General features: G+C 36.2%; 1 protein-coding gene across 1 annotated transcript; it reads left to right on the top strand.

Annotated features, from left to right (window-relative positions):
- Positions 1-35,834: 35,834 nt before the first annotated feature.
- Positions 35,835-42,430, top strand: DSEL (dermatan sulfate epimerase like). Its single transcript, XM_066184197.1, has 2 exons — positions 35,835-36,105; positions 36,704-42,430. The coding sequence occupies exon 2, from the start codon at positions 37,658-37,660 to the stop codon at positions 41,306-41,308; it is 3,651 nt and encodes a 1,216-aa protein (XP_066040294.1). The 5' UTR covers positions 35,835-36,105; positions 36,704-37,657; the 3' UTR covers positions 41,309-42,430.
- Positions 42,431-72,089: the final 29,659 nt, after the last annotated feature.

Genomic DNA, 72,089 nt, shown 5'->3' with positions numbered 1-72,089 from the left:
TAAAAGCAAAATATATTTCCATAAGAGGTTATCCTTGAACTGAAAGAAACATCCTCCAAACCTATAACCATTGAATGAGCTCTAGGAAATCTCAAAGAATAAAGGAAACACAAAGCCCACTGATCTCTTTCAAAGCTTTATATGGTTCAGTTGAGGGGAAGAATTGCAGCACAAAATCTGCCATGAGTACCTTAAATGATCTGAGTGTGCCTAACTCCTAAGCAATTGCCTATGCCTCTCTTGTAACTCCCATTTAAGTTTTTTGGTTTGTTTGTGGTTTTTTTTGGTTTTTTTTTTTTTTTCGATAATAAGAAACCGGAGCAATAATATGGAAATGGGAAAGAGAGTCGTGGGAGATGTTCCTCAGTGGCTGCAGATAAAAACTTGTCTAGCAGGAGAAACAAAGATCATTATGGAAATTACAAGGTAAATCATCTATCCTTGCTAAGTTGAAGCAGTGTTAACCTATAGATCTGAAACCTTAAATTTAACCTTAGAACATGACATTTGGAAACACTTATTAAAATATTAACTGTTCTTTTCATATATACCTTGTTGCTATGTGTTGAGACTAATCTGAGATGCAATACTAGCAATCTACACACTACACTTGAACTTTTCACTAAATATAACACTTTTTCAAAAATTATTTATATGCATAAATTCTGATATTGTATGATCTAAATCTGTGTTAACTCTTCTAGAAATCCATTACTGATGTTTCCAAGCAAGCATACAGAATCTAGAAACAAAGATGAAAAGAAGATCAAATCTCTTTCTTCACATGTGCTTCTATATACTTAGATATCTGACTCTGCACAGGCTTTCAGTGTATTATTCAAATCCATGCACTTTACATACTTGCATAAATATCAATTGCAACAGTGTGAATTCAGGTGGAAGCTCAGGAAATTATTGGCTATTTCTGAAGTAAAGAGGCCTGTACTAAGAAAAGAATTATCCTCTGTGTTCTCTGTTTATATTGCTATTTTTCTAAGCATTTTCCTCTACCGCCTGCTGTTGGAGACACTGAAGTGGGATGGATGGGGCTCTGTCTGGCCCCTCTGCTGAGTACCACAGTCCATACAAAGCTGTTGTTCTGTTTTGAATACTCCACTTAACAGCATGCCACCTTTCTGAGGATGACAACTTACCTTTGTGTCCTAAGAGGGTAAAAAAACCCAAAACACACAAGATAATATAGAATAAAACTCTCAAAAGATATCTAATGAACTCACAGTCCTTGCAAAAAAGTACTGTATGTTATATAATATTCCTGATACTTTATGCTTCCCAAGGGAAGAAAACAGAATTGGTCTAGGTAAAGACAGTACTAATTAAATAAAAATCATTAAGACCAGCAAATAGCTATAGGTATTATATGACTGATTAAATTACAGAGAGGAATAAAATAGCATTAAGGAATTTGTAGTGATATATATATTCTTTATGATGTTATTTGTTGAGTATATGCATGAACATATGAAGACCCAATTTCTCTCTCAGAAACTTTTCAGAATAACACACTTTCAAGGGAAAAGATAAAACAAACATAACACCAAACAAACAAACAAACAAGAAGGAGCTTTCTTCCAGTCCTCTGCTTAGAGCAGTTCCATTATGTGAAGCTCGCTAAAACTGGTGTAGAATGGTTTGCTCTGAGAAAACAGATATCCAAAATGTGAAGTGGCTACAGGGAAAGGTTAGTATAGAGGTCAGTCTTCCACTCCTTAAAAACTTCCTCCAAACACTAAGGGAAAAGAATAAATTGCTGTTGAAAAGAAAAATGAGAATTGGTAAAGAAATATATAACTTTCTAGGGTGGTCTTGGCCTTATTGTGGAGGGGGGGGGGGGAAAAAGCTAAAAAAAATTTTAAAACTCAAAGCAAAACAGTTTTTGACTTAAACTGATTTTATAAATTTCAACTGTTTCAAAAGTTCAAATTCAAGGATATAGGTATAAAATCACTCTATTAGTTAGCCTTAACAGCAACCTTGTATTATCTCTATTATCCAGTATGTTTTTTTATGTTTCCAAAATGTTGTTTTCCTTTCAGTATTATTCAGATGTCTTGAAAGGTTTAAATACCTGCAGTAATCCCCTTCTTATTGTAAATGTAGAGAAGACTTACACCACCTTGAAACAAACTTGACAGTTCCTCCAGGAAGAGCTCTCTGTTGGTAGCTACAGGATCTCCCTAGAGGCATCAGTCCTATGTGTCACCTTTGTTGTGCAAAATTTGAGAGTAAGTCTGTTCAGAAACACTAAAAGGTCTTTTTTGGGTTAGGATTACTGTAGTAATTATGTTTATGTTTCCAAACTCATAGGCAGCAAAACTAGGTTCCTAGGCATCCTAGCTGGAGATGCAGCTTGCACTGGCGAGGTGTGGAAGCTCCACATATAGGCAGTGATGATAGTCAGGTTTTGCTTTATTATATCCTTTCTTACATGTGAAAAATGCTTTTGTGAATAAGTTCTTAAACGGCTCTGAATTTTTATGTGTCTGTGAAATCTGATGACAATCGTATCTCTATTTTAAGTATACATAGGGAGACGGACACAAACCTTTATGTATTTAATAGCTACAAATATATAGGTCTTCCATATGTGTGTTTTATTTATGGAATGTTTTATTAAATATGTTATGTTTATAAAATATTTTAGATTTTAATTTGACATGAAATGGATGTTCTGGGTGATTGGTCTAAGGATTACATATTTTATCTATTTAATAAATTGTTTTCATAAGAATACTTCAACTGCATTAATTAATTGTCCAGGTCATGCCTCTTCCTGACTGCACAAATTATTTAGTCAATTTTACTTCACTATTTTAGAAACATACTATTAATGCTATATATTATTACATTGTAATTATATATTTATTTATTGAGCTAAAATAAATCCATAAAATAGCATAGATATTCCAAGTTTGGAACAATCACTTTTTTTTTTTCCTTTTGAATAAAAAATTGCTTGATGCAATCATTTTAGGTAGCAAGGCAGCTGTTACATATTTTAGGCTCTGTCATTATTTCCACAATTTATTTGCTTATGTCAAATTAAATTCCATACACAAATTTCTCTGCTTCTGTTCATGAAAAAAAAAAAGAAACGTTTGAATGATATCAACAGTGGCTTTCTAAAATACAGGAAAACTGGCAACAACATTGAAGAAAATTAATTGGTTTGAGTAGGAGCCCCGTTAAGCCTGAAATCTTACCTCAAAGGCAGCTGCATGGATGTTCTGTCTCAACACTGGAAGCCCTGGTAGCTATGGAATGAAGCTGAAATCTTTTTATTGCTGAAAGCAGTGATCTTACACTAGCGTTTCCAAACAGTGTGAGATTTTGGGTTTATGAAAAAAAAAAAATTAAAAAAAAAAAACCAACACCAAAAAAACCCCAAATCAAAACAAAACAAAACCACCAAAAAAACCCCCCAAAAACCACCAACACCTGGTTATAGTTTTTTGTTTTGCTTTGGAGTAATTTCCTACTTAAGATCCACATACAAAGCTTCTAAAGTAACTGAACAAGAACTAGTTTTACAGTCATATGTTATTGTTGCTTAACATTCTCTTACAATCACAGAATGGAAATTCAGTTCCCAGATGACTCTGTAACTTCGGAATCAGAAAACAGCAATTTGAGATCTAATGTTCTTTAGCCACAAGAATAATTTTCCTCTCGAGAATAATTTCCTGTTAAGTATAAATTTTACCCATTTTTCTGGCTTGAGTAAATATTTGTGTTCATATTTTTACCCTGAAATGAGAATTTCCACAAATAATTTGTGAATCATAGCTTCATTACAGTGTCTGTGACCTTTACTAGTCATCATATCCTTAAACTGTTACGCAAATGTAGTTGGAAAGTAAACTTAATTAATTTTTTTCAACATATTCTTCCACTACCATATTTAATGTGTCTTATTATAGTATCTTACTGTCTGTGCCTTACGGCTATGTGGCTACTCTTAATCAGTTTTTTAAATGAAACTATTATGAAAAACATGATTATTATATTTCATTTTTATTTTGACTTTTCAAATATACGTATGACTTTTCAAATATATGTGCAAATATATAGTAACATGCACCACTAGTACTGTAGTAGTGTATTTATTTTCATTTCAAGTGCAAACACACAACACTTAGTAACATACTTTCTGCACACATTTTTCTTGTAATTTCTTGGCTCTGACACTGTTCAGATTTCATTGAATTGTACTCAGTCACTGAACTGGACTCATTTTTTTTAATTGTAGAGCTGGAGAACGAAGTATTTTGAAGAAGTCTGGTTATGAAAGATACTCTTTGTTTCCAAAAGGAGAGTCATTCAATATTTCTTGAAATAGACTGAATATATATGTATAACTCACAGTTAATTTTCAAGGAATTTAGGCCAGCAGTAACAGATAACTTTTAATCTAATTTTTGTACCTTTCCACTATTCAAAGAAGAAAATAGTTTTTTGCAAATTATAATTTTCAGAGGAATTTGATTCACACTTGTTCCTAGGAAAGAAACTACTACTGCCACTTATTTCAGTATTTTAAAATGGCCATCACTTTTAATAATACATATGACAGGTCAGACATCAAGTATTGCATTATATAAAATTACTCATATTCTAATTAACTAGTATTATGAATTTTTTTAGTGAAATAGGACTCAGGACTTTCAGAATGAGCTTTTGGTTGTAGTCAGGATTTCCAGGAAAAGACTGGCTGTGTTGGCCATTACAGTGCTTTAGCTGTTCATTTAAAAAATCCATTATTGCCTATTTCTGCTCAGGGTGAAAACTGCTTTTTCAGATGTTAGAGAACTTTTTTTTTTAATATACCCATCTTTGTTCAAACACATAAAAGGAATTCCTTTTCTTGATTAATTTTTAAAATGCTATTATACTAATTTTCTAAAGCCAAAATCTGTTTTTCTCTGTATGTAGCTTTGATTTTTCTGAAGCACTTCTTGTTTTTATTTACAAGCATTGATTTCATCCAACCTTTCTTGATAGTATTATTTTATAAGAAATGTAAGCAATAATATATGTTTGGAGTGACTTTCCAGGGCAAATGGTCTGGGATGCTTCTGGGGGAAGGTCCAGACTTCTGTCATAAGCTGGGGACAGAACACATGTCACATCTTGCATGCCAGTTGCCCCCAGAAAAGGTACCTGGCTTTTAAATCCTTTACCCTTTGGTGGTGCTATTACAAGTGCTGTTATTTGCTTCTGCTAGTAACCCTAGGCACACCTAGCTTGCTTTGTGTTCTACCAAAACCCTGACATGGAGAATCCAAAACCTATGCAAGTATAAATATACCCTATACACCTATCTGTGTGAGTATATATGGAAGTATCTAAAGGAGGGGTCACCAAGAGGAAGGATCCAGGCTCTTCTTGGTGGTGCCACCCAATAGGGCAAGAGGAAACAGAAAGAAACAGATACACAGGAAGTTCCAGAAAATTCCACCTGAACACAAGGAAGAACTTCTTTACTGTGTGATAAAGAAGTGTGCCCAACAGGTTGTCCAGAGAGGGTGTGGAGTCTGGAGATATTCAAGGACCATTTGGATGCAATTTTGCACCATATGCTCTAGGAAGACCCTGCTTGAGGAGGTAGGTTGGACCAGATGACTCACAGACATGAATTCAAGAGGACAGATCTCTGAGCATAACACTAGTTTTAATAGAAATAGGGAAGAACTATCTGCATTTTTCTCTCCTACATATTTCTGCCCCTTTCTATTGTAGTTTTGAATCAGAAGCCACATCCTCCATCAGTTTTCCAGTGCTGGTGCATAATCCTTTCTTTGTATCAGAACCCAGGGATCACAACTGGGACAACCAAGATTTCATGGTTTAAGAATCCAAAGGATTGAAACTTTCCGGTCACATGGAAATTTATTTTGAAGAGTGATGTTTTCTTCAAGCTGTGAAAACGTATTGCTTCCTAAGTTGTGTGTGTGTGTGTGTATGTGCATGCATATATCCTAAACTGATATATAAGCAGAACATGCTTGACTAAAGTGTGATTTTTTGCTTCTGGAAATGATGAATGTAATAGCCAGTATTGGATCATTGTCCTAGGTCGTATTATCAGAAAAAGATGCTCTGGGAATTACAAAAATTATGGCAATGTCTGTTCTGGGGACGTCACTGTGAGCAAGAGCTGCCTGTTAGGCCTGGGGTGTATTTCTCCCTGACGTACCTTGCTTATGACTCATTACAAAAAGGGGACAATTAGCATTTTGCTTATTAGCCTCAAACTGGGTACTATTTTTTAAAAAAAATATGTACTCCCTTCTAACCATAGTTAATTCACTTAAAAACACATCATGGCATGGAAACAAATAGCTATTAAATACAAAAATTAAATCAATAACAAATTTTCTATTACATCCACTAAACTATAATAATCATTAGTTGAAGGAGAATATTTCTAAATAACTTCATCATTAGAACATGCATAAATGCATGGGGATGAGGAGAAATATGAAAAAATAGGAAAGAGAACAAATTCTTTTTCCATTTTAATTAAAGTTTGACATAGTAAAGCCAAAGCGGGTCCAGAGTTCAAAATTCTCATGGTAATCTAAACATTTTACAGAAAAAGATTTGTAGTCTCAGGCTAAATGAATGGTATAATTAGCCACAAGACAATATACTATGAAATGACACTGCAGAAAAAAAGAGTTCTTTCACGATTCTGAGGGCGAAGTATTTTTGAAACAGTACATTAATATTTATTTCTTTTCCTCAAATCTTCTTTTGTTGATGCTGTTGTTTTGTCACTTGCTGTTCCAAAAATGTGGATTTAACATGGTAGAAGTACTGCCCCTTTTTGTGGATTTCTTATCTAAGAAAAAGCTCATTTTCTACTAGAACTTAATTGGACCTAAGTGGTGATTCCTCTCTGTAGTTTTGTACAGTTCTTCCAGAAAGTGGGATGATCTACTCCATAAAAAGGTGCAAGACAATTATATATGGTTTTACATTAGTTACAAAATAACTTTTCCTTACAGTTTACACTTGCAGAATGAAGGGAAATGCCAACTAGATAAAATATTTTTTACTAAAAAAATTGAGTGAACATTTCTGATTCAATTGGAAGGAAACACTGACCTTTCACTACTGGGCACACCACAGAAGAGAGTTTTGAACCCTTTTTCTGAGTATGAGAAAAATACAATATTATTATGTATTTTCCAGATCTGCTGGAGCACCTTCTTGTATTTTCTTAGATAATTTTCCACTTGTATTTCTACTTGCATTTCAACACAAAATACTTTGGCTTATGTTTTTTCCTGAACTAATGAAAGGCAGTGTAAAGTCAAACTCTTCCTACTTTGAGAATATTTTGTCTGAGAACAATACATATGTTGATCATGTTACTTATTTTTCATTCTCTTAAATTTATATCATTAAAGGTGTGTTATTACCACATTGCACATTAATTCCTTCTGAGAGGAAAATAAAATTTATATATAAGCTTATGTTTCTTAACATAAATTACTGTCTTTTGCAGAGCAATTTGAGACTTTTCCTACACTGAATAAGGACGTTCTAGGGGTGTATTTTCTGGAACACGAAGTTTTATCCTATAGGTTCTTTGAAAACTACCTCCTAGTCAACTGGATCTGGGAACAGGAAGAAGAAGAAAAGAAGAAGAAAAAAACATAAGAAATTGTGCTAACTCATTTTTAGACTCATATTCAGGTGTGAGTAATGGATGGTATATATCACTATAGATTTATTATTATGATGAAATTCAGACTGTTTAACACCAAAAAGACATTCTTAATCCTGGGTTTTTTCTTTTACCTAGCTTTCCTACTCTTTATTAATATTTTCTTTTCAGTATATTTTGCCAAAGTACTCTCAAGGTTTTGTTACAGATTGATTTTTCCAACTCTTAAAAATATTTGCATTCTCATCTGCTGGAGTCCAATAATAGTAAGAAAAAAATACTCAGTTTTAAACTCTGCTACAAATGTACCTGCATGTATGAAACCATAATTTAGCATCTTTACTCCTTTTTTCAATGACTAACATATAAATTATGAGGTTGATCTTGAACTAAAGTATTAAAATATTGTCTTTCCTTTAAACTCACATACACACACCCACACACTCCCCCCGCCCCCCAATTTAAAAAATCTCCAACAATGAAATTCCCATCAGCAGAATAGTAGTTTATAAGAAAAATCCCAAATTCTCTTGACTCTGTCTTAGATTGTGATTGTGATATTAATACTGAAACCTCCTTTCTCATTTGGTGGGTGTTTTTTTTGTGCTTTTTTTTGTGCTTTTTAAGGATCTTTCATTTTTAGCCTTCAGTATAACTTGTGTTATGAGATTTACTACATATATATGTAGTAAATATTTATGATATATCCTGCAGATTACAGAAATTAATTTAGAGTGTGTTGGACTATTTAGTGCATAAGAGGTGCTAACCCTATATTGCCAGATCTTTGGGCCTGCTTAGTCTGTACCAATATCCACTGAATTTTCTCAGATTACCCTTCAAAATACACCTCAGTTCCTCACTATAAAGCTACACTTTAAGAGAATCTATACAAACCCACACAGCCTCTGAAGTCCTATCCTGGATTTGTAAAAAGAACAGATTTTCTCTTCTCCCCTCATTTCTCTTTACTCTTTGCTCTGTTCAACCTTGGCCAGAACACCATGATGAAGCTGGCTCTGATTTTCAGTACTTCTGTTTCTTTCTATTCATGCTTACAAGCTGTAAGGAGAAAAAGATCCAAAGAATGCAAAGCCTATGAATATTCCACAGTTAAAAGGTTCCCAAGAAATATTAGATCAGTGCTGACATATGGTGATTTTCTGTTTTACTGATCTATTTTAACTTCCAAAAATATGCTTAATTCTTTATGACTCTTTACCAATTGTTCTTTTTACTTCATCTGGATTTTGTTTCCACTTTCTAGTCACAGTGACTTTCTGGCAGACACAAATAATTAAATAAACTTTAAATAGAATGCTCCAGGTAGAAATGGTTCTTTTTTGATGGCTCATGAACAGTGCCTTTAATACTACAAAGCACCATTAAAGGTTTGATGAAGGTTTTGTGAGTTTGGGGGAAGAAGGAGGGGGGGGAAAGGGTGAATATCATACATATTTTTTGTATTTTTAAAATATATCTATTAAACATGAATATTCTTAAAATACTGAAAATATGTTTTCACTCCACCTTGCAATTCTGTCTCATGAAGCAGCTTTCAAACTTATTTTGGGTGCAGCTTACACTCAGAGAGAATGAGAAGCAGAAACAAGCAAAAATGTTTATTGCTGTTACTAGGTTCCTCAGAGAACCCCATCTGACAATTGAAATGTAGCTGGTTCGACTCATCTGGCAGATGGAAGGATCAGCTGGTTCTTTTGAACAGTGCTCAATATGCTAGTAGGAATATTGGTTTTTTAAGTTTTCTGTATTCTATTCCTTTTTTTTTCCCCCTTCACAATCTTGTGTATTCTTTCTTTTTAATTTTAATCTTTGTTTTAATCTTTAATGTCACCACATCCAAGTGAAATGTTCTTTATTATTAGCCTTTGTCCAGGAAGAATCAAAACCCCAAACATCAACAAAAAAAAAAAAATTTTTTGATGTATTATTTATATTTCATTCAAAATTGTGAGGCTCAGATACACTACTTACTGAATGGTACTAATTTGTGACAGACTGTCCTCCTCAATAACACTCAAGCAACTAGTTAAAAATAAAAGATGGTGCACAAAGAGCAGTGCAGGGTTTTACTCTCCTAGTCTCCCATGTAAATGTCAATAGACATAATTAACATGCTCTGAAAAAATGCCAGTTGGCTGAATTTTGCAAGCAGGTTTTATAATACTAAAAGTATAAAGCCTAAGGCATCAGCACATCTTTAAAGAATCGGATTTTGAATAAGTTCTTTTTTTTTTTAGTAGGTTATTTTGAGCATATATGTAGTATTTTAAGTAAAGAACATATTTTCCTAATGAATAGATTGACTTAGTATTTTTTACCCCCTTAAAATTTTAAGACTTCATTTCAGAAGTAAATGTCAATGAATCATCTCTTGAGAACTATAGTTCTTCCATGTGGCCCAGAGTATTTCTGCCTGGTTTTATTTTATCTTTTTTTGTATGATTTAGATTTTACTTTTTTAGTTGCTTACCTCAGTTTGGGTGAGTGGAAAAAGTAAATGCACTAATGCCCAGAAGAAAACTATCCATTAAATAAGAAAGGGGTGCATGTGACTTCCTTGAAAAAAGATTAAACATACTTGAAAAGAATTTTCAGAACTTTCTATGAAAGAGATTCCTCAGGTTGCAGGAAGAACAGAAAAAAAAAGGTACTGTAGTGCTGGAAAATAGGAGCATTTGCATATCATATTGAGAATTTTGCCTTAAACCCAATAGCAGAATAGAGATAACACAAAAGAATAGATGGGAAAAAAAGTTTTTACTTGCCTTATTTTTAGTCACAAAGTACATGAGCTTTATTCTCCAAGAGGGAAGACAGAATACATATGCAAGAAAACCAGCAAAAAGAAAACAAAATTAGATGTGATGATTTTCCACATTTATTTTTTTCTCCTTTGGATTTTAATACACAGTTCAAGTTTAGGAAGATACAATAGAAAAGAAGACTGAAACTGCAAAATGGGAAATTACAGCTGATTTCTTGGAGAAACATTGATAATACAGCAAATACATTACAGCCATATATATACATTTGCTGACAGATAAAACTGTTGAGTGCCCTAGCAAGCAAGCAGAAAACACCACAGGAAGTGATCCATACACTGAATGAGTATTCTCCTTTTCCTAAAAAAAAAAAGAGGAAAACTGAATGATGAGAATAACTGAAATTGACTTCTGAGACTAAAGGGAATAAAAATTAGAAAAAAAAAATTGTAAGAGCCTTTTGAGAATAAATTTGGATGAAAATTTCAATTTCATTGAAAAAATGACTTTTTCTAATAAAGTCCTGGGAAGGGTCTCAAGGGGAAAAAATGATGAAATGTAGTATTAGGAAAGCTAATTTACAGGAAGCTGAGCTATGTTCTTCAAAGTTCTCAATTTTAGTGTATTAATAAGAAGGTTTGTATTTTTATATTTTTTTGCTTCTGCAGTTTGTATGGGTAAATAAAGGTGTGTACGTCAGAAGACAGTATTTTCAAACATTTTTAAGGTAAGACACACAAGGTGACCTTAAAAGCAAATATTTCCTGATCATATGTAGTAACTCATAAGATTTTCTTCTTTCCATATGCAATCCAGCATGGATATGACATGTTTTGCTTTATTCTTAATATGCCATTTCTACTGCCCTTCAGGTAAGGCAAAATTGCTCCCAATAACATGAAACCACAATGTTGAAGAAGTAGAATGAAACTTGACTGAAATACATACTTTTATTACCTCATAATTTATTTCCATCTGAATCCTCATCCTTCACATCTAAAAATCAAAACAAACAACGAAAAAGTGGCCAACATGTCTTTTTTGCTATTATCTAGTTTAATTAAAATAATTAGAGAAAATAATTTTGTAGGATATGATCCCACAAAAGAATCAACACAATTCTGCTAGGAATTGGAACATGCCTAGGAATAGCAAGCTATGTTAGTACTGCTAGACTATCAGCCCAGAGGGAGATTCCTGGTCTTCAATACCCAGTGGTACACAGCAATTCTTGTTCTCATGTCCAGCCCACATCTCTATCTGCCTGGGTGACACAACTATGACCGTATTGCAGAGCTTGTGGTCTGGACTTGCATACGGTGCACTTACTTAATTAAGAGATTTTTTAGTTTTGGTTTAGGTTTTGCTGTCCAGTTCACAACATCTGAAGTAGTGCGTGGGCCTATCAAGGGTAATGTTTTAAACCCTTAAAGCTTAGGAGCTGTACATATCTTCCCTGACATAAGGCATGAAGGTGCATGGAATGAAAAGCACAACATATGCTAAAATTCTGAAGGATGGATGACTTCATATGTAGGCTGCCATACATTGTGGGATCATGTTTGAAGTATCTGTTTGGAGTTCTCCAGAAACAGAACTCTTCCCAGAACTATTCCTACAAGAACTGGAACTCCAAAAAACAAAGTCTATGCACAAAATCAGCCACCTGAGGTATAAATGGCCTGGGAACCTGGAAATGAAATTGGAAACTAATTTATTTTTTAATTTCGGAAGTACACATGGACAAGTAGCTCAGCTACTACAGCCTTGTAAGAGTAAATATGATTCTAGTAACCAGCAGTTCTTCAAGGTCTAGCAGCTGCTGAAACTATTCTGAAACTGATAAAGAGTTTCTCTAGAGTTTCCAACTGCTAATCTATCTTACTAAAAACTGAGATGACTAAAATAAAGCACATTGAATCAATGTGTATTTCCTACACAGATACTACAGAGAAAGATTTAAATGGAAAGATAAAAACATGGAACTAGTCAATTATTTTTTCACTTCTAATGACTGTGATCATTATTCTGTACTGGCTAGGAGAAGAAAAACTTTAAATGAAATTTCTACAGATAGATAAGAAAATGTAATGGAAATTAGACTAAAATATTAACACCTTCTAAAGTTGAAAATAAATTTAGGCATTGCTCTGTTTGAAGATAAAAGAACTCAGGCCTCAAAGAACATAAGCTAGGATTGAAGGTCCCATTTTCCTTTATTCCAGATTTTCATTATTTTAATTCTTGTTCAACACTTTCCTAACCCTGACTCCTTTGGAAAATAGAGTTTATATTTTTGCATGAAGATTTCTTAATTAACAAGAATCCTGAATATGTAGAATTGTCTCATTTTTAAATGTGGTGAGTACCTCAATATCTAATCCCATACCCGAGGGCTTCCATGATCTACACATTTTGCCTTATATATTGCATGTTCTCCTATATGCACACAGAGGACTGAGGAGACAATATGTTTTCACAATTTAACACATTTGGTATTTTAAGGGACTTTGAGAAATTTGCAGATGTCTGGAAAATGTCAAGCATTTAGACTTCTAAAAAACGAAATCAGCATTGTCTCAGTAACAGTCAGTGTGTCCAGACACTGGAAATTAATGTGCACTAGCACTGGAGAACCAGTGGAGAAAGTGACTTCTAATTCCAAACTACAGAACTATGGTACAAAACCCAGAAACCAAACCAAACCAAGCCAAACAAACAAACAAAAAAAACACCAAAAACCCCAAACAAAAACCCAAACAAACAAACAAAAATCAAAACAAAAACCAAAACAAACAAACAAAAGTAGTTGAGGGAAAGAAGGAAAAATTGCACAGATGTTTGGAGTCTCTTTTTATACAAGCTGCATGATCACTTTCCATAGGGCACCACAGCAAGATTGTGATAATGGCATCTGGGTTGCTGCTGTTGAGCCTTTTTTATGAGTATTTATCAACTTGCAGTCGATAGATTGATAGATTGATTGATTGAATGATGATTGATGATTGAAGTCACTTTCTGTAACCACTCTGCAGGGATTTGGGAAAGATATCCTGGCTTGAATGGGGATAGCCACTCTCTTGGGCTTGATACGGGACCTTTAAAGTAAGAGTTTTTCTGATGTAGCATTCTCATGTTTCAGGATAAGAAAGTGTTTCCTTGGCCAGATGTCAAATTAGACTCTCAGCAAGTAAAAGTTCAGTGCTCAGCTTTTTTTCTAGATACAGATGATATGCTCTTACCTTCCAGTAACTAGAATAGGATGAAGCCATGACCTAATTTGCTGTTAAGGAAGAAACAGCCTTGTAATGCGCATTTCCCTCCAATGCGCAAATTATGTATTCATTGTGCGTGTATTCCTGTAAGAGGTCCTGAAACCCTCAGTAGTCAGTTTCTGCTTCTCCATTGCCTATCACAAAATGCCTAGAAGTCTTCAATCATCTTGAGGCCAGGAGCATAGGTATGGATGGTGAGTTGGAATTGAACAGTAAAGAAGGAATTTTAATTAATTGCACTAGTACTGGGCTTTGGAAAGAGACTGAAAATCAAGATCAGCTGGTGCAAGATTCTGGTTTCTATCTACAAAAAAGCATGAAATATTTGTACCTGAGAATCCTCTCTGTTGACAGTCATCAATGTAGGAAGAAAAAGAGGTTTCTTAATTCAAGTGTAAATTTCTCAAGTATTAAGTTAGGCATTCTTTTACCTTCTTTCTTAAAATAGCCCCATGAACCTTGAAAAAACATGGCTTGAGAGCCCCATTCTTTATGGCCCCATTTTATTCCTAGATGCTCTCCCTAGAGGGCACAACTACAGATCCATATCTGTTTAGACAAAGGGAACAATTACAGTTAGTGTTTACAACATTCTGAATGAGTGCTTTTATCCTCTAAAGAGATCTCTCACCATGATATTTTGAAAGAAAGCTGGACTTTCTATCTATTGCTAAAGAAAGTCAAGATTCCAGAATCCAAATGAGGTTTTTAAGTCCTCAGTGACATACCACATCCTCAAACACATCACAAAGTGAGGCACTTCTATCATCAAGAAAAGAAAGAATTCATTTAAGCCAAATCCTTCCCCACAGAGGTTGTGCACAGCAGCCTATGTGCTGTGATGTATTTTAATATCTGTAGTTGTTTCTAAGGCAGGTACAGCTATCACGGGTCGTAATGGGAATATTAAAAAATAATTACAAACAAGCAAGCAAACAGAAGCAAACCTGCAAAAACGAAAATAAAACTCTTTGACAGAGATTGCAGAGGAGAAAATCATATTAATATTAGCTAATCTAGGGAGTCAGGTGTTTGCTTTGGGAATATGGATTTCATAACTGAAGTTGGTTAGAATTGTCAGTATTTTTGTTTGTAAAGGTGAATTAAACCTACTTTATACATTAAACCATAAGTTCCACATAGATCTTGCTTCTGTGTACTTAATGAGTTTTGAGTGACATAGACCTTACTATATGTTGGTAAGTTCTTTCAGAAACTTTGAATCCTAGTTTCTAGAAAGCCTTTGAAAACCTTCAGTAAATGGAATAAATAAAGGAAGTCAGGAGGCTTTAATATGTACCTAAAATTAAGATTCTAAATCTGTACTATGCTGCCCTGTACTAGGGCAGTTAAACAGCTTGATTCTTAAAGTCCTGCAACCTCAGAATTCTTTTGGATAACAACAGAATGATCGCACGCTTTCTTCTGGGCAAAAGTAAAGTTCTGCAAATAACTGCACCATGTTTTTGCTGTAAACAGTACTATACTGCCTGTTGAGAAGCATATGTTCAACACAGTGCAGAGTTCTATTAATGCAGAACTAATGTCAAAGATTTGGCTGCTTCCCAGAATTAGCTGACAGCATTGTCTGGGCTCTGTGCATTTCACAGTGTCTCCCCACACTCAAAGGAATTTGTGAGTTGAAGTGATCTGAGAGAATGAGCTACTGCAAATCTCAATATCCATCTTCCAAACAATAAGGCAAAAAAAAAAGTGATTGCACACATCTGGTAAAATACTTTTTTGTTTTTTTCTTTGTAATGAAGTGGCACAGAAAGATATGAAATGTTGACATCTAAGTTAGCTTGCAAGCTGAGAATGTTTGGCATCAGCCACTGTCAGCTGAAACGATTTCTACTGCTGTAGCTGTCTGCAGCTAGGTATCTCTTTCCATTTTGCAGGTATCATCTTTCCTATTTATTTTGTTTAATTGTATCTTGCTGGACATGGCAGTCACAGTTTTTCCTACTGTAAATATTTTTTGGAAAATGTATTAGCATTAGATAAACACATAGAAGGCAGATTTTGCTTTTATGGATGTTTTTCACATTTTTTTTTTTCACTTTATACACTACAGTTTCAGAATCCAAGCTCTTCTTTCCCAGATCACCAGCTGATGTCTTTCACAAAGGAAAACTACATGTCTTCAGCTCTCTAATGAAGGAGTTTGGCTTGTATCACAGTTTAGAAATATTCACTGATAGTAAACTGCAGGCTAAAGGATAGTGTAAACTATTTGCATTCCCTTGCTGTTGATCATTTGGAACTGTTATATTGTAAGACTTTGAACCTTACTTTTTTATTTACCCTGATGTATTAAAAAAAAAAAAAACCTAGCATAAATGGGATCTAAAGGCATTTCTTATGCCAGCTTTTCTATAAGGAAACAAATAATTCTTCATTGCTATCTCTAAAATAATGACCTAGTGACAACCTTTGTCTAGGCAGTTCTTTGAGGGCAAACAAGATATTCTGTTGTGATAGTGCTTAGATCTTAATTGAAGCTAGAGACAACTCTTTTGGTTAGGAAGAAACCCTTTTGGTCATAAAAATACTATTTAAAGACTTCTTGTGAGAAATTCAGTTTATCTATTCAATTTGATACAATAAAGAGTTTCCCTGTATCATGGTTTAAGTCCAACTAGCAATTAAGGACCATACAGACATACACTCATTCATGGGGAATGGTGGAATGGGGAGCATAATCTGAGACAGGTAAAATCCAGGGCTTTAGATAAGAATATTTTAATAATTGAAATGAAGAACTACTTCTATCCTGCTACTAAAAATAGTTGTAATTAAAATTGATATAACAAAAAGAGGGAGATAAATAAAACTCAAAAACCAAACCAAACCAACAAACAAACAAAAAAAAACAACAAAAGAAATCCCCCAAAACAACAAAGAAAACCCCAACCAAAACCAAGTGATGCACAATACTGTTGCTTGTCAACCACTGACTGATGCCCAGCCTGTCCCTGAGCAGCAATCAGCAGCTCTTGGTCATCTGCCCCATTTTACACACTGAGCATGACATTTGGCCAATTTGTATCAGCTGTCCTGGCCATGCTCAATCTCAGCTTCTTGTGCACTTCTTCACTGACAGCATGTGGCACTGAAAAACCCTTGATTTACTGTGAGCATTACTTAGTAACAACCATAACATCAGTGTGTTACCAGCATTACTGAATATATACTGAATCCAAAACGAAGCACCAGTTACTAAGAAGAAAATTAACTCTATTTTAGCCAGAACCAAATGAGATTTTTTTCAACTAGAGATGTTCTGCTTAGCATTTTTCTGCAATATGAATGGTTGAAATGTGTTATACTTTCTCTAACCTGCACTTATTCCAAACATTCTGGCTGGTATGAAAATATTAAAGAAGGATACTCACTTTAGACAGGACTATCTTGCCAACCAATATAGCTACAGCACTGTCATCCTGGGAAGAGCCATGAGGTATGCAACAATATTGTGAAAAAATCAGCTCAATGCCTGTGGCTTAAGCAGAATCTTTTCCTCTTGTGGAGGTACCTGGATGTCAACCAGTGTAGTCAGTCATGTATCTTATATGAAAAAAGCCTGTGCTATAAGCCTAAGGTGTTATCCTTATAGGATAAGATGAGATTTTTCTGATCAAATTTTTCTTTCTTAAGAACTAATAAGTTGAACTATATTTATACCAGAGGACATTATTTACATCAGAGCTGGTTCCCAGTTTCAGGAACAGCCAGGTGTTTTGTAAGTGCCACAACTCCCTTAGGTTCTACCTTCCAGGAGGCAGAAGCAGCAGTGGGCTGCTCTGAGTGACTCAGAGAGATTTTGTTGGGGCAGACATTCCTTCACCGCTCCTCCCAGTGTGATAGAAGCCCTCTCTCTGGGGAGGCTTATTAGCAGATGTAGAACAGACCATTTGACTCTCTGCACAGTACTTCTTCCTTAACAGAGATTTTCCCTTCTGTGGGGAAAAGACAGATGGGGAATATTCCTATGGGTTTATGTCAGCTCACAATGCAACACTTGGATCACTCCAACTCAGACTGCAAGAGAAGCACTCAAAATTTAGAAATGCTGGATGCTATATTTTTTACACTGGCTGAATGAGCCTCTTTGGGTGCAAGCACAGTTTGAACTTTTCATTGACATCATTCTGTAGGATTTTTTTTATTGGAACATTTCAATTATTATAGCATCCAAGAGGGGATGCAAATATAGACTGAATGGAGACTGCAGAAGCAAACGTCAAATTGCATTTCCTGTCTCTGTGTTTAACTACAAATTTAAAGTTATGGTTTTTTAACCAGCTTTTCATGAGTTTTTCTTTTTCTTTTCTTTTTTTTTTTTTTCTTTTTAATCTAATGTAGATGTATATTTAAAAATAGCAAGCACCTAAGAGACAAGGCAGTGAAATGAAAAATCAGATTTCCATTGTTTTGATTTCCAAAATTTATTTTACCATAAAAAAGTTACCAGTGCTGACTGTTGTTTCTGTTAATTTTAATTTTAAAATAAGCTTTAGGGAAAAAATTAAAATATAGTGGGACCTGTTAAGTAACAAAGATATATTGAACTATAAGTGTACATTAAAATTTCATAAGACCCTAAAAATAACTCCTTGTAAAATCTGGACTCAGCATACAACTGGACATCTATAGAAGGAAATGTCTTCAGCCCAGAAACTAATCATAGTTGAATATACAACTTCTAAAAATGTACTCTAAAAACTTGGGCAAGTCTGAGAAAATTAAAACAGTAATACTTTACATTTAGAAAACTCATCATCAGGCCCAACATGTAAAATATTCTAACAACTGCAATTTTATGATAGAAACAGAAAATAGATACTTCGTTCTCACTTATTATTGGAAAAGGAAATAAAAACCCCACAAAAAACCCCAAAACAACAAAACAACAAACAAACAAACAAACAAAAAACCACAGAGAAAACTAGATGAGATTCTGCTTGTTTAGTTCCACTAGCATATGTACCAACCACTGACAAAGGGCAGCAAGGAAATGATAATGATATGTTTGTACTGAAGGCTTCCTCCTCTGTTTGGATCTGGATGGCATCAAAGTAAAATATTTGACAGCTTCCCTTGGCTTGTCAGACCATAATAGCAGCTTACAGAAACAAAGCCTTGCTTGCAAAGAGACTTGGAATCACAGCAGAAAAAGCTGCTGTGTAAAACAGAGATGAGGAAAACCTAGCAAAGGTGGGAGGCTCCACAATATTTTAATGCAGTGTTTGAATTTCAAGCTTCATTACTAGTATCTCTGAAGTCAAAAGAGTTCAGCCTCTGAGGAGATTTGAGCTCAGTCAACTCATTTTTAAAAACGTTTTCTGATTGATGTGAAGGCAGCTTATTTCATATTTATGGAAAGCCTTTTAAGAAACACAAAAGAAAACAAATAAAGAGAATAAGCACACATTCAAGCACTGTCATAGGCCCTAACACTGACTACAGTCAAGGGACATTGCCCACTTTCCGCTCTTGTTCACATATTCTTTTTGCTCAGATCATCTCCACAGATCAATTATTAAAACACCAGTTAATTATTAAACAATAGTTAGTCAAATATTAATTATCTGGACATTTTTGAGCCCATTGTTATCAGCTGAATTTACATACAAATCTAAACATCATGGTATCTTCTTACCTAATAGGAATAGCTACTGCCAAGTCTGCAGTAGGGAACAGTTCCTGGTGGCAGAGATTCCTAAATCATGACAACCACAGGGTCCGTGAAGACAGTCAGGGCTGTGCAAACAAGGCTTTTTGAACTTTCACAACTGAGCTATGCTGAACCAAATAAATGCTTCCTTATAAATCTCATCATCCTGCTTTCACTTTTGCAGCTACCACAGAAAAGCTCAGAAATCCCTCCTGCCATGATGCAGACATAACCTCAAAAACATGGCAGGAGGGGGAAAGACAGGTCCTGAGCCACATATAACTACAGAGGAAATCAAGTGCACAGATTTACCTCCAGAAATGAATGGGAAATTAATATAGTGTATGGAAAGTGAGAATGCAAAGCTCAATGCAATAATTAAGAATTATGCAAGATTAAAATTAAATTTAAAGAAAAGCATCAAAGCATTACGAAATGGTGTTCCTAAGATGCAACGTTATATTGAGTTTTATATCTGCAAATAAATGTAGTTTTTCTTACTACCAGCATGATAAAAATCCACAAAATATACAGTTGTTTTCATTTATCAAGGAAACATCAAGTCTCCTGATGCTACCTACTATGACATAGGAATCAAGACCTAAATAATTTCAACAAAATTTTGTGATGACTGTAAGACTAAATTTTGGAAAAATAATCATATTAGCTTTTTATGTAAGAAAGCTAAAATAACAAATTTACAAGATCACTGATGTGTGGAGTAGTGTCTCTGACAAATATTTATTAGATTGGTAATTTTGTGACAAGGAATGCTGCTTTGCCTTCCTTTCCATTTGATATAACTTCCTGATAGTGGACTTTGTGACTCCAGAGCTCTCAGTAAAGGCTGTAGCTTGATATTCATGCTTTCAATTAAGAAAACTATAATTGATTTTCATATTACAGGATGTGTTTGCAAGATAGACAACAGGGAAAAAAAGTAATTTGGAGAGATATGTTGATGGATTTTTGCTTGCTTTCACAGGTGACTTAATTTTGTTAATGAGTTTATGAATTTTAGCCTATTGAATTAATTCTATATACATATAAGGACAAGACGGTTAACTGAAAAAAATTTGAGAGTAGACTTTAACTTTTTTTCCCACTTTTTGTCAGAGTGAGCAGGAAGAAAAAACTTTTACAGTCTTCTATATGTGACAACAAAAATGAGTTTCAAAATTTATCTATGTAATTGCTTTCCTACCATTTTAAATATTTGCTGTCAGAAGAAGTAGAATTGAGAAAGAGACAGTATATATTTTGCTTTGGATAAACATTCCATAATAAAAGCATAACAAGGTGGGGGGGTTGTTATTACAATTCATTTTTGTACAAGCGACCTATCACTAACGACCTTGACTCTGGATCATTTATTACAAAATAAACAAATAGATGGAATAAATGACTTGTGGAAAAGACTTGGGCTATGAACTCTCCCAGATGGTCATTAATCCCCCAGAAATGCTACAGACCCTGATCGTTAAGACATAATTAATGTATTAATATAGTGTCTAAATGCTGAACTGCATTTTATTCTTGTTTAATTAAACTTTTGGAAATATTTTACTAATGAAGAAGGGCAATATCTGTTTCCCATGGAGATGCCACATTATTTGTTTTATTCACAGCAAACACAAATAAATTATGGCAAGCTCTTCATGTGTTTGTACACCTCACACTTCACACTTCTGAGAGCTGTTGACTATTGGAAATGAAGGGCAAGGGCATGATTAGAAAGGCTCATTATGCACTGGTTCAATACTTTGGTGCTATTCTTCATGAATGTGCTTAGCACTCAGAGCAGACTATGAATTCTCAGCAGGGCAGGCAAAATTGAATTTTGCTGTTCTACCACAGAGAAGCTAAAGGGCAGAGGAAAAGGGCAAAGCTAAGATGATTGATCTGGGAAAAGATCCTTGGAGACCCAGGCTTCTTTTTGCTGTAGCTACTTGGGAATGCATTTCTAGGGAAGCTGTCATGGACATTGCCAGTGATTGTCGTACGCATATGAGTGGGGAATACTCCTACTGGTTTGGCTGCCTGACTACACACAGTGCATGCTCCTGAAATGCCAGGACATTTGATTCCTCAATGGCAGCACCAGGAGAAAGGCTGGTTTTCCAGAGTTCTTAAGAAAACTAAGGTATACAGTCAACAAGAACTGTCATAAACATTAATTTTCTATCAACATTGCCAATATGATGTAATGCTTGTCATTTGGAGCATAAACCTGATCTTGCAATTTCTAAAGCTGATTAAGGGTTGTAGACATTCATCTTCAGTTAAGGAGTTCCTGATTCTCCCTAATAGCAAGATTTTGAAAATTCAAGATTTATATCTGATTCGTAACCAATTAAGTTCAATTACACAATGGATGTCCAAAGACACTTCATTTCTAGATGCTTACTGCTATTTATTGTTCTTAAGGAATATAGTACAAAAAAAGTTTCTATTTTAAAAGTGGGAGTGTCTTTATATCTCTAGATATTCTCATAGCTTTCAGATGAATAACTAGATGGCATTTTGAGCATCCATCTGCCTCTAAAATATACATATTTAAATATAAATATGATATACCATTTTACCACAGACTATTCCAATTTTAACAGCTATTATGTACTAAGTAACAGCTTCCCCTTTTTTGTTTAAAAATCAATCAATCAACCAACCAGTCAGTCAACCACCGCTTGAGACATAAATTCTCAGCTATGAATTATTTCCGTTATATCAAGAAAAGTTTTGCCAAGCAGTTTCCAAATTTTTAGAAAGAAACTATTTGCTACAAAAGCATTGATTAACATTGATAAAAGTTTATTTTATGCTTAACATCTTCCTTTCATTTAGGACTATAAATTCAATCAAAAATTCTGAAAATGTTGCTTTGTCGGATATGCATTTACCTTGGAACAAGGGACAAAATATTCAGCCAGGTTAATGGAAGACAAGGCAGAAAGATAATTTAATGTTTAGTTTAGTCTTTATCTGATTTATCATGCAATTTTCAGTCCTATTATCCTTGTTTGATAAATAATTTATTAAATACATTCCCTTTACTTACACCTATAGAATCAAAAAATTAAGACCGGAACTTGATAATTTATAACAAGTACACTAGAACATTTGTTATTGTCGCTAACACCTATAGCCTTCACAACAGTCTGAAATAAATTACTTTTTTTACCATTAGATGTGAGGTAGAAATCAATCCCCTTACAATGAGCAAAAGTTGGTATATAAGTAGTTGGGAAAATGTTATCTCTTTGTTTGCTTGCTTGTTTGTTTATTTTTCTTGTGAAAGAAAATAAGAGCTTCTTGCAGTGACTTTCCTGTAAATTTGTATTTTGTCTGTAGACAACTGACAAGTTTTTACTGTCTTGCATCCACACTTTAAAAAGCAAAAAAAGCCAAGCAAAAATCAATCAGGTCCCAGCTTTATCCCTACAACTATTGAAGTTTGAGGACCCTAAAGTAATATGCAATTTAATCTGTGGAAAAGGTATAGTGGAGAAAAGTTAAAATTCATTCATTACACTAAAACAATTATATCTCCATTGTGTTTAATTTTTGTGAGGTTACAGAAACACTATCTGCACTTTTTCATAATCACTGAACTAAAAACTCTGCACTGAAAGGTGTCTATGGGATGTGTCTGCCTCAGGCTGAGTATTTTGGGTGAATTTTAAGCTAAAATAGCTTATTTTCTTAAAAAAAAAAGTTGATGCTAAAAAAGTCCATTATAAAACTCTACCATTCCCTTTCTTTTGTACAAAGGAATTCACCAGGGCTGATACAGTGCTCTCTGTCTAGTATGATTATTGTGTCATTTCATATGGGAATTAAAAGGTTGGACTAAGCTTACAGGGGTCAGGAGAAACACAAGAGCAAATGAATGATTGTAAAAAATGGATTTTTCATATATTAAGTTGAAACTGCATAGCACTTAGCTTCTCAAGTAAGAGGAGTGAAGGCAGAAGTTTTTCTGGAATGACAAATAAAAATCGAGACTATAAACACAGAGCTTCTGCCTTCTGCTTAACCTGCACTTCCCCCTGCCGATGTCCTGCTGAGGAGGAAGAAGTGGAATGGAAATAAGTGAATAGCCTGGAGGGAAACAGGGAAAGTGGGAGACTGCAAGGTCAAGAAACAAAAAGCAGATGTTATGATGCTGGAAAATAGGACCCTTGAGGAATAGAAGAGGGTTAGGTAAGAGTTATGAAATTGGAATAAAAACTACTTTATCCCCACACCATGCCACAGCATGTTTTCTCTCTATTGTGGGGGGTAGAGGGGGAAGGAAAGAACAAACCCATTCCATGCAAGAGGAAACCTTAAAATACATAAATTGAATTGGAACATACATATGGAACACTTTGTCAGCATCTGATACCTTTTTCCTTATGCTTGTTAATGCCATCGTTTTGCTCTTGTGCTTATTGTTGTCTGAATGCAGATCCTAACCTTTAGACTGACAGCACTGAGGTACCCTCTCTCAAGAGCCCAACATTATGGAGAACATATCAAACATCCATTACCAAATGTATAAACAAGACTGGGAAATAACAGAGTAATAAGTTTGACAGAGAAACCACATGGCAGGAATAAAGTATGAAAATCTGTGTGTGGTAGTATATATCTTGGTGAAGTAATTTAAAGATAGATAGATAGATAGATAGATAGATAGATAGATAGATAGATAGATAGTGACCACTCTTTTATTGTTGATTTTGTTCTCTTGAAAGTGATTATTGCAGTCTCTCCATTTTGATGTATGACCATATCTTATCTGGGATACTTCAGAAGTAGTTTTGGAACAGCAGGACACATTTGGTTCTAGAGTAAAATGTAAAGGGAAAATTCTGATATTCATATTTAGACATATCTTTCCAGAAAGTAATTGTGTGCAAAAATAATTATAAAATTTCTGTAAATTTCTTCAATATCTGCTTGTAGATTTGTTATGAAGACTAGAGAAATTCTATCTCTCAACAGTATCCAACTTCAGGAAGAAAGGAACTTGGCTTTGTGCCCTTATCTCCACACATTACAAACCCTCTGGAAATTCACTCCTTATTTCAGTAATAGACTGAAATAGATTAATTTCTGTGTTAAATTAGAATGCTTCAAAGTCCACTATAAAACTGCAGTGTAGTTAATAAATGCTAACTAAGACAAAGCTCCAGAGATACCAAAGCCTCCGCATAAGTGGGGATAAGCAGAAACAAACTCCTCCTTTGGAAAGCCATTGCCATTCACTTTTAAAACATCATAGAAAACTCTTTGCTTCTGCCCTTCAGTTGGAATTTCAGAATAAAAAATACAACAGTGCTCTTCAGAGATCTGACTGGACAAGTCAGTGTCATGAACAACAATATTTTTCTGATTATTTGAGGTTTCAGATGATTCCTGTATCAGAAAAATATGCTACTTTTCTTTCTCTCAGCGGCATCCAACTTGAAAAGCAGAGAAACATCCAATGAAGAAGGCTGATGGTTTAGTTTTTTCTTCTTTTGTTGTTTGTTTGTTTTTGGTTTTGTTTTGTTTTGGGTTTGTTTGTTTGTTTTTTGTGTTTTTTTATTTTCCATATACTGAGAAAACTTATTTATCCTTGCTCCTCAATTTGAGTCAAAGTCCACAGGTAATGGAGATTTGCCATCTACACTCTTGTGAAAAAAATATTCTACATTTAAAGAAATCAAATGATAAATTTAACTTCATACAGCTTTGTTTGTATATGTTATAAGTGGTTTTTACTCTAGTCTCTCCTACAATTCAGCATTTTTATTAAAGAATTCTTTCCAGGGTTTTTACCTCTTCTTTTTCCTGCCTCTTTCTCATATGGGTTTATAGAGCTGCCACTGAACGGTACTTAGCAAATCTCACAGCCCCAAATAAAACTGTGTTTGAAAATAATGATGATGACAGTCACACATTACATCATCACGATTTTATGTCTTTTTACTGCAGTCTCATGTCACTGTTAGGATGAAAACAAACTACTTTTATGGCAGGATATTCCCCATACTATTCCATTTTTAAAATAAATTTGCTGCAACGTGTCAAGAAAACCTTTAAAATATTGCACAGTGTATGACTGATGTACTGCATTATTTCACCAGATTTTTGATGCCACAGAAATCCCACAGGTATAGACTAGCTTGTATCTTTACACATATTTTGCATCTTTCATACGTTTCTTTCTAAAAGGATGTTGTACATCTCAAATGGTAATATCACAAGACTGAAATAGGCATTGATTTTCTTCACTGTTAATGACTAAGGGGTTAATTTAATGTCTGAGAAGTACACAATGGATTCTCCTTGATTTCAGATAGTGTGGGGCTGGGAACCATCTGTTTGATTCATCTCCTTCTAAACCCACATATCTAAACCAGTAACCCGTACCTCAACTCGTTACCTAGGCTTCTTCCAGAGAGTGAAAGAGGTGTTTATAGTATACTGTTTCATATATTCTAAGATAGATGACTTAGGAGACATATCTGTCAGCACCCTTTCCTTTTTTTTTTTTCTTTTCTAGAGCAGGCGTTCAGACACAGAAAGAAATTTTAATACATCAGGGTTTGAGGAAAGTTTTCCAGTTTAAAAAAAAGGCTGAATTTGCTTTGAAATATTAAAATTGTTTGATGTTTGACATAATTAAATATGCAACTTCTGATTTTTTTTTCTGACTGTGGTTCTGTGCTTTATATTTTGAAGGAAAGTCTTTTGATTTTTTGATATTTTTAGTAATACGTGTTCTGATTATGGAAGTAATATGTATTTTTATTTAATTTCTCCTCTTTGATGTTTCCAGGCAACCTAAGGTGTTGAAGCCTAAAAAAAGGTTTATTCTGTGGTAGAACAAAGATAGAAAAACTGCTTGAAGAAGTTCGTGCTATTTTCTAATATATTCAAAGCACTCACAGTAATTTAGCAGCAGACTGAAATATTTTATTTTCTTATTCATTAGGTTGCTAAGGAATCAGAGGTTAAGAGAAGGTCGGGCATCTTCCTCCTGACAAGTGAACTGCCAAGGGGATGAGGAATATGAGTACTAAGATGACTAGAAATTTGCTCAGTTATTGTCACAGTTTCAAAAGATTTGATATGTTGCCTCAAATGTTTTGATCCCCCCTATCAGTGATATCAATAAATCATTTACTTCTACAGAAAAGTGTCAGGAAAATTTTGAACAATTCTCAGTAATTTCTTTGCAACTCTAGGCAGCAGCAGTGCCTATCTGTCACAAGCCTAATGAACTCTGGGCCATAAGAGCTGGAACTTGGATAGTTTTCTGGGCGTATTGCAAAACACTGTAGATTTGTGAGGAAGAAGGAAGGCTATAGAGTCTTCCCGGCTGCCAGAGGTAATCCCATGTTTGTGGGAGAGGCATAGTTCAGCACATACAATTGAACTCACCTTGGTTTTTGACAGCCGTTGTCTGTGTATTTGTTTGCTTGATGCTCTTGTGATTATAAATATATTACAAATTATCTGAATATAGATTTTTTGTGTACTAGAAAATAAAGGGGAAAAATATTTGAAACTGAAGGCTTCATATTTGTTGGCAATTAGATAAAAATCTATCAACTGCCATATCTTCTGGAAATGAAAAAATGCTAGAAATATGCTAACTGCTGATTTTTCCTTTGAAGCATTTGTGATGGCAAGTATCTCATGTTAAATGGATGAATATTTTTTTGTTCTTACATTTATTGGTTTTCAGTAGTGCTGTTTAGAAAGCACTCTTGAATGCATTTATCTTTCTGTAAATACTTCATTCCTGTGAGTTAAAATAATACTGTTCACATGTGCCAAGGATATCTGTTGTTTGTATTTTGAAAAAAAAAATGTCAGTTGACATACACCACCTCTGTACAGATGTTTGTAACTTCATAAAGCCCCTGAAACAAAACAAAGTCTTAATGCAACAAATGAATTGTTGTTATACTGCAGATTGTTATGGATGCCCTCATAATGGTTACTAAGGTGGGATTCTGAATGAGCCCAAGACAGATAAATGAATCACTAGTATTTTCAGGGACAACTTCAGGCACTGGAAGCAGAGGCAGCTGCCCAGGCAGTAAAACTGGAATGAACAGGAAAATATCCATAGTTTAATTATCTTCTTTAAGAAGATATTTAATTACTTTCTTCCTATAGCTACGCTACATGCCTGGAAAAACACTTTGGTTGGCTAATATAAGATCAGGGTATATGGGCTTGGAGTAACTGCTATGCAGAAGCAGAGCAGGAAAAAAGAGGCAGTAAGAGTGACATGGAATTCTGCTGCCACATTTCAGCTCTACTTCTTCTCCTTGTGTCTTCTTTTACTGCCAGACTTGCCTCCCCACACTTAGATGCGGCAAATTTTTTTTTTGTCTTATGCTGCTGAGAGGTCTTGAGCTGCTTCCCAAACCAGTTATGTTGGCAGAACAGAAAGCAATTCAATTGCCATTACAAGAAACCTATTTATATGACCTTTATAAATGTCCACTGTATTTTTCCACTTTTCTAGAGGAATGAATGTAGTAAGAGAAAGTCTAATGTGATGAAAAATTCATATTTTTAAGACCTTTGATGAATTTCTTCTGATAGTTCTTTTAGCATCAAATTTGACAATATCTTTTGGGAAGTACATCTGGTCTTAATTAAAGACTACAATTACAGCTAATTCATCATACACTTTGAAAAACTATTCCAGTCTTAATTACAAACACAGTTAATAATGTAAAACTCATATATCATTAAAGTTCCAGCTTCAGGTTTCAGCTATCTGATAATTTTATTCCTCTTGCTATTAATACATAAACCCTCCAGTGTGACCTCTCTGTGTAGGGATCCATAGACTGATTAACTTGCATTCTAACTTCATCGTCCAAAATTTAAATAAGAGTCTTCTCCTTAACATGGGTCAGCTAAGAACCATCCACTGCCCTGAAGTAATATTCAGGCTAATTTCTGATGTATCAGCTTAGATCCCAGGAGGAACAGCCTCATTAATAGAGCATGTTATGTATTCCAGTTAGCTTAGGTTGTTACAACTGGCTTGGGTACCTGCATGCAGAGGTGCACAGTGTTATGTAGACATAATCTACATTATGTAGACATAATGTAGACATATGAAGACTCTCTGGCAGCATTTACAAGTTAAAACAACAACAACAACAACAACAACAACAAAACAAACAACCCCACCAAAAAAAACCCACAAAGGTACTCAAAATAACAGATGGAAACGATACATTAAAGGAGACCTACAGGCCAAAATAAATTAGCAGAGAAAACAGCAATAGAAGTGGAAACTTCCCAAAATTTAGTCTTTGAATGATCTGGGTGAATTCCAAAGAAATGTAATACAAACCCTGTGTTCTAGGTTGTGAGAGTCACTGTACTGTCTATAATCCAGCCTAAGTCACTGGTATATGTACTGGTATACTGTTATGATGTTAATATTTCTGCACCACTTTCCTGGCATGACTCAAAGAAGCCCAGTGACAACCTATCAACATTTAGCAAAACAAATGTTAAAATTGACTGGTAACTCGAAGAACTTGAGAATGGAATTTTTACAATACCATAGAAAAGTATTTGCAACAATGAGCTCTTACTTCAAAAGTTGGTATTTCCAACATTTTTACACACCCGACACTCAAATTTTTCAAGTTCCCTTGGATGATTAAAAATTATTTAGCAGTCCAGACCTCTCCTCCTATGGAGCAAAACATCAGAATTAAGAGTGGAAGGATTCAACCAAGTTACAAAATCGTTTACCTTAAAGTAATCTCCAAAGATGTGTTCTTTACTACTGTCTACCTTCAGATATATTATTGCCTGTGCCAGGTGACCTAAACTGAGGGAGATTTCCTAGCTGTAAACAAATGGTTATTTTGTCAGGTAAGATTTTTGCAAAACCAGTCCCCTTACCTGGTTCATCACAGCTATCTAATCCTTGCAAAAGGGGGAGACGAGAATAGTCAACCAAGTATGACAAGAGTGGCAGATCACCTCATCAATGTTAAAATTCTTGTAGAAACACACTTTTCTGTTAAGTAGTACTTCATAGACATTTTATTAAATCTCACAGGACTGTGCAAAGTAAGATATCCCATGGAGGTGGATGAATGTGGCCTTTATTGACATAAAATCACTTAGGATATTTAGGCAGAATGGGTAAAGTATAATTTGAATTCAGGGTGCTGTGCTGCAAACTGAGATACCCCATTTTAACCTGAGACCTTGCCTGTTTCCCTGTGATAATGACTGAATTAATACCTGCTACTTTGTCTGACATTCCTTATAATATATTACACTTTGTTCAAGTAAATACAGTGTTTGAATTCTCTGTGATGTAAATCATCTTAATATCTGTCTTAAATATTGTTTAAGTTATAAAAAGCAAACCCAGGAGATACTATTAATCACTGCTGCCAACCTGAGCATACCCATATGGGCTGTAATCTGTAGCTTTCCTGTTTTCTAATGCTTCTAAAGCTGCTAAATATAAGCCAGTACATTAGTATAATGAATAGAACTACAAAAAATATGCTTAGTTAAGATTTGTAGTTGTACCTTTTCACTATAATGTATAATTTAGTATCTCCTTAATCATATAATTTGGAGACAACAGTGTAGATCATAAGTTTTTGTTTTCAGTCTTATGATTTAATTGCTACCTCTGTAGGCTCTGCTTATCCAGTAAGGACATTTTTCATATATATTCCTCATGGGCTGGATAATATATTAAATAATACATTTGGGCTAATTCTAATTTATGGTTGCTAGAGAGTAAATACACTGTATTAATAACTGCTGGTGAAAGGAACCCAGTGATGGGGTACTGGGATTCAGGCCCAAAAACAGAGCTTATGAAGTCAGTAGGAAGGCATGCACATCAACAATGGGGTTTATATTAGGATTGCAATACTACAGCTGAGATACCTCTGCTGAAATGAATGAAAAAAATCAGATTTGTTACCAATATTTATTACCTTGATACCAAAATCAACGGAGAGGTGTACCTCCATGCATTGATTCGTCACATGTGGCCTCTACCTGCAGTCCAAGGGCGGAACCCTATTTACAGCAATATTATATAAATCTTACCTACCTCAGAAGACTCTAATGCTAAGTTTTTCTCTGGTCCAAATTGTAACATATATTTGATGATGCATATGTATAGTGAATGTACCACACTGATGTTTAAAACTTAATGCCTGGTAAATTTAGTGTTGAGTTTTTATGTTACTGTGTTTTTCTGGGTTTTCTTTGGCAGTGGAGAGTAAAATGTCAAGAAGTTTGTAGATTGTCAAGATGCTGGGTCAATGAAAAGGGGACTCTTTCCTCTTGCACTCTTTTAGGTTTTGTATTATGATTAATTTACCTACATACTGTCCCTAATATGTCAATATCTAGCAGGCTAAAAAACACAATCAGCAAGCCTTGAATATTTAAATGCTTCCACAAATACAACATTTATAGCATTATTCTTCTTTCTATGCCTGCTGATAAGTTTTCACAGTGAAACATTTGCTTCAATGTAGATGCGCACAGACGTTATTCCAATGAATTTGACACCCTAAGAATCTGGCTTTGTGCTGTTCTGACCAACTGCTGAGAACCTTCTCGAGATCCTACCACTGCACACAACATCATTCCTGATACTTTTAAACCACTTCCACTGAAGATTGTTTGATTAAAGTGCTAATAAAGTACAAACAGTCCCATTTGCTTCATATGCAGCATCTGAGGTACTCACAAATGGATTTAAAATTACCCCTGTATGCAGCTGACATTTTTAAGGGGCAGTTTAGCATCTACTTAAGCTGGCCTAAAACTGTGCTGCCCCGCTGAGTCTGCAGTACCAATTCTGCAGCAAAGAGACTGCCTACTGCTCAGACACAAAGGGGCTGGCAGGAGCACACAGCTGGGACAGAGGAGGAGTGCAGCACCACAGCTTTTGGCAGTGGCTTCATCCTCCTTTTCTCTGCTGACAGTGACACCAGCCACTTTTCAGCCTCTTCAGTCATACAGTGATGGAGAAGTGCACTAACAAGAGTCTTTGCGATATGGAAAAACACATCACTGATACTTATAGCTTGTTTGAGCAGTGTGATAAACATGTTAATTTTCAGTTTTAATAAAACCAGCATATTCTTGCCAGCTTTTTTGTGTTTTGTTGCTGTTGCTTGTAGTTAGTTACCATTCCTAAAAGAAAAAAAAAATCTTAAATAAAATAGCAATATATTACAAAAATAAAGAGTGTCACCACATGCTCTTTTCTGTGTACTCTACTCTCCAATTCCCCAGAAATCACTTGATCCTCAAAAGACAGAAGCTTTGATATCAATGATTTATATACTTTATCTGTCACTCCCTTTATTTGTCATATCTTCATCAGTAACATCAGATTTCTCCCTCTAAAATTAGTGCTCTCACAATGTGGAGTTTGTATTTGTTGCTGTCAGGTGGCATTACTCAAAGAGGAAATGGACCTGGATATTGCAAAAAGAAGTGTCATAGTCAAGAAATAGACACAATTTGGAGGAATGCTCCTTTCTCTGAGAGCGTAGCATACACTTTGTTCCAATACCTGTTCATTGTAAAACACAGTGAGCTATTCTTGGGTGGCAGAAGGTCTAACTTCTTCCCTCTAGTAGAATTCATTTATGTGCTCAAGTTTCTATGTGTGATTACACTATTGAAAGGTAACATGACTTCACAGGATGCCCTTAGTTTGAAACAAAAAGATCCTGTTTGCTGAAACAGACAAGAGATTAAGTCTTTTGAGAGTTGAGAGATTGTGGTTATCATCTCTAAAGCGGAAAAGTCCATTTCATCCATGTTTTCTTTGTGAAAGGTGGGTTCTTCCGACAACAGACTAATGCTTTAAATGGATCCTTATCACCACTGCATTATTTTCCAACATTTTTTCATTGGTCTGTTGTAAAAGAAGGAACTGTGCATGAGTGTTTCAAGAATTCACAGTGAATTAAGTCTTCAAGTAGATTTAGATTCAGAAAGTCTATATTTCCATCTATAGTAAGGTTGAGCAATGAAATATGCGCCAAGCCCTGCCAATATGGGAAGACTTCTGAGTAGTCAAGAACTCTCACCCGAACTTGCGATGCCTCTGAAATAAAACCTCTACTTTAAACTTAGGAATTTATGTACTTGTGCTACTAGAGGAGTTAGATAGAAGTTTCAGTTCACTACCACTGGAACCTAACTATCTCAATTGAGATCCTTCCTAAATACCTGGCTATTTTTGTGAATGTTGATTAATGTGTCATATTTGAAAGTAGCACAGCATTCACATATGAACTTCTGAATTATTATTTTGACACTGGTAAGTATTTTGTTGCAGTCCAGCTGACTGTTCTATTCTTCACTTCCATCTGTTAGCACTTGGCCTGTATTCGAGGAAGACAACTAAGAGCATTTTCAAGATCATTCAGATGGCTGATCTTGGTATCAGTGCAGAATTCTATCCCTGAAGCAGAACACCACAGTGTATCACCAACAATGATCCATGATTTCTTACACCAAGAAATTGATGTGACAGTGAGGTCACTTTCATGTGGTTCAAAACTTACTCCTCTTTTACAGTGTCTTTCTCTTGCTGATAGCCTATAAGCCTTGCTTTTCAGCCATTCATAGTTATGAAGAATATTTGAAAATGTAATAATATAATGCAATTTGTTGCCAGATGGTCAGTGTCTCTACAAATGAAAATGTAAATGGTAACTTTTAATAGTTACTTTCACAATAAACAGTTGCTGACCACTCTTTACTGACCACTCCTTAAAAAGCTTTATTCAATCAGGTAAGGTGGAATGCCAATATAATTCAGACTAATTTTGAGAAAAAGAGTTGGTTACAAACCAGAGTCACTATTTCTAATTACCTTAATCCAGCTCCTCTGAATTTTGCTTCACTTAATTGTTTATCCTTGATACAAGATGTATCCAAATTTTTGGTTTTGTTCTTGAGTTGTAGTATAGTTACTATGTGTGTCTGCTCACTACTGAAAACTACCAATAGAAAAAAACCAAAAAGCACTACTTTTACCACCATTAGTTTTTTGCTTTGGTCTGAGCTTGGTTTTTGTTTGTTTTTCTGTGGGTTTGTTTGGTTTTGTTTTTTTTTTCTTTGGGAGGGGTGATTTGTTTTCTTTTTTATAGTTTGTATTTGAAGCAAAGCAACTTGAAAATGAAAGAAACTAAGTAGCATAAACTGTTTGGAATAATACATGGTTCAAGACACTCTTACTTTGCAATTTGCTTAGCAAAAACTGAGTCTGAACTATTTTGCCAGTGCATCTTTGTTAATGTGAAAAAAGCTGCCACGGAAGAAGAGAAACACCATACAAATGCCTTCACTGCCTTGTAAATAAGATTTTTTTCTAAATGGTACCATTTGTGAATATATGGGGCCAGTCAGTAAATCTTTTTCATGTTTCTCCACAAATATCACACTGCAATTGAACACTATATATGTAATGATCTCAGCACAGCTCCCAGAGTGTGAGAAAAGCTCTTGGGAGAGCTTTACTCTTGCTTTTAACCTAACATAAGTCCTACACGTTCTCTGCTCATGCTGAATTGCCTGACAATTTATGGGAAAAGTCATTCTCTGAGACTTTAATATGTTCCAGAATGGGCCAGCCTTGGGAAAAAGGGTAATGGGTAGAATGAGAATAGAAGGAAAGACTGGGGAGGTTTTCATTTGTAGTGTATTCCACTCAGTTTCTACAGACTTAAAGGGGAATGTGGCCTATTGTTGTTTTACATTTCCTTTTGCTCTCCTCCTGGAATAACTTCCCTGGTAGCATAAAAAAGCACAACTGCAAAAGATTCAAGGTCAGGGAATTATGGGCTGGTCTTTGCTCATTATGCAAATTTCTTCTGATGGGAAGATACGATCCAAGAAATAATCAGTATTTTTCCGTTTTAAGCCAAGTCTATAGGGCACATCTGAGAGATTAGGATGGTTCCAGGCACAGTTCATCACTAATGTAAATGTGCATAATTTAATAATTTAATCCTTCTAAGGTACACTCTGTAGCACAAAGAAACAGAATCAGTATCCATAATGTATGGCCTTTTTATATTCATATATTCATTTCAAGATAGTTACATGTTAAGTAGCTTAAGCAATACTTAAATATGCAACTGTATTTTCTAGGTATGAGGGCAAACAAAAATAGAAGAATACAGGCATCGAAAAAGTTACGTCTTTTGAGATGATTAAAATCCACATCCTTTGAAGTACATACTATAAACACAGTAAGTGTTAACACACCCAAAATCTCACACCTTTTCGTTTCCTGCACACGACTACAGAAGAAAAGCTCGGTCACAAACATCAGGTCACAAAATCAGGCTCTGAAATTCAGTCATCACCGGCAATCCAAACTGAGACTGCCATCATCGGCAATTCAAAGCCGAGAATGGCGCTATACCTCTTGGATTTTGTGGGCAGACCACGGCACCACGGGGCAAGCCAGTATTTTCTGCTGGCCCTTCAGGGCACCACTGACCGTGACCAAGATCAGCGGCAGAGGATTTTACTCCTCAAGTATTTTACTTCCGAAGCCTTCAGCTAAACCTGAATGCGAACCACATTAATGCATCGCATAAAACCAAGTGCCAGCGCAGGAAAGCGGTTATAAAGAAGTGTGACGGCCACATACAAAAGCGGATGGTGCGCATCCCCGTGGTCCCTGAGCCACAGGCACGGCCAGGTAGTTATTCCGCTCTCACAAAGTTGTCACCCAGAGGAGCGGCGGCTCCTGACGCCCAGCCCGGCCCAGCCCGGCCCGGCCCAGCCCTGAGATGCTCGCCGGTCTCCGGGGCGCCGCCGCGACCGTCCCTGACACTTCCCCGTCCGGGAGCTGCGGGGGCCGGTCCGCGGCGGGGCGGTGGCTGTCGGCCGGCCCCGGGGGTAACCCCCCGCGGCAGCTTTTCTTCCACGAGCCCCCTCGTACGTCCTCAGCTCCCCGCACCAGGACCCGCTGCACCGGGTCACCGCGGTCCCTCGCCTCCTCCCGCCGCCTGCGCCGCTGCCAGGCGCGGCCCCCTGCTCTGGCTCCGGCCCTGCCCCCGGGCGCTCCCGCCGAGCCCCGCTCCGCTCCGCAGGGGCGGCGGTGGCATCCGCGGGCGGGAGCGGGGCCGGGCTGGGCGCCGGGAGCCGCGGGGCAGCGCACGCAGCCGCAGGGAAGAGCCTCCGGGAGCCACGGCAGGACCAGCAGCCCGCCCGCCGCCGAGCTCGGCGCGGAGGATCGGCACATCCCCGTTCCGCCGGGGGCGGCTCTGCCAACCCCCCCGCCGCCTCCCCGCCTCCCTCCCTCCCCCCCTCCTTCCTTCCTTCCCTCCCCGCCCCTCCGGAGCTACATCCTTGTGAGTTTGCCTCGCTGCTCCCGCCCGTCGCTGCGCGCTCGCTGCCGCATCTCCCTCTCCATCAACTTCTGGAGGCCGCCGGCGGAGGGCAGGGACCAGAAGTTGCGGCCAGCCCGGGTGGAAAAGTAGCGGCGGAGCGGAAGAGCCTGGAGCCCAGCGCAGCCCGGCCCAGCCAAACGGGCCGCCGCCACCCGCAGCCCCCGGCCGGGGCCGGCGCCGCACTCCGGCCAGAGCGACGCAGCCCCGCGGGAGCCGGCGCGGACCCGCCGCGGTAAGCCGGGGCTGGGCTCGGGGGCGGCGGGCGCCGGGGGCGGCGGCGGCCCCGCGGTCCTCGCCGAAACTTGTCCAAGTTGTGCGGCCGCGGCGCGGGCGGCGGCGCGGCGGCGGCGGGCGCCCTCTGGCGGGCTCGGGGCGGGCGGCGCGGCGGAGGCCACGGGGCCGGTGCCGTGTATGTGCCGGGCTGGTTTCCTGCTGCCCGCCGCCCCCGAGCCCAATGAGCCGCCCCGGGGTGTGAGTGCCCTCGTGCTTTTGTTCTCATTCGAGCTGAATTGAGTGTCGGTGGCGTGTGTCAGGTTTATTTCCATGCGTAGCTACGCGCAACTGGAAAATATTCCCTGAGACCTCATGTTCGCGCTGGAAATGGTGAAATAAAGCGAGCTTTAGTAGCCGGTCTGAATTGCTCTTTTGCCAAGGGTAAATTTTTTGCAACTTGTAAAATTCTTCTTCTTTTATATTTTGATTTCCTTAAAAGAAAAGGTGAATTACCTCACCTTTCCCATAAACTTAGCAGCACTTTGTTAACCAAAGTACTTGAAATATGTTCTGACATCCACACAGCTTCAGAGAACTTTTTGTTTCTGTTTCCACAGAAAGAACCTACATGCGAAGTGAAAGGAAACCTGAAACTGCTCTTAAAAGAAAGTATTGGCTTTCTGCCTTTTTCACATGTTTTCCTTTTGCATCATAATGGAAGGAGCAGGATTTTTTGAATCATCGAGGCCAAATTTGGGCGTCACTAGCTGAAGAAAAGATTTTAAAAGACTTGAAAATACGTCAATATGACTCTTAATCCAGATGCATCATTCACAAACAGAGAGGAATAGTGGTTAAAAGCACTGCAGTTTCATCAAAAGGACCTAATGGAGAATCTATGTTGCTTTTTTAAAAATTATTTTCCTTCCAACCCTCCATGAATCCCAAAAGAGAAAGATGGAAAGAGTGTGTAAGGAAAATGAGAAAAGGCAAAGACTGAAGACTATAACTTCAATTTTGGAGTCTGTTTTCCAGATGTTGTATATTCCCTATTTTATCAAATATAACACATTGTTTTGAATAAATTATATAATTTTGTGATCAGTAGAGTACTCATCAGCTGTAATAGTGGAATTTGGCCGGATTGAAAGCTTTTTACAAAAGCAGACATCTGACTCCAATTCCCTTTTCAGATCATGCTTTTCAAGTTACCAGGAGATAAGTGCTTCAGTCTGCTACTGTGCCGTCGACCCGTGCTTTAAATGCATATCTTAGAGATTTCACTTTTCCCCTGATTTTAGTGTTTATGCTTGTAGTGTTGTATTTGAGAAAAGTGTGAGGAGACAAGGCACCTGAGGTTTAACTTTTCAAGCGCCTTGTCATTTCAATGTTGTGTCTCAGATTACAAGTAGTCTGAGCCTTTGTTGTAATGCACAGTATACAGTGAGTCTTTTCTCATAAAAATATGCCTTAAGATACTATTTTTTTAACAAACTGGATGAAAGTTTGATATCTGAACACTGTTTTGTGAAGAAATGTGTGCCTGGGGAAGAGGAGCTGCCTAATGGATCATGGCTCTGATGTTCACGGGGCATATTCTATTTCTAGCATTAATGGTCTTTGATGTCTTCACTTCTGAAGAATCTGTAAGCAATTACTCTGATTGGGCGACTTTCATAGAAAATGTAGATCAATATGAAAAACAGCAACTTGAGGGTCTTAGTGCTGAGCAGAAGCTGAAAAGATCAGTTCTTCATCCAAGCTTGTATTTCGATGCTGATGATGTTCAGGCACTGAGGCAGAAGGCTCGTACAAGCCATTTGCATCTCTTCAGAGCCATCAGAAGTGCGGTGATGGTGATGCTGTCCAACCCTTTGTACTACCTACCTCCACCCAAGCACATTGATTTTGCAGCCAAGTGGAATGAGATTTATGGTAACAACCTGCCACCTCTAGCGTTCTACTGTTTACTGTGCCCCGAAGATAAAGCTGCGTTTGACTTTGCCCTGGAATATATGGATAGAATGGCTGGTTACAAAAACTGGTTGGTTGAGAATGCACCTGGAGATGAAGTGCCACTCGGCCACTCCCTAACAGGATTTGCTACTGCTTTTGACTTCTTGTATAATTCACTGGAAGATGAGAGAAGGCAAAAATACCGGGAGAAGATATGGTCTGTAAGTGAGGAAATGTATGAGTACTCCAAGGTTCGTTCCTGGGGAAAGCAGATTCTCCATAACCACCAAGCAACCAATATGCTTGCTCTGCTTATTGGGGCTTTAGTTGCCGGAGTGGACAAAGGATCTCAGGCGAATATTTGGAAACACACTGTTGTTGATGTGATGGAGAAAACAATGTTTCTGCTCAATCATATCGTAGATGGGTCTCTGGATGAGGGAGTAGCTTACGGGAGTTACACAGCCAAGTCAGTAACCCAGTATGTTTTCCTGGCCCAGCGCCACTTCGGTATTAACAACTTGGAGAATAACTGGCTGAGAATGCACTTTTGGTTTTACTATGCCACTCTATTGCCAGGCTTCCAGAGGACTGTGGGTGTTGCAGATTCTAATTACAACTGGTTTTATGGTCCTGAGAGCCAACTGGTTTTCTTGGATAAGTTCATCATGAAGAATGGAGCTGGTAACTGGCTGGCACAGCAAATTAGAAAACACAGACCCAAGGATGGGCCAATGGTGCCATCCACTGCACAGAGGTGGAGCACATTACATACAGAATTTATATGGTATGCTGCTGAAATCACTCCTCAGCCACCTCCTGACTATGGTACTGCTAAAATGCATGTGTTTCCTAACTGGGGAGTTGTTACTTATGGGGCTGGATTGCCAAACAGTCAGACAAACACTTTTGTATCCTTCAAGTCTGGGAAACTCGGTGGACGTGCTGTCTATGATATTGTTCACTTTCAGCCCTATAGATGGATTGATGGGTGGAGAAGTTTCAATCCAGGGCATGAACATCCTGATCAGAACTCCTTCACTTTTGCTCCCAATGGACAAGTGTTTGTATCTGAGGCTCTTTATGGACCTAAACTCAGCCACCTGAACAACGTCTTGGTGTTTGCTCCATCTCCTACAAGCCAGTGCAACCAGCCTTGGGAAGGACAGCTTGGTGAGTGTGCCCAGTGGCTGAAGTGGATTGGTGATGAGGTTGGAGACTCAAGTGGAGAAATTATAACAGCCTCCCAGGCTGGTGACATGATGTTTGTGAGTGGTGAGGCAGTATCTGCTTACACATCAGCAATGAAACTGAAAAGCGTGTACCGCATTTTGCTGCTCCTAAATTCTCAGACATTGTTAGTAGTTGACCATATCGAGAAGGAGGAAGACTCTCCTGTTAATTCAGTCAGTGCCTTTTTTCATAATCTTGACATTGATTTTAAATACATACCCTATAAGTTTAAGAACAAGTACAATGGAGCTATGATGGATGTGTGGGATGCCCACTACAAGATGTTTTGGTTTGATCATCGTGGGAGTAGTCCTGTTGCTAGGATACAGGAGGCTGAACAAGCTGCTGAATTCAAAAAGCGATGGACTCAGTTTGTAAATGTTACCTTTCCAATGAAAAACACACTTACAAGGATTGTTTACCTTTTCTATGGCCCGTATGTCAATGTTTCTAACTGTAGACTCATGGATAATGCAAAATCTGGATTTCAGATTTCACTCAGTGTCAACAACACTGAAAATACTATCTCTGTTGTGACTGAGTATCAGAATTTAAAGGCAAGGTTTGATTACTTGGGATTTGGTGGTTTTGCTAAAGTAATTCATGAAAATAAGGTGACCAAGTTTGGTCTTGGTACTGAATCTGTGAAAAAAAATACAAAAAATAATAAGGTAGTTTTCCCATTTGGATTCAAAGTGAACATAATTGCAGGGATAATTTTGGGTGTCAGTTTGGTCATACTGGCTTTTCAGTGGCGGTTTTACATATCCTTTGGTAAAATGTTGCGTTGGATCCTGATACTGGTTGTCACACTGTGGCTTATTGAATTGGTAGATGTGTGGAGCGTGTGTACTCAACCGATCTGTGCAAAGTGGAGTAGTGACATGACAAGGCTAGAACATGAAAAGGGCAATAAAGCCAAACAATTAGAAGGAAACCCCGTTGTTTTGCCAGATGTTATCATTACTTCACTTCCCACTTCTGGTGCAGAAATTTTAAAACAGCTGTTTTTCAATACCAGTGACTTTTTATACATCAGGATACCTACACCTTATCTTGAAATTCCTGAGACTGAATTTGAAATTGATTCCTTTGTAGATCCATGTGAATGGAAGGTTTCTGATGTCCAGAATAGTAATTTTCGTCTTATCCAAGGGTGGCTCCAGTCTCTAGTTCAAGACACAAAGTTGCATTTACAAAACATTCATTTATATGAAGCTAGCAGGAATAAAGTTGCTCAGCATTCTGCATTAAGCAAAGACAAAAAGAAAAGGTCCAAAAAGAGAGAATCCCTGTTAGAGCAAAGAAGCAGGGCAAGAGGGAGTCAAGAAAAAGATGCTGAATATATTAGGGAACTGAGAAGACATCTCTTCTATTATCCTAATGCACGACCTGTGCTTAGTTTAAGCAGTGGGAGCTGGACATTGAAGCTTCCCTTTTTTCAGAAAATCTTAGGACCATCCATGAGAGCACTATATGTAGTGAGGGACCCACGGGCATGGGTCTATTCAATGTTGTACAAAAATAAGCCAAGCCTTTACTCCTTGAAAAATATTCCACAACGCTTGGCTGCGATGTTTAAAGGGGAGAATGGTAAAGAAAAATGTAGTTTAAATGAAGGCTATGCCTCTGAGTTTGAATCACTAAGAAAAGAAATTTCAAATTCTAATTCAAATGCTATTTCTGTGTTGTCTTATTTATGGCTAGCAAACACAGCAGCAGCAATGAGAATAAACAGGGACTTGCTGCCAACAAATTATCAGCTGGTCAAGTTTGAAGATATTGTGAGCTTTCCTCAGAAGACGGCTGAAACAATTTTTGCCTTTCTTGGTATTCCTCTTCCTCCTGCTAGCTTAAACCAAATATTATTTGCCACCTCCACCAGTCTTTTCTATCTTCCTTACGAAGGGGAAATTTCACCAAGTAGCATTCATGCCTGGAAACAAAACATGCCCCATGAAGAGATTAGACAGATTGAAGATATCTGTTGTTCATTGATGGACCACTTAGGATACCCAAAGTTTATAGATTAAATGCTGCAGGTCAGCAGAAATTTGCACTAGTGATCTCTAACTCTCAATTTGTGGACAAATATTAGATAGGTTTGTTTATTCTTGTAAAATGTGTACAGCCTGCTATTTTCAGAGAGATTATTTTAAGAAAAATGTAACTGTTCCTGAAACTGTGGAAGGGTTTTGTTTGTTTGTTTTGATTTGTTTTTGTTTAAAAGATATTGTAACTACTTCTGCGGCCTTTCAAAAAAAGCTGTGTGAACTTTTGCAGGAGTGCCAGCTGGGGCCTTTATAGCTCAGGGGTTTGGTAATAGAACAGAGCTTTTCACCTCCAGCTCACCAGTTTGACTCCAGCCCAAATGGTTAGTTCCAGAGAGTATTAACCATCTGATGATTGTATGATTGTTTATATGAAAATATACTTGTCAAACTGGTCCTGTTCCCAATGGTGATTATTGGCCCCCTTGGACAGGTTTACTGATACATTCTGTCTCACTGGTCACTACAGTTGTGCAAAATAAACATAAGCTGAGGTTTCGGGCTGTTCAACATCCCCTTAGTGGGAGGAAACAGAACATTTGAGTAAATCTGGTTTTTTTATTTACCATTTGAGCAGACAGGCCCAGGACTGGAATGGACCTGAATATTAAATCTTGTTCTGGGATATGGTTCCTGCATGTCAGAGATGTGGTACTTAAATTGGGGTTTGATGTTTGACAAAAGAGAAGTCTTAATTCTCCATTCCTGACAATGTGGTACCCTTTGTGAGCCTGAAGTAAATTATCTGGAGAAAAAGAAGTGGGATGAAATCTAAGAAACTAGCAAGATCCCTCAAATGAGCAGTTAAATTTGTGTAGTTTTGACCTGCCTCAACATAACCTAATTTTGAAGGTTGTTAACATATTGACTTCATGAACTGTTTTAATCTATACCTTTTGTCTTAGAGGTTCTGCAAGGATTTTCTGGTTTTGAGTGAGACTCTTCCATTCTTCTTTGTTGTAACACATTTCTCTGCTGATTTTTGTGCATAACTTCGCTGGGACCAGTGCAGCTCTGTGATGCCATTGGAAATGGCGTATTGTTGATGTCTGCATAAAATGCAATCTGAGATTTAGAAGACCTCAAATAAATCTCTAGCTCTGTGTTGCCGTGGGATGTTTTGCTTGTCTGTATAATGAATTTCTGTAGGACAGCCATTGCTAACCTCAGGTTTTCTGTCACAGAGGGGAGAGATCTGAAAATCACCTGACCCTCAGCCACCTCACAATTGAGTGATGTTTCCCTGCAGCAAGCTATTTCCATAGCTGTCTGATTTTTATCATGATTGGTGTTTCTTTAACATTATGCTGTGATATGATATTTGTTTAAAAAAAAGATAGGCCTGATAGGACAGTTGCATCTTTGTCGCAGCTTATTTTCTTCTTGAGTCACACTCTTCGTCTGCACATATCCATTAAGAAAAAAATTTACGTTTCCCAATTCAACGTGCTTAGCATTCTCTGGAAATGCATGCATATTGTAAATGTCTGCAGATGTGTATATCAGATCACAAAGAGACATCTATTTCCTTCACCATCTAGTTTTTTTACAAGTGGAATTATGTTGAAATATGCTTCAGTTGGTTTGTGGGGGCTGGAATCAGAGCTTATTATATTGAAATATGCGTGTAATTGTTACTTATTTGGGTGATAAGTGTTGGGCAGTGTCACAAGTGCAGTGAGTTTCTTCATAGAGATTACAGATACCCCTGCTGAATTTTAATATAAAGGAGTTCTTCTTTTTTCTTCCAATCTTACTGTTATGCCCCTGTCTTGTCCAGCTGTTTTGTCCCTCCCAAATGTACATTGCCTGTCCTTGAGATACCTCATTACAACCTAGATAAAAGTATCTTTCTCAGACAGTCATTAGTATGGCAAAACAGACCTCTACTATGATAAAGCTATTGATAATTTGTGTTCTCACTCACAGTAAATTACTGGTCATTTACTAGCAGTGGCTGTATTTTCCCCTTCAAACCTGTATTTCACCCTTGACTAGGTGGAGTGCCATGTTAAAGAAAATATTAAACAAGTTAATATACATTGACATTTTAGTGAAACTTTTGCTTCCAAGTATCATGCTCTCAAACTGACTTCTCTCTGGAACCATTTTTGATTGTATGTTAAAAGAAAGTATTGATGTCTGTACAGTTTGTACTTGACAGAATAAATTTCAGCATTTATTTCCTATTTCCAGGATTTACAGTCTAGAATCAGAACAAATAAAAAGGCTTTTCTCTGTCAGAGATTTTAGGGCAGCTGAAGGTAAGATTTTGTGGGTATACAGAGTTATTCTTAAAATTCTCTTTTATTACTAGAATTCAGAAAAAGAATGGTCACTGCATAGAGACAAACATTAACCTCCCCTTTCTCCGTATAGTAATGTTTAAGACTGTCAATAAACTTTGAGAACTGTTTGAATTTTTTGAAAAGCATGTCTGTTTAGGTACATTGTATTGAAAAGTGTTCTGACACTTTCATTTACACTTACATAAATACACTCATGAAAACTAGTCTCAGTTCTTAATCTTCTCAACCTTTCTTCCTTTTTCTTACTCTGTTAAATGTTGATAATTATTTGTGCTATATTGTAGTTTGAACTACCCAATTATGACACAGCTAAGATTCTGATGTATTTTTTAAAAATGCAGGCTTTATTTAAATGCTTATCTCTAAATCGTACTTGGAAGCATAAGAAAAATAAATACCAAGGAAAGCATTTCAGTTACTTACTTAGTAAGTAAGTGACATTGGCCTTGGGGAGATGCACATAGGTCTTGGCATTCAGAGTTCTATCAAATAGGATAAATCTGTAGTTTCTGAGCACATCTAAAGGCCTCTCTTGATCCCAGTAGGCTTTTTCCAAGAGCAATGTCTGTGGACATGATCCTCAGTATCATGGTCAGATTAGTTCCTTCAACTTTTTTGCACACAGCTGGCATGCAGTCCTCATCAGATTTATGTTTGAACAGTTAATTTGGCAGATCCAGAGTTTAATTTCTGTACAAGATCCTCAATTATGTAAAATACATGACACAACTCATTTGACAGTGTAATACTATTCTATTAATGCTAGAATGCAATTCAAACAAAAATTGCTTTTCAGATTTTGTAAAGTTATTGTTAACTGGTTTTTAAAGCCTCAGTCATGGGTCAGAATTTTTTTTTTTTTAAACTGAATATTGTCTCATTTGTTGTTGAAACATAATGGTATAACTGGTAGCAAACTCCTGTCCATCCTACAGTCGATTACTAGTATTACTGGAACGTAGTACTGCATTTACTGAAAACATTTGAAGTGCACAAGTGCACAGTTCAAAATAAAGGATGAAAACATATTATCAATATTTCTGTAAGTTAGAGAAATTATCCCTTTTGCAAGTGGCCCATATGTTGAGTTCCATATGTGAGAACATTTTGTAATTAGAAACTGTGATACTTGTTTATGTGATTTAGTAATTTATCAAAATTATTTCCTTTTATTTACATATAAATTTTATTTAAGAGGATAAGTACTGGATCTTAACAGTTCTATGGTCAGGGCAACATAAGCTTTCATTCCTTCTTCTGTACTCCTTTTTAGATTTTGTTCAGACTTAAAGCTGATTTGCTTAAATCTCATGATGAATGGGCTGTTTTCCAAGTGAAGAGTCTGTCTGGAGACTTACAGTCTCAAATACCACATCTCAGTGTGGAACATGGACTATAAATTATGGATCAAATCTGTAAATTGTGAGCTGTTCAGAATTGGACCATAAGTGGCATGATGCCTTGGTGACCTCAGTGAATGTTGTGCCATTGATTTCAACAGGAACAAAATACTGTCATCTACTATCATAACATTATAATCATCTAGTTAGCCTGAATATTCCAAAGTAGAGGAAATGACAGGAAGTAAACACCTTAAGTGATCATTAAAGATTATTCTTCTTGATATTTGATGACAAAAGGAAATGTATTTTAATAACTTTAAAAATATAAATTGCTCTGTAACTCTAATCAAAACTACCTGTAGGCTATCTAATAAACTTACAAGCCCATAAAGAGGTATAGAAACAAACAGATACTCAGAATAATCTACAAATCACAATTTTCTAATGTCAGGACCTTGATTTTTTTGGTGAGGAGATATTTGCTGGTATGTGATCAACACTATTCTCAGAAGGGATTGAGAATGGATAATCTCATGCTGTCTCAGAAAATAATAATGGGAAAGTGCTGTTTCATGTTGCTGAAATGATGCTGTTTTAAATTAAACTATACATCTTTTGAGCAGGCAGTGTGCTGAGAGTTATATGTGATGGAGGAGAACAAAGACAGGCTGATCTCATTCACACAGAATAATTTCTGATAGCTTCTTCATTTATGGTGGTATAAATTCAACACTTTGTTTACTGCCTTTACTGAGAAAGGTATTGTGGAGTTTTAAGAACACAACCTGAATTAATCTATATCACATTAGGTAATTTAACTTTCATGCCTAAGTAAGGAGTCTTGTCACCCTAGAATCAATGGAAAATGGGTGTTGCCCTCAAAGGTAAATCACGCATTGCTGCTATCTTTTTAAATACTCAAAAGCCAGGAATGGTAAAACCCTTAATTTAGATGTCCACTGACAGGCCTCAGATGAAGTAGGTTGAATTTGGATTTAAATGTGTATGATCTTACATTTAAGTAGATATCTGTGTCTGAACAATTCCAGTGTATACACTGTCCAAACAAAATTTTCTGAAACATCCTGCATAAAATAAAACTATTGTTAGTAAAACAATATGTTTGTGCTATCCTCTTTTTTCTTATATATTATTTCACCACTTCAGATATCACAAAACTTTTGTGATGTGGTCAAGTGTATGTATTCAAAATTTTAAAATCCTGCTTTTCTGATTTCTTTTGAATATAGAAACCATTGTTGTCTTTCAGAAAGTATTGGTAGCAAGATCTGATCCTGTCTGCTCTTGAAAGCACAGTAAGTACATTTGATATTAAGTGAAATATCACAAAATGGCTGTATTCCTAGAACAGAAAAGGAGATTTCTCACCCAGAATTTTGGGAACTGGGCAGCTGGTGAAATCCATAAATTTGAAGTCTCTTAGTGGATAAACACTATTTGCAAATTGTGTATTTAAAGTAGACCTCTTCTACTTCCTGAACTATACACAGGAGTTTTGTCAGAGTCAGATATTTGGCATAGAAACCATTCTTAAATGTAAGCAGGTAAGCAAATTGCAGCAGCCATGAATGTTCCCGTGTGTTTATTTTTCTTTTTAAAGACACATAAGTCAAATAAATGAAGCCCTCTGGATATCTTTCTCTGAATGTGGGCTGGCACAGGCAGCATCTCTCAGATCCAGAGGCACAGGTAGTTCAGACTCCTTATTGCTGCAAAGATTTGTAACCCACAGGAGGTGCAGCTGAGCTGCATCTAATGTTCTGCAGCTGAGTTTTGCAGGTTTAACTGTTTTTTATTCATTTAATTTTGCAGATTATGTTTGGCATATAACTTACAGGAGCAAGAACCTGATTCTATCTTTACTGTAAAATTCAGCTTTCAGTTGTAAAGAAAAGGTTTAAATGCTTTTAAGTCTTTTTCACATGATATTTAACTGTGAAGCAGATAAATATGGTTGTTTGGGTTTGGTTTTTTGTGGTGTGGTTTTTTTTGGGTTTTTTTTTGTTTTTTTTGTTTTTTTTTTTTTTTTTTTGGTTTTTTTTTTTTTTTTTTTTTGTTTTTTTTTTTTTTAATTTTTTTTTTTCTTTCTTTCTGGAGGGTGTTAGCCCAGTGCCTTCTCTGAATGATTTTGCAGTGGGCAGTGTGTGCTTATGCTTTGTGTCTCATCCTAGGTCATGTCACTACTCATACAAGTTTTTTGGGGTTTTTTTTTGGTTTTGTTTTTTTTTTTTTTAACTTTCTGAATCTTGAAAGCCAACTTTGGCTTTTGAGAAAGTTACATGGAAAATGCCTCTTATGATAGGAATAAAAATGTGTTTTCTAAAAAAAAAGGTTGCTGTTTATTGCAAATTCTTTGACAATATTTGTCTCCAGCTGTTTTCTGAAAGATTGTTGAAAGTGAATATATGCTATGTACAAAGCTGAGAGAAAACTAATACCAAGGGCATGATAAAAGGCAGGATGTCAGAGATAATAAATGCACACTTGGATCTGTGAAAGCCATTAATATTTTCACTTTTAATTAATTTCTTAAGAGACTAGTTGCTTATATTTTCTTTGGGGCATTTTAAACCTTTTTCTATTTCCATCCTAAAGCTTGCCTAGAAATAGACTTTCTTCCTGTGTTTTCTGGATTTTAGTTTGAAATGTTGATTTTCCTGCATTTTCTTGAACCTTCTGTTGTGTTTCAGGATCTTCAAGTCTGTTCTCTTTATAAATTGTCCTACAGCTGCCACTTGATTTCAAGAAACATTATCTCAAAGGTAGTGAGGGATATAGGTACACAGAAATTAACTGAGAAACAGAAGAAACAACATGTTATGTTGCTGAAGAGAACAGAATTTAAAATGTGTGTTGTAGTATTTAGATCTTAATGAGCTAACAAATCATGCCTGAATAATAGACTTTATTATTTACTTTAACTGATCAGCTGAGTGTTGTCTGTTTCAAATTACCATGAGTACTGATGGAAAGTGAAGTTAAAAGGAGGTTTTGTTTGTATATATATATTTTTTTCTTCAAAACACTGCTATTCTTTTGTGTTCCCAAGATGTGTTCATTTGCAATAAAATAGCTATTAACCAATGCATCTCTATAACAAAATTGTTGATACCAAAGGACACTTTTCAATGATAGGAGGCAGCTTTACCTGCTGAGTATAGATTCAATATTGATCGTTTCTCAACTGCCAGCGTCCTGTGGTGACAGATTTGAAAGAAAAGTTTACTTCTGTTAAAATGAATTGTTTCATGTTAAAAAATGGAACACATTTTTGCTGATCAAAATGAGGTGGCGTGAGAAACTGCATAATGTAGACAAAATGCTCTCAGTTAGTCATCATTAAACCAGTCACATAAACAGATCTTTAAAAATATGGATGTAGCTCTCATCTCTTCCTCAGCCTAATTACTAACCTTCATTACTTTATTACTTGCAGGCCAGGCTAAGATGAATTTCCTTCTATTTGCTGGAATAAAAGAGCAAGCCTACATGAAGATGCCCTGGCTTTGATATGCTAGGGCTTCTTGAAGTTGCTGTCACTTGAATGTGTGTCTGTATCTCTCAATCACTCTAGGGTACATTTGCAAATCCTATATAATGAATGATCCTGTTGATTTCAGCATGCAGGAATTTACCTATTTCTATTTTATCCTTTTCTGATAATAGCCATGTCTTAGTACCCCTAGCACATGAAGTGAATAGAGTGATTAGTAAAGTGGCAGGCTAGACAATAAACAAAGATTTCTGGGTTTCATGGTTCATATCTTGTTGGGAGTGTTTGCCAGCAATCTGCTTCATCTGCATTTAGCTCGGCAGGCTCTGCATAGCAACAGACTCATAGCACCCTTTGAAGAATTTCCCTTGGGAAAATTGTAAGTTAAAGGTATAGTTTTAAACAGCTAAATGTGTTTGTCATTTGTTTAGGGCCTCTTAAGTTAATGTAGGTGAAATTTTCTTTCTGATTTAAAGGTGCAAGGAAAATGAAAGGAATAAAATAACATTTCTTTGACAGGTTGATAAAGATATAATTAAAAAATAAGATGTTATTAAAGTTTAGAAAAAATCTGTAGGGTCAGTTTGGCAAAACTGCTATTAATTGTGTTGTTAAATTATTCCTCTTTATGTTTTATAATGTATCCTGCCAGACAGATACACATGTGACCAATTTGCATTTGTTGCATTTCTGAAATGGAATCAGATAGATACACAAATGACTTTTAACTGGAAGCAAATGCAATAACCTCATGAAAAGGTGGTCTTAGATATTTAGATACTTTTTAGTTCCTCATGTACTTAGTGACTTTTATTTCATGTTTTCAGTGGTGACTTAACCAATTCCCTTGGCAAGCTGCTCCAATGCTCAACAGTCCCCTTGGTAAAGAATTTTTTTTTTTCATAACCTTACCTGACAAAACTTGAGGCCATTTATTCTTGTTCTATTGCTTGCTATTTGGGAGAAGTGACTGAATCCCAGCTCATGACAACCTCATTTGAGATAGTTGTAGAGAATGATAACATCCCCCTCAACCTTCTCTTCTCCAGGCTAAAAACCCCCAGCTCCCTCAGCCACTCTTCATCAGATTTACAGTTACAGACTCTTCACCAGCTTCATTGCTCTTCTTTGGATGCACTTCTGCACCTCAGTGTCTTTCTTGAAGTGGAGGGCTACTCAGCCTTTTGTCTGAAACCAAAGCTTGTCTAGTGTAATATGTATGTTTGTGCATGCATAGCATCAGGTTCCTAAAATCCTGCTAATTTTGGGAAAGAGTCAAAATGCTGGAAAGCCAGCAATTTCTATATGGTGTTGAAGTAGCTCTTCACAAAATGTATGCAGTGAAGTGCAGAGAGATTGGAAGGTGATGAAGGCTCTCAGCAAATACACTGCATTTGCTCTGAATTCAGAACTAAAACAGGCTCTGATACTTGAAACTTACTGGGTGGTGTTTAGGTTGTGGCTGGCTTTCCTTGCAAATCAGCACTTCTTTTTTCCTAGTGTGGCATTTTAGCTGGAAGTTTTCTGAGATTGACCATCATATGTTCATATTCTTTTTTCATGTTGTGTAGTTTCTCCATGAGACTTCTATTTATCTATTTTAGAAAGATGTATTTGTTTATCAAGAGTGAATTTGATGAACTGTTTCATCAGTTTTTCCTTTTGTTGCTTTAAAAATAGAAATCATACTTTCAGGAATTTTGTGAAGGAATCCATCAGAATTTCTGAAAGTCAGAAATTAGAGAAAACAGTCAGAATATGACTGTGGTTGCAAACTGCACAAACATTTCAAAATGTCATGTTATAGCAACAAAAAGAAGCCTAAGAATTAACTTTATTTTCTCTGCTGCAACTTTAGGGATACAAATGTATCATCTATATGGAAAGTACACCCTTTTTATTTAAAATTAAAAATACTGCCTTTATTAAAACAAATACATACAGTTCACAGTTTTAATTATTGTATTATGAATAGCTCGTAGCTGGAATTCTGTGGTAGACCAAACCTGCAATATCTCTTGTACCCTTTGTGAATTCAACTGCCACAACAGATACTTAACAGGTCTCTTGCTCTAGGGCAAAATCTGTTCACAGCACTTAAAACACTGGCAACCACATCAAGAAAAAAATAATCTAACCATATTTTATCATATTTTAGTCTTGTAGATCTTATTTACAAGTAAAGATTGAATATTCTACTTTCATTTTGATATAAAATGCACTCGTCTGAGTAAACTCTCCTGTAAATTTGTGTATCTGTTCCCCTCCAGAATTTGCAGAGACAGATTTCTAGTATGCCTCTTATTTTCTTCTTTCATTTAAGTGTAATCTTGATTAATCCGTTGAAGAATGTGGAATTTAAATAAACAAGTGTTGAACTATTTTAAATGTTTTTTGCAGGTGGCCTGTACTGATTACATCTCTTTTGACTTTGAGTTACAAGTGTACCTCTCCAAAAACAAATTCTCAAAAGTGGTACCTCAAATCTATTTCATTGACCATTCAATTCTTACTGCAAAACAGTTGTAAAAGTGGCATAAGATCTTTACCCAGGAGATTAGTAAATAAAAAATAGTTGCTTTTCACATCAAACTGAGAACTCTTCTTGGACCATGATTATTAAGGCACAACATGACTTCTCATCATGATGTTGTGTGATTGTCTTTTTAGGATGAAGTGATATGATGTTCTTTGATACCCTGATACCGACGCAAAAGCTGTGTCAAGAATCAAAAATAGTAGTTTTAATCAATATGTGGTAATATTATTTTGCCTGAATGTCTATAGAATCACATTTTGCTGGGGTCTATATTTCTAACTGAGGTCAGTATCTTCTGGCACTAAGAAAACATGTTGATATGCTAGCTCATATTATGCATTGGCAGAAGAAGTAGTCAATGCAGGATAGCCAATAGCCTAGAGTTCTCTATTTGTTGCATTTTAGTGTTGCCAAAAATATACTGTAAATAGGAAAATTTTATTATGCTCACAGGGCATACTGGAAGCTGTGGAAAGAATGATATTTTTCTTCATTGGAAGGCTTAGCAGATTTATTTGTGTGCTGTCTTTCACTGCTGCCAAAACAGCAGAGCGAAAGGACATAGCTGGAGGAGAAGATGTATGCCAGGATGTCCCTGCAATGTGGTGGGCCTCAGAAGTGTCACCTTGGCTGCGCAGCCACAAATTAAAATTGGAAGTCCCTTGTTTCTTTCTAAGTCATGGATAAAATCTTGTAAGTCTCTTACTTTTGAGCACCCTACAGACTCAGAAATGTGAAGTCATTTAAAAAACAACTCTTGAAAGTACTTTTAATGTCATGACATCTGGGATAATCACACAACTTCAGTGACCTTGACTGATGGCTCTTAAGAGATTGAAAATGTCCAGATGGGGATTATTAGTCATGTAAAAGAAAAAGTAATTTCCTGGAATGTAAGAAATACAATATTTTAGATCATCAGGCTCTAAGTGTATGAGACAGCACAACTCAGGAATAGATAAGTAAATGAACAGCACAGATTTCTGGACAGCTTCTAGTGCTGGTTCAGATTGATTGCTGTGGTTGGAGTCAGCACAAAGGCTGGGCACTGATTAAGATACTGATCAAAACAAATGCTGTTTTGTGGCCTCATTCAGACGTCTTTAGAGCATAGAGGCTCCACTTCCTTAATTGCCCATGTTGGTCAAAGATGTCGTTGTAGGTCCGTAGATCCTTAATGCATCTGTTCTGAGTGCAATCTGCCAAGGTACGTAAAAGGCCACGTTCAGGAATCAGGCTGACAGTGGGGATGAGAAGAGGGAAGCATGTAGTGTGGATGAAAAGGCAGTGGCAGCTTGAGATGAACAACAGGAAGGAAAAGGGGTGAGATACAAATAATTTGTAGAGGTCTGGAGATTCCAGACATCTGCAAGGAGGAAAAAGTTTGGCATGTTAACAAGTGTCCATTGTAATTCTTTTAATGATACTACTTCTCTACGTTATCTGCTGTGCAATGTGCCATCATTTCAGATTTCTGCAAAGGAGAATAGCACAATTGTTCTGTTAAGAAGTCTCATTTAATTTTGTAATTAGGCACATTTTACAGAAGTGACAATTACTAGCGTCATATGTTTTTTGTTTAATGACAAATTAGGTCCCAGAATGTAATATCTTGAGGGTTAGTTTTGGTTTTAATTTATTTTTTTAATCACAGATTTCCATTAGGAATAGATGAATAAAATATGTACCTCCATGAACTACTGAAAAATAATATGTAACAGTGAGGGATATGAGAGCTTTGCTATTTCCAAGCATTTCAAATTAAATACTTTAAAACTGGGATGCCATTGGCAAAATCTCTAGGTCTCCTGCCTTAGTACTATGAAATTAGATTGTAGCAAAATAATAATATGTAACAAAATCTTACTATGTCTCATCATGTGTATTCTTTGTTTTCAGTTTTGTCATTTATCTTATATCCATTGGGGCTATTTTTTATTTGCTATGAATAAACACTGAATAGCTATATTTATGTATCCTTAAGAACCATTGTAAATTAGCATAGTACCACTGAAGATAATGAAGCTGAGCAGGGCTGTAACAGCTGAGTTTAGATAGCCTTCTTTGTGCAAAAGAAATGTCAGTGTGGGACAGGGACTTCATCTTGATGAGAGCGTCATAACGTATTGGGATGTGAGCAAGAAGACAGCCAGTGTAAAAACAGCCTGTGCAATGCGTTTTATTCCCTCCATATGCCCTCTGCTCTTTTTCTTCTGTAGCTGAAAAAGGAGCACTATCCACAGCCTCATTACAACTTGGAAAAGTGATCTCTTTAAAGATTTAACCTCTTGGTTTTTTGCATGTTGGCTTCTGTTCATTTAGATTAATAAATAAAAGCTCCCATTAGTGTTGTATAATCAGCCTGCAATCAGAAGCACAAAAAGGAAAATACTGACTGGCACTTGAACTACAGGTTATTTTGTTCACCTACAAGGCAGTATGGCAGTCCTTGTTCTAATAATAAATAAAGAAGGATATTGAACCTTTGTCTAAAAACTGCAAGAACTAGCTGTGTACCTATTTTTGTGCTTTGGGTATCTGGATGGTGAAAAACCTATTGATAGCAAAATAGATCACAGAGGTTTAAAAGATTGAAAGATAGGCCAAGTGGTTGCTAAGCTTTAGATTTAGAGCTGCCTTTGAAGACCTGACTGAAATCATAATCATAAAGGGTTTTTGCTTAGCATGCCTGCTATGGTTTTGTGAGACATCAAGTATCTTAGGCTGTGTCCATAGCTGTATGCTGAACTCCTGGCAGCATATACCTGAGTCTGGTTTCTATCCACTTGCCAACAGTGGAGGTATTTTGTTTTACTGAGCAGTACAAGAAAGGATGATACCTGTTCTTTTTTTTTTTTTTTTTTAATGGTGAAATCAAATAACTCCAGCAGTTTCAACTCAGTTTCATTTAAAAATAATAATCTTGAATTTGAAACCCAAGTGGCATTCAAATGAATGTTTACATCAGTATCAAAGTTGATTCTCATTCCATATGTTAAAAAGTAAAGGTAAGGGAGTTTGACGTAGTTGCAGTTTGTTGTTTTTACTAATTTCATTTTACTAAATTTCATTTTTTCTTTTAAAGTGCACTGCAGTCCATAGCTGCTGTTTCTGCTGCACAAACACACAGTGCTGCTTGTGTTTCAGTACAGGCCAGCTGAACAGAACATCTAGTTAAGATCAACAATGAAATTTAGGTCTTATTTAGAAAATATCATATAAACCAGCCAAGTAAACCAAATAGACAAAAGTATTTGAACAAAAAATCCTGGCCTGAACTCGAAGTGATCTTTCAAGCAAGATAAGAGAATGAATTAAATAACCTAACCTTTGGGTGGAATTGCAAAGCATTTACCTGCATTAACTTGCAGGACTCTTGCCTATGTGGAAGAAGTTGACTCCTTAGTGAGGGCTGAGATGTTCTGAAAGAGGCATCCTTCATATATTTTCTCAAATCTGTAGACACATCAGCTGTAATGCTTTGCTGATTTCCTATCACAGGCTTACGTTATGATAGTGGCACCTGAAAAACAGGATTCTGAATTGCATCATACCCAGTAAGATTTCCTTACTCTTGGCAATTTTTCTGTAGCAGATGTTAGAGAAATTACAATGCAGCAAAATTGCAGGTGTTCTTCTGTTCTGGCTGAGTTTGATACTGACTTTTTAGAATTTGTGCATAGGTGCCTAGGTAGTTTTTAAAGTCAGTAGAATTTCTCTCTGGCTCTTAAAGCTAATGTATGTCTGTTTTAATGTGCATGAGCTAGCTAATAACTCTTGCATCCAGCCTTCTGTAGCTAACATTAGGCCATCAGCAAGAGGGGTGAGTATGAGAAAATTACTTTTGAGATCCCTACAGTTATAAATTCTATCCCATTTGATAAACAGAGCTGAGATTACAGGTCCAAGGGACATGTATTTTAACCTGTTTTTCCCCAAGCATGTACCTTAACATAGATAAATTAGGGCATGACATTTTAGAGCCCCACAGCTACCACATTTCCACTGGAATTCCTCCTCCAAATTAATAGTTTGTAGAAGGGAGAAAAAAGAAAAAGAAAAAAGAGAAGTTAAGAAGAAATACTGGATTTTCTATTGGTTACTTGTCCTTCAAGAATGAAATTGTCCCATCAGGACATGAGTAAGGAAGAAATAAGATTTCAGGTATCACAGAGATGTGAGTTTGTTTAAGCACCTTAATGTAACTTGGTGCAGACCAAGTAAGTTTCCCACAGAACACAGAGGAAGGAAGAATGAGTTTAAGATTATAAGAAAGTAAAAACTTGTACTTGACTGGAGCAAAGGATCATTCACCTTAGTGTGCTGTTTCCAGTAGCTGCTGGAAGTACTGGAAGTACTGGAAGTATATGAACACTTAGGTAGTGTACAAACAGTGTAAAAATAGGATTCTTCCTCTGAGCGTTTTCCCTGCCTAAGGACTGAGCTAGATGCATTTAGCAAATTTAAATAGATTTATTTTCCATTAGGTTTTTCAGTCTTCCCCAGTGTCCACGTAAAATTTAGAATCTATTATGTCTTCTGGCAAGGAGTTCAACAAGGCTGTTATTCCTTATATTAGGTGCCATCTTTTAGCATTTGTTTTAACCCTGGCTCCTGTCATCTCTTTTCTAAAAGGAAAAATCCTTGTTTACTTAGTTATTCTATGTTTGAAAACATTCTACTCCTGTAATCATCTTCACCTCTCTTCTCTGATTTTTTTGTTACTGTCTTTGTTAGGGGGGCAAGAGCTGCTCACAGTGTTGAAGATAGGGACAGACATGAATTTAGATATAACTTATGACTCCAAGTTGGTGCAATCATATTTTAAAGATGCCTACCTTTTTCTGCTGCTGTAACCAGTTCTGTTTTGTACTCTGATTCTCAGAGAGAGATTTTGAAGTTCGCACTTGAAGGACAGAAATGTTATAAATAAATTACGAGCATATTAACTGAGTGTTTACAAGTCATAGCAAAAATCTTCAGACACTGCTCTACAAAGCAAAGCCTCTGTTTACAAAGAAGAGAGTCCAAACAAACACTCTAATGAGATGTTGTCAACATCAAGTTTATTTTTTTCTTAGAATCAAAACTTGCGTCTAGTTTTCAACTTTGTTACAAGGAAGAATAGGTGAATTTTTAAGACAAAATAGGGAACGAATAGCTTATAAACAGATACAAATACTAACAGAGCAGCAGCAGCTTCTCTATTCTGACCATTAATGCAACTTGTTTTCAAAGTCAGCTGTGTACTTCTGAAATTCTTACACTGCTTTTTAATCTGCACAAGATGTTGCTTGCTAAATCTGAAAATAGAATCACCTCTGGATTTTGTATGGTATTGCACAAAGCAAACAGAAAAAAAACCAAACCCGAGAACATCTAATTAACTCTTAAAATATTCAAGAGCTCTTACCTAGCTTCAAGAATATGTGAAATGCTGTGTACTGCAGAGGTTTGCACTCCCTGTCTCTGTTTTTCTCTTTATAGGAAGGTTTCTCACACAGTAGGTAAAATATACTTGATGTTAAGATTCCTTGTCTAGGCAAACATTAATATGCTTTGAGAAGGAATATTTTCTGCTCAGAATATTCTTCTGGAGCTCTTAGTGTTGTTTTCTGTGTAATCATCTGGTGTAATCATCCTATATCAAGAAAAAAAGAAATCAGTCTAGTTCCTGAACACATAGCTGTATGTCAGTTGAAAGGAGGAGATAATACAAAGGAGAGGATATGCTCCTTAAAAATTGCTTTATCTCTCACTAGACTTTGGTGGACACCTGAAAAGATTCACTCTTTAAAGTTACCTATGTACAACTTTTCCCCACTTGTTTGGCTTTGATGTTTAAGTCCCATTTCCAAATAAAATGGTTCAATGGATGCACTTAAATAGTTAGATTAGACATCTAGTCTACATTCCCTGGCTGTGTACGGATGAGTCACATGTACTCGCAGTGTGTCATGAGAATTACAGTAGGGAGGGGGATGCAGAAATCTCTGGCCTGTATGATGCCATGAAAGATCTTTGAGTAATCTGAGTTACTCACATTGGCTGGAAGTTCTTGGCTGTCTGAAAGCAGATGACAAGACATCACAGAATGAGACCCTCTTTTTTTTAATCACATCAAACCCCTGTATCCCAAACAAACTAAACTCTCTAGATCACAAGAAAGGATGCACAGTTGCCAAATTTAAAAATCATCCATTCACATGATTACAGCAGTCTATATGCATTAGGCAATTTTCAAAGAGCCTACTGGATTCAAAAGAGCTGATGGATTCGTCTGTGACATGGCTATCAAAGTGGTGTAGTGGCTAGGGTTCATGCTCTGACTGATCATCACATAAGCATTCTCACCCCATCTGAGCTGTTAACATAGCAAACACATTGCATTTACTGTTGCTGTACCCATGGTTTTAACCACAGTGACAAATCACATCTGCTGCTTAACTGCATGTGTGAAGATGGAGCAGAGTTCAGGCTCAACAGGCAATGATAGACTGTTTCAAGCCTCTACACATCATTTCTCAGATTGCACACAGTGATAAAAGAGGATCCTAACTTCTTCAAAAAAGAAGAAAAAAGACAAACCTTGCTGCTGCTAGCAGGATTCTGGAAGTCTTCAGTCAGGGCAGAGGGAAAATACTGAAAAGTCTAGATGCAAATATGGGATTTGAAGAAAGAGGTAGGAAAGGGTATTACTTGGGTAGCAGTCTCCATAAATGTGTCTCTTCTTTATGTCTGACACTGGACAGCTTGCTCCCCCACTCAGGTTGGGAGTGAAAGATGCTGGATTTTTACTGTGAAATTGCAATGAATGGAGGATGTATGCATATATCAGAAAGTGGTATATATATATATATATATATATATATATATATATATATATATATATATATTCTCAATATGGACCTTCCAGCATGAAAGTCCAGGATAAAATTCATTACCATAAGTATCTCCTTCAAAATATATTATAAAGTCTATTTTCAGAGTGCAAAACAACAATAAAAAGCCATTTCCCAAGCAATTTCCCTGGTGTTTTATTGAGAGTAGGAATGTGTGGTTTTGTCTGTTCAGGATATTGAAGGAACAGCTCATGTCTCCAGAGGTGATTGAAGCACTGGAATTTTTTTTGAAGTAATGAACTTGGAAGAAAAGGATGGAGAGAGAAAGTTTCGTCACAGTTGAAGTTCGTATAGAAGGAGGGGAGGATGCTGCGATTTGAAGGAAAAATGAGACTGCCAGCAAAGGCAAAGGGAGCATCCTGTCTGACCTTTCCTTCATGATCAGTGGGATATCTCAGAGTGTTGTATTCTCCTTTTTATTTTTTTAGAGCTCCCTCCACCATCCAGTGCCCTCTTGCCTCCCCTGCTGTACTCTGTAGCAATTTATTTTCCCAGGGAGAAAACCAAAGAACAGCAGGGAGATGGCATTTGGTGCATTGTGTGATCCAGTGTCATCCACATGAAGTAAGTGTAAAGAACATGGTTGGTCCATCTGGATCTGTCTTACAGACTGTGATATCTGTAATTCCCAGCATCTTGTTTATAAAAGTACTGTTTTTTCCCCAGGTTATTCTTGTTATACTTTAATTATAATAGCTTTAAAAATGTAGGCTAAGGTCACTAGCTAATTTTCATTGGCAATGCTAGATGGTACAATAGCAATTTGAGGTGGCCTACTAGTGTTCAATTACAGTAATTTGTTTAGTGAGCTGAATTACAACATTAGGAAAAAAAGTGTTTTCATTTTTTCCTTTATGCTAATGTTTGTGAAATGTTAATAACAGTCTTATAGTTGAGAACTGCTTTCTTCAGTCTTCTGTATTCTTCAGTCTTCTGTCTTATGCTTCATTTTGTGGCTATCCCTATAATTTTCATTTCAGAAAATTAAAATTCTTAATAAGTTTCTTTATTTTTAGTTCTGAAATGATTTCCACCCTAAATCCGATAGAAAAAAGAAAAAAAAAAAAGTAATATCTTGCTCTGGGCCAAATTACTATACTTTTTAAACTTATCTAGTGTCAAAGTAGCATAGAAATTAACATTTCCTTGCTTAAAAATAGCCAGTGATTACTTATAGTACTCAAGCATGCCCCCTTATCTGGTGATTTCAGAGTGCTGATCTGAACAACAACTAGTGCACCACTCCTTCATGGACTGATTGGTGGTTAGAAAGAAGATTTAGCAAAAAGTTAACTGCAGAAATAATCCTCTTGAAAAATGTGTTTAACTATACTTGAATATGCAAGTGCATGACAACTTCCTAACTTACTAATATTGGAAAGAGAGTTAAATTTTGGAGATGCTGTTAAAAACCCTTCTGGAAAATATGTAATTAAAGAAAACACAGATTATTGAGGTAGCATTCTTAATTCCTTAAGGTCTTTAAGCAAAGTCTGTGTAAACAGCACACATTATGTACAGAGAACCACCCCAGCAGTGTGATTTGAATAACTGAACAACTAAATCAGTGTTTTTTATGTGGCAAGGTTTTTTGCTTTAAATGTATGTCTTGCTCCCATTTACCAGCACAAAAGTGACTGAATGGTTACCACCACCCTGTGATATATTTGTGTGAAAGGCATCAATTTTCAGAGTTGGAGGGTCATGCCTCTTGACTTGACCCAAAGACCTAGTGTTAAATGATTTTTATCTGCTTTCTTCTAGGAACATGAATTCAGCTAGCAGAGGAGTTTGGATCTATCTGATTCTATGTGCAACATCAGGATGACTTGAGTGGGAAGAAAAAACACTGCTGGGAAAGCTTTTGTATATGTTGTTAAGGGGAAAAAAAGTGTTTACTTATCTGCTGTGTTTAATTGAGTAGGGATTATAATGGTTCAGGTTTTTATTCCCGACTGCTTTTGTAATGGGAACAGTATTTGCAATGTGTTTAGTCTTCCTGGGCTTCACTGTGTGCATTAATCTAGCTTTGTGAAGGATTTACATTTTATATTTTCTCATCATATTTTTTTATAAGAAACAAAAAGGTTCCCAAATAAGCCCATCAGGCAAGGCTATGAACTTTTAAAAGGAAATGATAGCTGTTACAGTAAGGATTTGTAAATTGAGTGTAGCAAGGTTGGCAAGAAAAATCAGAAAACTACTTATACTCTCAAAGGATAACTAATGGTTTAATAGTAGATGGCATGCAGAAAATAACTGATATAAAAGTTTACAGGATGCTTTTATTCTCCAGTGAAAAACATGGGGGGGGGGGGAAGAAGAAAAAAAAAAAAAAAAGGAGGCCAAAAGTATGAAAAGAGCTTTAAAGATAGAAAAATGTACATCAGGGAAAAGAGGAATTGTTCAATTTATGCCACTGTTTTAATAGACCTAGAGGATTTCACTTGACTTGTGATCTTTTGACACAAGCTAAGATTTTGTACACGCTTTCTGTTTTGGACAATAAATGTATGTTGGACAAGTAAATGCCTCTTGTATCTAGATACAAATGCCAGTTTTATGGTGGAAAATATATATTAGTGGTTGTTGATATCAATGGATAAAAGTAAATGGATTAGTTCTGAAAATTATGGTGAATGCTGTTATGGAAATATACTGGAAAATCATGAGCTGGGGAATGTGGAATGGATGTACATGTGGAACAAACTAGAGTCTTTAAATTATTTAGCTAGATTCCTCTATCTCCTTTCCTATACATCTATACAAACATAAGCACATACAAGCTCATTTAAGAAAGAGGGAGAGTCCAGAGTTTAAAGAGAATTCCCATGGTTATAAACTAACTTGTAGCATTGGAAAAATAGGAAGAAGTATTACTCAAGGAAAAGCTATCCTGTAAATAACTAATACATAGTGCTGCATCTTTTGCTGAAACTCTTACTGCCTGTAACTGCTGCAGAAACTACACTAAATGGGCAGAACACTCTTAGGTTTCATCTTTGTTGTGGTGTTTTTGTTGGTTCTTTTAATTTTTTGAGACATTTTCTATTTCACATTTTTGATATTTCCCCCATTTAATTTCTATCTAACTGAAGCATGAGCCTTGAAAGTTGAATTTGCTAAGGCATTGATTATTTTCTTTCTAACAAATAGAAAAATACATCATCTATCACTGATATTCACAGAACATTAACTAAGTTTTAGTTTATCCAAATTTATCCTGAGGTGCAAGTCATTTTTAAACCCTGTACTAGTCAATCAAGTCAATCCACCTTAAAATTCAAATCATCAATTTTACAGGTTTCCCTTGATGCTATTTGTCAGGAGATTTAAAGTCACTTGAGAACTTGTGCACCATGGTAAGACTCAGTTATCAATTGCCATTTTTTCTTTTTCTGTGCCTTTTTTCCCTCTACAGTCATTCTCTCTTGTTTCTGTACATACTTTCTTCTTGATATGATTCACGATGACTATATTTAAAACATATGGTGATCATTGCATGTCATGATGATGAGATCCTTTTCCCACATTTGAGATTATGAAATGTTTTGAGGAAAGCTCCTATTCTTTCTCTGTATCAGTAAATTTCATGTATCACTTCCACAAACACATACATCTCCTTGGATCCCAATGCTTCTAGGACCCTTGGAGCCAAAGTGTTACACAGACTTATACCAAATGTAAAAGTAAAATTATTTAATCTTTTTAATGTAAAATATTTTAATCTCTTGATAAGAAGATCCAAAGAATGGATCTTACCCATTTTCCCCCTAAAGTTAAATGGAGTGTATGTTACATTGCATGTTTCCAGCAACTTATTTTGAACCTATGTACACTTTCAAAGGACAATTATTTATAAACTGTTTTCTTACTTTGCTACTTTTTGTAATGCATCAGGGTGTAGAAATATTGAGGATGTACAGGAAATTGGGCTACTTGCTGGCTGGGGAGAAATTCATATTAGCAACTGTCTACTTCATCTCCTCTTATTGTTTGGAGTGGAAATTAACTCTCCAATACCTATAGTGCCATGGAAAACGTAATCTACTTTTTTAATGGCTTGTAGATCAAATAGCTCAACTCTGGGAAATGGTTCCAATAAAAGCTCCATTTTGTTATGCTGGGCAGCAAATCCATATTATAGAAGCTATCGTCATTATTCAGTGGTATTTTCCTAAGTTAAAGTTTCCTTCAAGTAACGTTAACATTTGATGATGGAAAATGAAGGCCAATAAGCTGTACAGGGTACGTGCTTTGTAAAATGAATTGGCTTCTTGGGAATAGAAGAGCTACAACTTCAGTGATAACAATTATGTTTTTATGGCCCAAGACAGAAATAAAATGTTGAAATGGGAAATTAATGCAAAAGCTTAGTAGGAAAATTATCAAAAGCAGAGAATCAGAGCATGTAAAAATCATTGTAATATATCAAAGAATCTGTTTATGATCAGTTACAGAGAAGCAGAGAGTTATAAATAAGGTTATACTTTCCCATTCTCCTAACATCTAATACTAGCTAAAAACCATTTTTAATAAAAATGTGCATTATGTGGATTTTACTTCCTTTTTTGTCAGGTTCAGTTTTCGTCATTGCTTAAGGTAATAATTGAACAAAGAGCAATTCATGAGTCAAAGACCACTTCAGTTTATAGTTTAATGATGGGTAGACCATGATAGAATATATGAATATGAAGACATATTATTTGGACACTGTAAGCTTCAGATTATTTTATGATGGTATATTAGATGTAATATTTCTGTTGTCAGTCTGCAGAAGTTGTCAAAACAAGAAAAAAAATCAACATGAGATGAGAGTGGGTTCCTAAAAAATCTCTAAAGAATATCTGTAAATTCATACTGTGGTAATGCTTGAAAATTTATATAACTGTCTTCTGTCAGTGCTGGCTAGCGTCACCTTTTTTTTTTTTCTTTTTTTTTTTTTTTTTTTTTTTTTCCCATTTGTTATTCTGTTGTTCATTTGAATAACAAATAAGTCTATGGTGCCTGGCAGCAGTTAGCAGTTGTGTATACAGGGATGCAAAATGCTTCATAACCTTTATTAAGAAAGACTTCCATAAAATCCAAAATTGCATTAAAAATTCTCAGTTAATTCACTGCCCATGGGAACTAAATTAATCCTTTTTTGGTTTGTTTAATCTGATTAAACTTTTCATGCTGTAGTATCTGCATGCATATTTCTATGTGCAGTGTGTGCATATGCCATGTGCAGGATAGAAAAAACAATTTTTTAACAATTTCAAGCTTCCAGTTACTGAGAGGCAAACCTTTGGTTTCCATGAATGCATAGCAGGTGCCATTGACCTGTTTATATCTCACTTTATAGACGTGCTGGAAAGAGTCTAGTGTGTATTAGAATGGACAGAAAAATATTAATTTTTGTGTCAGAAAGCTCCCATCTCAACTCCGGGTGACACTAGTGTACTCTATTTTGTATGAGCACATTGAATCAAATAAACATATAAACAATCTCTCATCCTACTTAAAATATTTAGAAGTCTGAATGATAGGATTAAAAGATGATGTGTCTTCCCAAGGTCTGGCAGAATGTTTGTGTCAAGATGAGAAGCTGAAGACAGACAAATCAACAGCTACCTACACTTCAGCATTGTATCAGCATATGAATACTAAAGAAATATTTTTCAGGGAAAGCAAGTTCCTACAAAATGCTAAGGTTATAAAAAAAGGTACAGAGATTTTAGGCTTTCTGGACAGTGCCTGGGGAAAGATTAGCACTTTCAAACAAGATCCACTTGAGTCAGCAAAATGAGTAAGGATCTTCCAGAAGCCAATTCTTGCTCATGGTCTGTTTAGACACGTAATAGGTGATGGGAAGTGTTGAGATGGGGAACTCATTTTAAAACTCAAATCTTAGAACTTCACAGGGACTCTCTTGAAATCCCCAGTCTGAAATGTTGCTTCATTAATAGATATCTACATAGACTCTCTATAAGGCAGACAGTTTTCAAATAATTTGAGGAGATATTTTTGTTTCTATTCAGTGTGTGGCTGCAGTCTCTAATTCACACTTTCAGGCTAAGAGTGATTCTGTTAACAACATTGAGGTGACTAAATTCTGCTCAAATACCTTCAGACACATGGGGGTCAGGGAAATTTAGGGTTTGCTTGTAACGCTTAAAGTGTCCCCTTTCTTGTCTTAAAGGAAAGTTAAAGTCCCATATCCCTGTCTTTAGTAATTTTTCTATCTCTTATGCAGTCCTGAGTACTGATTGCTAGAGAGTTTTTTATCAGTAGGGAGGCTGTGGGTAGTGTAGGGAGGTGGTGTAAGAGATTTATCTTTAATATTTTTAGCTGACAACTCTGTTTATTTGAGAGAAAAAAGAAACATGGTGTTAACTTTGCAGTAAAACAGGAACTGCTGCTGAAAATTGCCAGTTGAGCAGTGGTCAGCCCAGTATGTCAGAAGGCAGTTGTTCTTGATTTTTCAAAAGCCAGAATAATGTCAGTTTTGTGGGAAATTTTTTGTTTATGTAGTTTCTTACTTTGCATGTAGTCCACAGGAAAAACAAACAAACAAACAATCAAACAACCAAAACACCGAAAACCCCTCCCCCAAAAAACCCCAAACAAACCACCACCAACAACAACAAAGAGAGAGCTATAAAAAGATACAGTAGAATCAATTGGTGGAAAAAAGTAACCCCCCAACATCGATATATTCAGCATTATGTGTTTAATAGGAAGCTGTTATTATTGATTTATTTTTCATTCACCATCCATTAAAATGGTTTGCCTTTGTATAATGGGTGGGGGTTTTTTGTCAATATGTTTCAGCAAGCTCCTTCTTCTATCTGATCTGTGCAATAGTTGGTGCTAACACAGATCAAAGTGTATCAGATGTTTCATAGTGCACAGTTTAATGAAATGTGACTTACTTAATTTTTAGCAATTTAGGCATCCAGTAAAGTGTCTTTCAGGGGTGCTTGTGTCAGACATTCAGATGGAACTCTGAGCACACCTGACTGAGATCTTTGAAAGAAGGGTTGGGGCCACCCTCCCTCATGGAACGTGAAGGGCTGGCTCACACAGACACATGTATGCCAGACCACTGAGGTAGAATGAAAATATCTGATTTTGAGATGTGTGGTCATTTAAGGCTTTTGTCTCCTGGTTAAGTGATAGAAATCCATGACATTTCATGGGGCCAAATCCAACACCCTCTCTACTTCTGAAAAATACCCAATGTTATCACAGTCACTCTGATTATCTCCTGTGGCTTTAAGAGGAAAATGTGAGAATAGATTTTTTTGTTCTTCTTTTGTTGTGTTACACCATGAGGCAAAATCTTTAGTATTAATTATTTATCTCAGTAGAAGTTATGTTGGCCTTGTACCAATGCTGTCTGCCAACCCTCCCACAGAACAGCGGTGGAGGACTTTATGTTTTAAAGGATGAGAGGACAAATTCTTTTTGTCTTGCTTTATTTTGTCTTTGGTGGTTTTATTTTGCTGTGCTTTTGTTACGCTAGTTCAGGAACCCTCGAGAAACAATACTATTCTTCACTTCAAATCACTCCTTAAACACAGAAGAAGTTATCTTTGTTGTGACAATGTGGGTTTGCTCTTTTGTGTGAGTTGACTGTTAATCAACAGGCTGTTCATTTCTATTGGCTTCACAACTAGCCTAATCACTTCATTACTGAGCTTAACTAAAGTGTTTTCTTCCACTCTGCAAGAAAAATACTTCTGAAACAAGGAGATGGGCACTTGTCTGCCTTTGCTCTCAATGTGTAGTGTGTGCTGCACTTTAGATGGATGGCTGGATCCCAGCCTCTTCCCTTCCTGAGATCCTGTATTGCTGCATTTCACCTTCATGGCTACTGAGGTTTTACATGTTCATTAAATAATGCAAGACTAAAGATGACACATATATGCATGCAGACACAGAACCTTAAAAAAAGGGGTTCATACAGCGGTTTAATTTTTAATACTATTGAGCAAATAAAGAATGAAAGCAAAACACTTACTCGAGAGAAAAAGTAAGGGTAAATTGAATATTTTAATCAGCTTTTCTCTTCTTTCTAGGTCAGCATCTCATACAGAAGACTGAATCATTTTGACAAATAAATGCTTTTTGATGTCTAATTGTTTGAAATAGCATGATAACAGCCATATTGCTACAATAAACTTCCTTTGATGATTCAACTAGATGGATTTTTATCGCTTCAATACTAGCCCCTACAAATTGTCCCTCCCTCATCCAATAGAATTTCAGTATTCTTTCCTCACTCATTTCAAAACAAAACAAAGCAACTTTATGAATCCCTTCACACACAGACACCTACCCTTGCAGGAAAAATCTGAACAACAAAATATTATCGTTACTTTATTAAAAATATATGCAGGTCAAAAGACCAGTAATCACCACCTGTGGATTCAAGTCCAGCATCCTTACATTGTTGCATTGGTGTTTGATATGCTTCCATTCATTAATGAGGAGTAGCTGTTAAAAAAGTTTTTGTGATTTCAGCCTCAGCGAACTACCTTTTAGACAAACAGTGTTAAAAATGCTTTAGGATTGATAGAGTTTACTGGTTTAACAGTAATACAGTTTTTGTTCATCAAGGAGGTTCAGGGTCTCAAAGTTTGCATTTTGATGAACTCAGAGGTCTTTTGCAATCTTAATGCTTCTATGAGTCTATATAAGCAAATGCTACAAGGAAGAGGAGATTATGTCCTCTGTCTATTGCTTCAGCATGTTTGCCATTGAAAATTGGTTCATATCTATTTATTGCAGATAAATATATTATTAAGAAATAAATGAGTTTATGATGCCATAAGGTGTATTGCTTAAGCTGGTAATTCTTTAATTTTCGCAGTAATAATTTAGGTTAAAGCGTAAAAACAATAAAAAATAGGACTGTTAGCAGAACTGCTGTGTCTGTCTTACATAATGTGAGATATAAAAGCTCACTATTCTTTGTTTAGAAAGGCAAATACTTTTAGAAAAATGTCAGTTCCCTAACTTTCAAGACATTAGGAAAGGATATTCTGATAAAGTCAAAATTAAACTATCAGAACATTTCAGAATAAAATGTTTTATTTTATGGTAAAGAATTTCTTAGAATTATTTTAATATTATGCAGTATAAGATAAAATGGTTTCATAGCCTCATGCTTCTGTCAGATTTTGAGTGTTCCCTCCATATTTTTTTAAAATGGAAAACTTTTACTACAAATGCTTTCAGTCAAACAGAGGCAGGCAAATGCTTTCAGTCAAACAGAGATGGGGTGTTTTTGTGTAGTCCATCATCCTGACCTGGAAAAAGTATTTGAATATGAATGTGAATTCTTCTTCAGAGAAACTCTGATTATTGCTCTATGATCACCTTCATCCTCTTTCATAATTTAAAATCCAATCCAGAGGTCCTAGCATTCAACACGGATATTTATTCAGGCTTTCATGGGCTTTGGATCAGGAGGTGAAAAGGAGTTCCAAGTCTGGTTATTCAGTGAGAACTAGTGGAGTTTGTTTCAAAAGTGAAGCAGATATTGATCTGCTATGTGTCACTATTACATGGTCTTCTAAACATTTGGACTAAGCCGTGGAATTGTTGTACAAGGTTCTGGCTTAATATGCAAGTCATGTTGGCTAACCAAGTGTGAATCTAAAACTCCACTGAAATTTTATAGCCTACAAATTCTGGCTAACCTCCTTAACCTTATTTCATGCCTAGCTAATAAATAAATACTGTGCTGGTGGGTGGTTTTTTTGTTTGTCTGTTTGGTTGGTTTTTTTGGGTTTTTTTTTGTTTTGTTTTGTTTTTTGGTTTTTGGGGTTTTTTTTGTTTTTGTTTTTTTTTGTTGTTTTTTTTTTGTTGTTTTTTTTTGTTTGTTTTTGTTTTGTTTGGTTTTGTTTTGTTTTTTTGGTGATAGATTCTACAAGGTGTTAATGTGAAAATTTCTGATGGGCTTACGCAGAGAATGCAGAGTTTCAGAATCAGTCTGAAGCGGTTCCTGGATAGACACCTTGACCCCCTCACTCAAGGCTTCTCCACAGTGTATTGTGAGAATGTAATTTTTCAAGCCTGAAAGTAAGAAGTGGAAGCTAGTTTGCACCTGGGTTTTTCTTGATATAGGAAGGGAAGAGAAATGGCAGAGCTCTCTAGAAAACAAGGACAAAATTGGAGAATGATGGGTTTGGTGCTTCTGCTGCCCTGCAAAAGAGAGAAGGGGATAAGGATGATGTCTCAGCTGAGTCTGCTGTCTTGAGGGGGGCTGGAAGTAGATGCCCTGGATCACAGCCCAGCCCCTACCTGAGCCTCAGCAGTGGCAGCAGCAGACCTGTTTATGTCTAAGGTTTGCTGCCAATACAGAGGATGTTTGTACCATGGCTATGGTTGTTTTCTCATCTGTTGTCTGAAGCAGCCACCAACTTTGTTTATGCCTAAAGTTTACTCTGTGCTTCCAACAATAATTTTTTGGTTTTGTTTTTTTTTTTGCTTTGAGAGATATTCAACACTCATTTATCTCCTTTCAACTCAGTTGAGAAGACACATGGTTTTTTAAAGACTTTGAAAATACTTTTTGGGGATTGATTGTGACATTTTAACTGCTACTCATATACTAACATTGTAATTATACTGCTGGGTGTAGGAAAAAATAAAAATAAGAATTAAAAAAAAAAAAAAAAAAAAAAAAAAAAAAAAAAAAAAAGCGTGGTTCAGAGATCTTGAAGTCCATGAAAGATTTCAGGGAGCTTTAGCTCCAGAAAAATCTGTGAAGGTTTGCAGGAGAAATTCTCAATACAAACATTTTACAAAGAATCAGTAACAACTTAATCCACAGTAATTTTAACATTGTAAGCACAAAGTGGTGTTAAGTGTGAACGCTTTTAACATTTTGTTCAGATTGTGTTGAATAATGGTGTACTTAAATAATGTTTATTTCGATTCAGTAAACATTTAATTATACAGGAATATATTTACAAAGCATGGAAGGTAAAAAAAGTACTTAGCATTAAATTCTAACACAAAATTTTAATTTGCAAAAGATTGAGGTTTTCTTACACTTTTCTTATTAGAATAATTTCTAAATTATTAATGTATCTTTGAAGTAATTGGTTTTGATTTATGTTCACATTAGTGGCCATAAAAAAGTTCCAGCATAATAAAATATTTTCTAGGACTTTTGTTTCTTTTAGTGATATATGGTCAATTTCCAGAGAAATCTTGTCTTTTCTATAGAGAGAAAATGCCCGAAGTCACAATGGGTCATCTTCCTTCATAAAAAATAATAAAATTACCATGAAAACAAAATATTTGTGTAACCAGGATATTTTGACAATTCTGATTTCTTCAGATGTCCAAAATTATGATTGTAAGCAGGTATCAGGAAGGTATTGAAAAAGGATTTTTTTTCCTCCATTTATTGCATTTAAAAGAATTATAAAAATAAAAGCTAGGAAGATTGATTTTTGCTGTCTGTGCTGCAGTAATTCAGTAAAATTGAAATCTGACATCTGTTGACTTAAGATTAGCAGCAGTCAGGTGCAGGGAGAAAACAATGACTTATAAAATTTTCTTTCTGACTTATGTTCCTAATCCCTGTAAAATGTCAAACTGAAGGTGAGAAAGAGCAAACCTCCTGTGCAAGAATGTAGTGGGAGAAACCCTTGCCATGTGACCAACTCTTGCTATGAATACTTGCAGAACATAATTTTTGCTGACAGCGGAGCAGTGGTGTTTTCATGATGGTTAATCCAAACACACAAAATGAATTCAGGTGACATTTACTGCTCAGGTCTCAGTTTTTCTTCTTCTAGTCTCCTGTGTAATACTCTTCCTGATTCCCTGTTCCGAGGCAACATACAGTGCAGATGCACTGAAGTGTGCTATTTGGGCAACTTCTTTCAGCCTGACTCCCTCAAGAATAGCTGCCATACAGCTTGTGCTTCATTGCTCAGTTATAAAAACAGCACAAACTGTACGTGGCCAAAAGAAAGAAAAAAAAAATTAGTAAAATAAAAAAAAAGTTGTCTTATAACCTTTTTCAACCCCCCCTTCCCCACCAATTTTTTGCTTAAGGCAAACAGCTCAGTGAGAATTCAACTGCCTCGGAAATATGAACGTACATTGACATCAGCTAAGTGCTGTCACAAAATTGAGGCAGGTTATGCAGTTCTTATGATCTGCTGGATATTAATGCATTTTGAAGGCAGGATAGAGCACTTCAATCAGCAAGTCTGTTCTTTCCTTAGTCCTACCTTTCTGTTTGCTCAATGTGAGAAAAAAAAAATCCTTTATTACATTTTTTCTTTCAAAACCACCTGCAAACACTGTGCTTTTGAGTTTCTCTTGCTTGTTTACTACTTCCTTTTTGCACTTAGTATGATTTGGATAGACAATTTATTTTCAACAACATTATGTGTTTACATGTTAGTGGGTGTTTGTGAAAAGGCTGATTTATTTAATGCTGCTCTAAATACCTTTTCTCCTTTTTGTTGTGAGAACTCTTAATTTTTGCCAGAAGAGAAAGGGAGAACTTTACAAAGCCAGCTTTTCTTCAAATTAGATCCTGGGTTTCTGCTGAGAAAACTATTTCAAGAAAGGCAAAATGTTCCCACAGAACATCACCTTACCAAAACCACAGTTATACATTCATCAGAAAAGGTTTAGATAGAAACACTTTATCCAGTCCCATTTCCATCTACATTAACAGCTATCTTCAATGCACAGATCTTTGAATGCCTTCCAGTTATATCCCTCAAAGATTAGACACGTACCCCTCCCTAACGGTGGTCTCATTTGCAATTGCCTGATCAGCCCTCAAGCACAAGTTCAGTTTCATAACAACAATTTCTTATAGCCAACGTAAAATCTGGGAAAACTGAAGATATTCTCTTTAAGCAGCAATGATGTAACATCCATTACTTGTATACTTTTTTATGTTCTTTGTTATCCTATTAGTTTACCAAAAAAAAAAAAAAAAAGGAGCAATGAGGGAAGAATGCAATGGTGTTTGCATTTTTGTCTCTTCCTCACAGCCCTTCATTGAATGTTCTATTTTAAACATTTTAATGCATTAATTTTATTTTATGCAATTTTTAATGTAATTTTTCAAAATTATAGCTACCAGAAACTAAATAACTCTAATTCTTTGTTGCAGCAGTCTATCATGCAAGTATATGCATACTCTTCATTGTGCACTCTTCAATAGTGAGATAGTACAAAATTGTAAGATATGCATGACATTGACTTTTTTGTAGTGGCCAATGTGTTCATTGTGGTGATTAAATGTTATTTTTAAGTACTGTATGCATGGTGTAAGGTTGTTACTGGTATGTAAGAATGTAAGAATAATAGGGATCAAAATGTCAAGCAGGACTTCATCAAGGAATTGATGTGTGTTTGAGGATAATGCTTTTACTTCTAAATTTAGAGATTTTAAAGTACCTGTTTTCTATAAGAAATACAGCAAAAGGGAAGAGTAGAAGCTAGAGTTGCTAAAGCCAAATGCAGTAAGTTAGATCTGTGGCTCAGTAATCAGCACTGGAATCTTTCAGCAATATCCAGAAAATTACAGGTTCTGTTCAGGTTCCTTGGCTTTGTCTCCTTCAGACTAGATGGGCATGTTAAAGCACAAATGATTAGACTTTTCTATTCCTGGCTACTTTTACTTTTTGAGATATCCATTTCTGCCTCAGTTCTCATGTGGTAAGTGCAGTTTCTTGATAAAAGTCCCTGGTAAATTTCATGACATTCATCATGGGTGAATGAGTCAGTGAGACTGTATATCCCTGAATAAAAGAGGACAGAATCTCACAGGAAGATACAGATGTTTGATCACATTTTTCATGCTCACAGAGCAAGGAAGAAACATGACACTGAGGAGAACTGTTTGAACACCATTTTGAACTCAATTGAACTTGTTCTATTGAGTGGTATGGTATATTGGTTTGAGAATTTTAGTGCTTTCATGTGCCATTTGACTGTCATCTCAAGTAGAGGTGGAGCAGAAAAGGTGGATGACCATACACACATTTTCTGAAGATTCTCTGCAGTGTTAGCAGGCCGCCTACTAATTGATACCTTTGCTCTTAGTGGCAGGGAGAGTCATTAATCTTTGCACTGAAATGCTATGGCAGAACCCTGCCTTTAAATTTCACACAGTTTGA

This window comes from Chamaea fasciata, unplaced genomic scaffold (assembly GCF_029207755.1).
Source record: "Chamaea fasciata isolate MVZ Bird 193981 ecotype frontalis unplaced genomic scaffold, bChaFas1.0.hap1 SCAF_1, whole genome shotgun sequence".
NCBI lineage: Eukaryota > Metazoa > Chordata > Aves > Passeriformes > Sylviidae > Chamaea > Chamaea fasciata.
Note: the sequence above shows the minus strand (reverse complement) of the source record. Positions and strands in the feature narration are given on the sequence as shown.

What these genes read in the sequence shown, in the direction of transcription:
- DSEL (XM_066184197.1), top strand. Translation starts at nt 37,658, where the DNA reads ATGGCTCTGATGTTCACGGGGCATATTCTATTTCTAGCATTAATGGTC.